Genomic DNA, 72089 nt, shown 5'->3' on the forward strand with positions numbered 1-72089 from the left:
AATCAAGATTCTTGAATGAACCAAATTCAGAAGGGATTGAACCACTGAAATAACTACCAGCAAAATTCAGTACTTTGAGTGACTCAATTTGTGAAACATCTTTAGGTAAAGGACCTGAGAAACTATTACTAAAAACATCAAGAATTACAAGATTTACAAGATTTGAAATTCCACTAGGAAAATGACCAGAAAAATTGTTTCTACTTATATCCAAACTTTTCAGTTTTGTAAGGTTGAAAATACCAGCAGGAAGTTTCTCAGAAAATGAGTTGTGACTCAAATTCAGATCAAGAAGATCACTAAAAGGACTGAATTGACCTTCTGAAAAAACCCCACCAAGATTTTTCACTGAAAGATCCAAACCAATGATCAAAGAAGAATTTTCATTGCATTTTACACCAGTCCAAGAACATGCAAATATTTTCTCAGTAGGGCTATTCACTACAGAATCAGAAGACAAAATCCAGTCACTTAGACTGTTTGAATGATCAAGAATTTCAGATTTTAAGCTCAAGAGTGATTCTGTAAAAGGATCAACAGCTGAAACTGGAACAAAGATTAAAGAAAGGAAAATCAAGAAAGTAATAGTAGTGATGTACAAAGGCTGAAAAAGTATCCCCATTGGGACTTGCATCAGTAGTAGTAGAAGACTAGAAGTGCAGAATAAGGAAAAGAAGAAGAAAAACCAACACTACAAAAAATAACCAAAACTGTGTCACAACTTATGTTATACTACTACTAGTATTACACAATTTTATTTTATTTTTGCATTGGGACTAGAGAAAGGCTGGTAAAAAAGAAGAAGAAATTAGTGGGCGTTTGGATATAAGAGTGGTGAAATTTCGGGAAAAAATAAACTTTTTTTTTTAAGTGAAAATAATTTAGAAAATTAAAGTTGTATTTGGACATGAATACAATTTAGAGCTGTTTTTGATTTGTTGTGACTATTTTGAAAACTAATTTTTTGAGTTTTTTGGTAGGCGTTTGGACATAAAAATTGTATTTTTTTTTTGAAAAAAAGTAGTCCTGAAAAATGGTATTTGTTTTTTATATTATATTTGGACATACATTTTACTTGAAAAATATTGCAGTTTTATGAGTGAGAAAAAATGTTTTTTCTGAAAATTTTGAAAAAATTGTCAAAATAATTTTTTATTTTTTAAAAAACTCATTTTCGAAAATTTTCAAAAACTTGCAAAATTTCATGGACAAATACATTTTTGAAAAAAAGAGACTTTTTATGGACGGGCCCTTAAATTTTAATTAAAGCTAAGGTGATTAGTTGAAATGAAATATAATTAAGTTTGCTTTTTAAGAACAAACAGGGGGACCATTTGAGGGAATTATTTAGTTTATAAGATATGTTGTTTGCCATTAGAGAATAAATTGAAGTACTTTTCCTGTATGTGGGCATCTTTCTTTTTATCTACCTTTATATTAATTCATCCAAATCCATGCACAAACGGTTATTAATCCAACTTTTCTTGGAATTTTGCGGGTGCAATTATTTTGGTCAATAACTGAGAAAATAGTAAAACACTATTTTTGAGGTAATTAATGATGTGACACTCAAACAAATGATCTTGGTTTTTCAATATTAAAACATTTTATGTACTTCATTACTTACAAGTTGTGAGTTGTCCATAAACTAGATAAATCACAAAGGTCAATGGGAGAAAGGGTAATTTTGGAATGACAACGTTCAATGCACATAAGGGTGTTAATTTATGTTATGCTCCCTGTCTCATATTATTTGTCGTGGTTTCAAAAAATAATTATTTTAAATTATTTGTAATTTTAGTAGTTCAAGATAAAATTAATTACTTTTTGTTTATTTTACCCTTAATAGTAATTGTTCTTGAAGATGAAGACTACATAAATAAAATAAATATTCAATAAAGATAGACTATATATTAAAACAAATAAAGGTAAAATAGTCTAAAGTTCCTTCTTATTAAAAATTTTAAGGGTCGTGTAGAAAAAAAATAGTAATAGAAGGGAGTATACATTAGCGGGTTATGAAATTCTGGATTACTGAGTAGTTTATCAACTGTAAAAGATTTTTTTTCCCAAATTATTATTATTATTATTATATATTTGCTATAAATAATTATTAGCAGTTGACTCTTAGGAGGTATAAGATGAGCTTAAAATAAAGCGACATAGTTAGTGAGAATTTATATTGGTGATTTCAATTTGCTTCGAACTAAAGCGTAGCTATTGTTATCGTTGACTCTTAAAAGAATACTATATAAAGCTCAAGGATATGGCTAAATGTGTAATGAATTTGGTGAAACCAATTCTACATTCCAGTAAAAAAAAATAACGTGCGTAAGTGATTTTTTCTCATCTATCAACGTTTTAATAGTTAGTTATTCAAAATTAATATATATGAGAGGTATAATTAGAGACGAATGAGTCGATAAAGATGTGCAAAAACTAACTCAAGTATTTATATAAAGAAAAAGAGTACAGTAAAGCTTTTATATATATATATATATATAAACACTATATATTATAGTGTTGACACTGTTGTCATGATTGTTATGCATTATTAGCTGATCGGACTTAGCAACTTAGTAATAATTGTTATTCAAGAACATAATTAGTAGTACTATTAAGGAATATATGCAATGATTACTAGGTCATACCTAGATAAAACCTAGTTCCTTTAATTTGTTCTCTTTTGTTTTAAATCTTGCTCCTCCAATGGGTTACAAATGATGTAATTTTTTTAATTTTTTTTTATAGTTTTTCATTCGGTGCCAGCAACTCGTTTTAAAGTTTCAATTAATTAGTATTTGCAATGTGTAAGGCTTATTAAATGAAAAATCGCTTCTACCAGATTTTGTTTAATTTCCGGAACTCAAATTCAAAATTTCTAATTAAGAGTGAAAGGATTCTATCCACGTCACTATATCCGATGTTCTTTTTTTTTCAGATTTTAATAAGGGAGGAGAAGAGGCTAAATTATAGGTTATAAATGTCGAGGAAACCATTGTAATTGAACTTATGAAACTAAACTTCAAATTGTGACATTGACTACTGAAGTATCTCTGCAACAACGACATTGTGCTTTTCTGTGCTTGTATTTTTTCCTATGTTTTAAGTGAAATTGGATATTTATGATAGTTATATAATTTTATATAAAAATATATTCTTTTATACACGTAAAATGAAAATGTGAAACGAAAATCTACTTATATCCTCTTGCAAGTAGAGGTGTTCATCGATCAGTTCAATGTAATTTTAACGCAATTCGGTTCGATTTTTTATTTATTTTTTAAAATTGCAAATTGAAATAATAATTTCAGCTATGAAATTTTAACTTTTCCTGAATAAAAGTTTGTCCAAACAATTCAACTTCCATTCAATTTTTGTCCAAACAATTCAACTTCCATTCAATTTATGTATATTTTTTTTAACTTCAATCAAGTAACATTCAGGGGTGTATGTAGTCTACCGATTACGTCGTTTGAACCCATAACTTTTGATACTTATTAGAGATATACATGTAAAAAGCTACTAAAATCTCAACAAATCTTTAACAGAAAAATAAATTTAATATCTAAAAACTCTTAGAAGTATTATTCGTAATCTTTATTACTATATATTTTCTTATTATTTTGTTATTGATGTTGCTTGTTCTCTTATTATCTTGTTATTGATACTGCATGTTCTCTTATTATCTTGTTATTGATACTGCTTGTTTTCTTAGTATCATCTTCTTGTTATTGTTGTTGTCGTCGTTGTTGTTATTGCTGGTTGTTACTGTTTTCTTTTTCTTTCCTTGAGCCGGGGGTTTGTCGAAAACAATTTCTCTACCTTCAAGGGGGTAAGGTCTGCGTACCTACTATCCTCCACATATCTCATTCATGGAATTATACTGAATTTGTTATTATTATTATTGTTGTTATTAAAAATCTTAAAAGTTAAACCTTTTAAATTTAAATCTCGACTCAGCCTTTAAATATCCATAACGGATTAGCTTTTAATGAATCATGAACAGGCTTGCTTGCAAGAAACTAAAATGGAACACGAGGGAGAGCAAAGGGAGGTCAAAAGAGTTGCTAAAAAGGGACTACAATTGTGACAAAAGCAACTCTCTTTCCCCACTTGCTTTCAAAAAATGAGCTCTTCTCTTGCCTTTATCCTTTCGTGTCATTGAAGCCATTGGACTCATAGTACAAAAATACTAGTACTACTTTTTATCCTACAAAGTGTTTAAACTTAAAAGAAGTGAAATAAAATCGTCAAGAGTGTTCAATATATGTTATATATTTAAAATCTAATATTTTATCTAAATACACAGTATAATTTTCCAACAAAAAAAGGTCAGTTGACCACCCTTTATAACATGTAGCTTCGTCCATGATATTAGGTACTCGCTTTAAATTCTGATTCATTCTAATTCGTGCATCATAAGGTTCATTAAAAGAGAAATGCTTCATACCAATTTTTTTTATTCAAGACTCGCAGTTGAAACATCTGATTAAGGTGGAATAAATCTTATTTATCCTCTCACTGAGATAGTGCCAGATCATTACGCTTTCGTGCAGGTCGAAACTTACTTGACAAGGAATTTCGCTACTTTAGAACTGTTGTTGATCGCTTTTCATCGGGACTTCGATCGCCGACTCCCTTGTTATCGACTTCTATACATGGTTTTACGACTTTGCGGATACCCCTTGGGCAGGCGTAGGTACTTTGTTTGAAGCGGTGTCACGTGACACTGCTTCATCACTTTTTTTTGTAATATGTATATATGAATAATAAATTAAATTAAATTAAATTATTAAATATAAATATAAAAAATAGCATTACTTGCTATTATAGTAATTTATTCATTTTTTCACTTTATCAAGTATTGACATGTTTTATAAAAATATACAAAAACTAAAAAAGCCTCGAGACTACCCTTTGGACCTTGCCATGCGTGCATTGATGTTGACCACTGCATGCTTCTTTGTGTCCCTTTTACATTAATGGCTCTAATATTTGACCCTACTGCCCTACATACCTATATTTAAATCAAAATCAGTAGGGTTAGTTAAGTAACCATTGCCTTCGTTTTTTCTGAATTAAGAAAAGAAGAAAAATTTGTGAAAAAAGAAAAATGATAAATATTGATTAAACTTTTAGAAAGTTTATTAATTAATTATGCCTCAATTCTCAATTAATTATCAAATATATGAGTTTTATCTTTGTAGTATTTGATCACAATTAAACTACTTTTAAACTAAAATGAAATTACTAGTATTAAACTAAGGGCAAAGATCATATTTAGCCCGCGATATATATATATATATATATATATATATATATATATAAATATATATATATATATATATATATATATATATATATATATATATATATTTAGATTATTATTTTGAGAATAACTTTACAGTATCATTTTCGTATTAATGTAAGCGTCAATCCATATTAAGAAATTACTAGTATTTGATCACAATTAACAGAATGATATTGTTGTATGGATTTTCCATATTTCTTCTTGTTGTAAATCTTCCTGTCCTAGATTCTTTAAGTAAAAGCGGGTTCGAATTAAATAATTCTATATAAAGCAAAGTTAAAAAAAAATAATCTATATATAAAGATTCTACAATTAGTAAAAAATTTAATTACAACTAATTTTTTTGTGACAGATGGAATATCTTATTTAACTATTTTTGTTTAAACTATGAGATCCACCAGAAATTACGCCGCTTTTAAATTCCAAGGCCATTTAATTAATACGATGATTTAATTTGTTCTGATGAATAAGTAAAAGTCAAAAAATTTGAAGTAAATTATTTCTCTTTTCCCCATAAAAGAGAAGATAAGAAGAGAAGATCTAAGAAAGGAGAAGAAAACATTTTTTTGTGCGTATAATAGGACAAGAAATACAAGAAAAAGGTGGTTTTAAATAATCCAAAAATATTTGCGTATAATAGGACAAGAAAAAGCAATTTCTTTTTTTGTATGCATCAATTACATACAATTTCACTCGAAATTGGTGAGAAATTTGTCATTATTATTCACAGTATATGTAAGAGTTCTGAATTGCATTTATTGAATGTATAGATTAATTTTCACGGGTAACCACTGCTCGTATACAATTGTGATGTACGAAATTGGAACAAGAATTGTTGCTTTCAAGTGTGAATCGGAGCATAAATTTATACGTAAATAATTATTAAAATTATAATATATAAACCAATAATTTTAAATATAAATTTATAGAACTAAAATTCTGAATCTGAGCGAATTGTTTAATCTTGCCGCTGAGATATTCAATTGACTCCTTAACCTTGACAGGAAGATGGCATTTTCATTGACATTTACCCATTTGAATATTTTGTATGAATTAGGGAACAAAGATAAATTTATAATGTGAACTTTACGTATTCTATACAGTGGCGGATGTAGAGTATAGTTACTAAATTTTCAGGAACACAATAACCTTTGCGGAAACTCTGCATTTTTATTAAAAAATTTATTAAATATTTATAAATATTTAAATGTAAACCAAGTTATTAGTGTATATTATTTTGAGATTACAATAGGAACTCATAAACTTTAAACTCTAAATACGCCTCTGATTCTATAGCTATTTCAAGTTAATACATAAATATAATTAAATTCATAATCAAATATTTTATAAATATTTGGTAGCATTTCTTTTAATATATACTAATATGAGATACGAACAAAAACTACTGAATTAACGTGTTCATAATTGACGTGGATCTGCCCCTTCGAGGTGAAGAGGACGTTAGGTGTCAAGTTCACATATTTGTATGATAAATTTCTACTCTTCATGCTGGGACGAATGTTGAATAGAATGTTTAACATTTAAAGAAGTAACAAATATATAAATTATTATAATAACAAACTTTGTCATTTTTTATGTTGTTGTACCAAATAAAATATTTTCAAAGCTAATTCTTGAATGTTGCATGTTAATTATTACTTTTGTTGTTTATTTTGTTTGTTCATTATATTAAAAATATATTTTTATCTGTTTATTTTAGTAAATCAAGAAAAAGATAATATTTATTTATGTTTTATTCTTATCATTAACTAAGTACTAATTATTCAAATTATTTTCCAAGACTTTTTGAAATGTTATCAATATTATGGATAAAATGTTAAATGCCTACTTCATTTACTTTTTCTTAAAGGCAATGTAAAGTTAAAATTAAACAACTAAAAGTTGAGTAATTAACTTCGAGTATTTGTAGAATACCAACCACTGTAATATTCGAACACCCTCAGTTTTTCAGAAGTGTCACTCGTTTCCTAATAGATAATTTATAGAGCTTTAGAATTTTTTTAATTAAAAAAATTCAATCTTTTCCAATGCGGTAATTATCGGTTATCCAGCTAATCATAGGGGCGGAGCTAGCCCTCTGCTTATGGATTCAGCTGAACCCAGTAGCTTTTGTATCAACTCTATATTTGTCTTGTGAAATTCATGCAATATGTACAAATTATTATTTTAGAATTTAATAACTTAAAAAAATTAGAATTCTGAATCCATAATGTTCAAATCCTCCCCTAATCACATTGTACTAAACTTTATGAGACTCACAATGAGTAATTAAGTGTCCCACAAATTAATGCGTAGTGATTGGACGGCTAGTTTACGTTAAGTATTTTCTAATTGAATTTAGCCTAAAAGTGCATCTATTCTTCTGTTTCATGTTTAATAGAATCATTATTTAGTGCCTTTTTAAATGTAAAAGTCGGTTTACAGTGGTAAATTTTATATAAGTTTGATTATTTATTTTTTTGTGACATGTCGGTATTTCAGAAAATGATCAAGAAATGAAATAGGACATTTTAAAAGATGTCTAACATAATCTTATTATTATGATTATTGATATAAAAAAAAAGCTAAATGAGACATTGCAAAGGGGGTTAATAAGTTCTCCCAAAATTATTGGTTTTGTAATCTGCTGACAATTCATTTCTTATTTATCAACTAATTCTTTCCCATTGGTAATTTTTGAATTTTCTTATTTTGTACCTCGCACGGCTAATATTAGTTGTGCGAGACTTTATTGTATCTCACAATATAATGTATTATACGCGAAGTTTTGTGGACCCTAATATGTAAGAATTGGGTCCACTTCATTGTGAGACGAAAACAAGCCTCACACAATAGTGTCAGTTGTGTGAGACACATAATAAATTTTTTCGTAATTTTTTATTTTTTCTTGCTGAATAAAGATACCATTTTTATTGAAGGAAGAAACTCATATATTTGACACAGCCCCTGCTAAATCAGTTCAGAAAGTAAACAAAGCATATAAAGGTAGAAGATCCCAAAATTAATTTGTCGTTCTTAAGCCATTTATAGATTTTGATCTTCCAAAAAGAGCCAGAGCATCTGCAACCTTATTCGCCTCCATGGATAAATAATTCAACACATAAAAATGATGCAGTTTGTGAGTTTGAGTTAATTTGATCAATTAGTAAACGGGCAAGGACTCTTTGATACGAGTCGTGAAAATGAAAAAACTCATGATAAAAAGGACTCTTTGTGGAAGTTCATACATAAGTGCACCGATCTCCAGTATATTATGCTAGAACTTTCCGTATTACAGCAAGATAGTGACTATTTTTTAATAACTTTACAAAAGCTAGCTACTTTTAAATGACCGGTCCATAAACTGGCTAGCCGCCTTATTCCCACCAAAATCATATGTGCTAAGAAGACTTGTTTAACTAGAAATAGTACAATTTGCATTAATAACCAAAACCGAAAAGCAAGTCATAGGGTTAAAAGGGGGACAAGAATTCTACAAAATGAGTTTCCCTAGACAAATTGGAATGAAAAAGAAAATGGAATTTCATCTCCTCCGTGTGGATTTGTATGGATTTGTAGTTGGATAAGTACACTTCTTTTTATGAACAAAAAAGGCAAAGTAAAGTAACTAAATTCGGTTCCCATGAATAAACAATCATTAAGAGCATAGGGGTAACGTCTGCGTACATACTATCTTCCCCAGACTACACTTGTGGGATTTTCCTGGGTTGTTGCTGTAAGAGTAGAGGCGGACCCAAAATTTTAATTTTAAATATTAAATTCTTTAAATTTAAAAATTATGTACTATACAATGTAGCAGCTTGGAGCTCAATTAGGGGTCGAAAACCACTTGCATACTTCCTCGGTTGAGCATGTCGATGAGGTTCCCTAGTACATTTATTCTTCTGTGTGATTTGCGCTTTTACGGGCTATTACATAGGAGCAGGGTTTACCTGATGCGTATTCGAAGAATAGCGACCGTGAGTTCCCTGGTTTAAACAAAACAAAAAAATAATACTAAACTTAAAGCTCAACTCAGAGGCAATGCCGTTAAAAGTTTTTCGTATTGAGAGTGGCCCTTCAATTTAAATGGAGAAACTGGTGGGGTAAAGATTGGCACTAAAATTTGTGATTTTGTCAAAATTAGTGGGTACAGAAACAAACGTATGTGTGGCCAAACACAACCCACCATCCAAAAAGTTAAAAAAACACAATCAATCATAAAAAATTTAAAAAATTAAAGGGGAAATATGTTTGGCTTCAAGGTTTTGATTCAGTGGAAAGAGCGCAACCCGTAATTTGTTGGTTAAGCGCACATCACGAGTTCATACCCTGTCAAAAATATATAAAAAAACGTAATATTTAAATTAAGAAAAGCAAATAGGCAAATCCGTTATTCACTGAATTTTCAATATTGTAAGTCTTATTCTTGCCCTTTAATAGGAATCCATAAGCAGGAATAGAAGTTGGCCTTAGTGATCCGATGGTGCCGAGTGGAAGGGCTGTCGTACCCTTGACCGCTCTCCCTTGAACCTGAATTAGTTGAGAGATGAACTCACACTACATTTTTACAAATCAAAACCCCCAATAAGGTGACCTTTGGAGATTTTTCGCTTATCAAAATTAATTATTAGATAAAAGGGTTATTTAAGCAAATAAAAAGTAGGTATAATATTAAGAATTAGGTGAAAAAAATGAATAAAGTGATGTTAGAATAGCAGCAAATAGAAAAGGTAAATTATCTCATTTCTTTTTTCTTCTTTATAGGTTTTGTAAACTCCTCTTTTCACCAACTCTTTTGACCACACAATTTCAAGTGGGGAATGATAAATTAAAGGAGACATATACCAAATCTTTTGGATCACTCAATCACATAATATGTGACATTTTTGCTAATATAATGGAGGAACACATCAATTATTTGACAATAAAAATTAACTTCAAAACATGATATTATTCTAAATTTGCATCTAAAATATTGATCTTAATTGGGTTTGCAAGACACCAACCTGGATTTGAGCTACTTATGAGCTTAGATCATTATCGGCTATGCCTCAATCTTAAATTAGTTAGGTCATATATGAATTCCTTGTTATTTAATAGATTAAACCACGCAATTACTTACTTACTATAACTTTCCTCCTTTATCTGAAGTAAACATTATATTTTACCAAGATCTTATAAGTGGAGTTAGGTTGCATTATGGGGTGAGACAAATTATTTTGAGAAAATGACATTGTACAACCTCTCTCAAAATAATAGCCGAAAATATATATTTTTTGTATATATACATTTCTGTATGTTAGATACAAAAAATATACAAATTTTATACACTTTTGCAGTTACTTGATGTAAATAGTTTCAGCTGCGGGCTAAAAATTATCTTTGCCCAATTATTCTTGATGTTTAATACTTCACATAAAGGCGTGACAATCACTATTTGTCTTGAAAAGTATAGGGATTTTGAGCATTCACATGATTCATCTTAGTTACAACTTTTGTTTCAAGAATCAGGTTTTCTCAGTACAACATGCGATTTTGCGTTGTTCTTGGTATATCATTTTTGACAACTGCGCCTCAGTCCCAAATGAGTTGGGATATCATTTTAGTACACAAATTAATAATAATGACTCCACTATATTCGATTTCAAGGGGATTAATGACCCTCACTAACGAAAGAATCTCAGCTCTCCAATGGCACAGCAGAATCGACCTTCACCCGATTTAATCTAACAGTTCCAAGAATGTATTCAGGGAGTTCAGCCTCTTCTTTTGCCTGCAAATGTATGTATAACATGGTCATGTGCAAGTGACATGAATTGTTAGAGAATAACAAATGCAACTGTACTATTTACGGATATAAAACCAGGATGTCGAGAACTTGTTCATTATTAACATGAAATGTGTCCTGCACAGGCATTCACTTAACATAGCAGCTTCAGAATATTTCACTTTTCTTTTTACCGTTTGTTCTATTATTTGGCTTGATAGTGAATGATTGAGTTGATTCACGACCCATTTCTAGTATTATTAGGTAATATACGATTATCGTGTTTTAGGTTTGGAAGTATTTTAAACTTCAATGGTGGAGAGGGTAGAGGCGTACTCAGGATTTGAAGGTCGCGGGTGCACTTTTTGATTCAACCAAAATTTACCTATATATAGGGTGCCCGCTATTAATATATCACTATTTTCTAAAGATATATACATGTATACATGAGATTTTTACCGAACTATACGGGTGCCGGTGTCCCCTCTACCTATTGCATTGGTATGCCTCTGGGAGAGGGAAACAACAAAATCACTATGTCCTGTGCATTGTTAAGAGACACAGAGAGAGAGAGACGGAGGGAGGGAGGGAGCATTAATCAAGCTACACATAAGTGCCAGAAACAACATGCGAAATGGTATATCATTTCATAAAGTTGTCATTCTAAACTTTCTTTTTTGGTTTCCCACCCAGTTTTTAGTGCCCCTCTGTAGTCCGACTAATCCGGATACGCGCCGGAAAATCTGATTTTGGGGGACAAAGCGCCTCCTACCAAAGGCGACTCCATTATAGGACTCGAAGTCCAGTGGCGAAGCCAAGAATTTTCCCAAGGGTGTTCAAACTTGAAAGAAGTGAAAAATTCTCCAACAAAGGGTGTTCAATATATGTTATATACCTCTAAAACCTAATATTTAACCTATATACACAATGTCAATTGACCACCCTTAGGATAGTGTAGTTTCCCCCTGGCTCGAACCCGAGACCCTTGGTTAATGATGGAGGGGTACTTACCTTTGGTGGTTCATTCTGAACTACTTGAAGATTAGACGGTTTTACTCCTATCGAGCCAAGTTCCTTCTTTGGTAAGAACTGATCAGATGGAACATAATCTCAAGGAGAAGAATGACATACCTCTATTAAAATAGCAAGATCAACGACAAGGCTTGTCACATATCCCAGTACAAGACCAATGACACCTCTTGCCACAGATGATGAACCGATGTCCACATCAATCTGCATGCGTGAAGTTCCATTTGAGGATTAAATCAGTGAAGGAAGCATATGTATTGAAGAAAGCCACTTGAGCTCACTAATTCAGCAAAGCCATGCAAGCAAAAAAAGCCCGGGCGCAGGAGAAATATTTTCTTCCTTTATCTATAATATTTATCTCAAAGAAACTTTTTTTTTAAGTTATATCTAAGTCAAGAAAATGAACTTGGAACCTAACCTCCAGAAAGTTATCTTGTCTAAGGTATTTGCAAGTTACTGCCTTTCCCAATAGGCAAGCTTTAGTTCCCACGGCACGTTTAACCATCCAGTACCCCTGTGATCAGAAGCAATTAGCAATAGAGTGTAAGGAAAGAAGTCTGCTACTGACAAAGAAACTGATACCTCAATGATGCTTGGAATCAGTTTGAATCTTGAATCACGAAAAGAGTCAGTTCCATCAATGAATTTACCCAACAATGAATTCTTATTTACAGGTCTGTCAGCAGCATAATAAAGAACCAGGCTGTAATTTGGTTTAGCCGGAACCTGAAAACCAAGCGAGAACACAATTAGTGACATTTCTTACAATTAACTTTTATTCAACAAGATTACATTTTTTCTGGTTAACGACCCAAATTCTGTCCTTTCCTTTTAAAACTGCTTTTGTAATTTTCAAGTTATTTGTGAAACAGCTGAAATGAGAGAAGTCATATGAAACACTTAATGAAACAGAATCTTAAGAATAAATTTAGAAAGTGCTTGGTATACCGTGGTCTATTAAACATTAACAAGGGAAAAGCCAAAAAGACGTACCATGAGGTTAATTATGAGGACAAATGGAAGTTTTTTCCCTGCTTCAGACTGAAGTTAAGAAAACACTGTGAGCAACGGATATGCTTAGCAGCTAAATAGAATCATGAAATAAGATCGATAAGAGAAATATGCTCAGTGCAAAAGTTAGCCATCAATGCCCTAACATTTCTCAGTTAAGAACATTGTTTACTGGTTGAATTCAATGAAGCTCTTTAAACACTACATCGATCAGTGCAAAAACAAGCCATCAATACCGGAACATTGCTCAGTTAAGAACATTGTTTTACTGGTTGAATTCAAGGAAGCTCTTTAAATCCTACCACGATCACCTTATAAAGAGGAATGAAGTACACCAGCAAGTTACAGTGTTTACTCTACGATGCTCAAGAGACAAACTGATATATATTAATATGACTATAATGTGAAATAGCAGATAGAGATCTTTGTTGTCCCCCTTTTTTTTAGTTTCCCACTGCTTTTGCATCCTCTAAGAACTTGCAACTATTTTGAATACTTCATATAGGGGCTGACACTAACTTGATGAACGGAAACGTCTAACTTTACCTCTTAAATTTTTTGTAAAAGACATAAAAGTGGATGGTTTAAAAAATATCATGACACAAATATGGAATAAAGGTAGCCAAAAGTTTGACATTGATCATAATATTAGGGAGAAATTTGGAAGGAGAAACACGCACGGAAGGATAGAGAACACCTCTGGTAACTCAAAGATAATAAAAAAGGACAGCCCGGTGCACGAAGCATAGCGCGTTTAGGGGAAGGGCCGCACCCAAAGAGGGTGTGATGTAAGCAGTCTATCCTGATGCAAGCACCAATGGTTGATTCCATGGCTCGAACCCGTGACCTATAGGTCACACAGAGACAACTTTACCGTTGCTCCAAGGCCCCCCTTCGTAACTCAAAGGTAATATGGGCAGCAAAGAAGCCACCATGACTAGTCAAAAGCTAAAATGAACTATATACAAAGGCAAAGGATGAACTATCTGGCCTTATTCTTTTCATGTATTTTCCATTTCTTTTCCTTTCAAGTTAATATGTAAAACTTTACAAAGTTTTCCATCATACAACAAAGTTTGCAGTGACTTCAAAGAGATAAAAGGTGACTTCAAGTAAGTTTACAGGCAGTATTTGCCTCAAAAAGTCAGGTATCTGAGCGTAAACTGTAGGAGATAATTAGCAACATGTCCTTTGTGCCAGTAAAAAATATAGAGAACTTCTAGTACATTTTGTCTTTATCTTTATATTGTATATTGCTAGTCTGAGATGAATTTTTATGGAGAAACACGGTCAGTGAGGAATCATATAGCTGACCCCAACTTGTTTAGGACTGAGGCGTAGTCGTTGTAGCATATCCTTCCAGCAATATTTAGACAAATTCAAATAAATAAAAATTTCAGTGTCTGGTACATTAATTTGAAGCATATTATCTTTTATTACTTTATTAATTTGACTAAAAAATTGAATTTATCTAGAGGATAAGCAAAATGCAGTCAGGTAATAAGTGATTCTTCTATACCTGAACAAGACACTTAGAATGCAGAGCAACCTTTGTGATGCACTCATCCACCTTGAACCAGTCAACTGCGATAAGCTTGAGCAGGGGATCTCCACCAGTGACCTTGGAAAAATTGCAATTACGATGATTCAATCGAGCTTAATTTTTTATAGAACCATCATTATATGGAAACAATGGAAATTATTTGCGCCAAATAAATGTTAGCACCAGTGATCAATTATGCAAGTAAACTACCATGACTTAAACTATGAGGTAAGCAAGGAGTTTAAAAGATGGCTCTGCTTTGGTTATGAACAACAAATAGAAAACCAATTGTTCAAAGGTGCAATGCTTTATGAGCCAATAATACCCTTGGCCTTTTCATTTTTCTTTTATCTTCAACACTGCTAAGTACGTGACTCTTGTGATTAATTAGAGAGCTGGAAAAAAATTCTGAAACTTGTACATCTCCAGCATTAGACAACTACAAGTGAAAACTTAGTCCAAATATTCGAATAAATAATATTTCAAGAATGAAAAGCTACCTTTGTACTGTCTTTCAAGTATGTCTTCCCTCTGATCATGAACCCAGAACCACTTGGCGAAGACCAGCAATCAGAGTCGCTCTCACTCTTACCCAGCCGCATGGTACCGTGAAACTGACTTGGATCAAGAGTTAATGGAGGTACATCAGGATTTAGTTCCTTACTAATGTCTGGTGCTGCATGCGACATTGAACATAATGTTTTAATAAAGTTGTTTAAGAGACTTTAAAGCAACGAAAGATAAACAGCAGTATCATCTAAAGACCACTCACTCTCGGCTCCAGCAAAAATGGTACATAGTGAAGAGAGTGATTTATGCAGCGTGTTTGAATTTTTTGCACACTTCTAGACTAAACATTCGGATCTAGGCTAAAAAACCAATGCTTCTGTTTTTCTTTTTTTGGATAGGTAAAGGTAATTTTATTGATATCCAGAAATAAGTGTATGGTGTTACAGTAAGAGAATAGCTACAGCAATCACATATTGTGTAATACAACAACTATGCCTCAATCACATATTGCGTACTGAGCTCAAAAAATTTATTGCCATCTAAATGATTTAAATCAGTCACTACAGCCATGTTGCAGCAAGAAGATAGAAGAGAGATACATCTAAACTTTACAATAATCACGGATTCCATTTCAAAATTATCTTCCATTTCTCTCCTTCCAGATGAACCACCATAATGTCGTAGGGATTGTGTTCCAAACCAAGGTTCAAGCCTATACTAAACCTTTCCTGTACCGGCAGAGCAGAGGACTTCATGAGTTAAAAAAAGACCCAAGACACTGAACATTACATTCCAAAGTTGGGAGGTGAAACTGCAGCAGAAGAACAGATGGTTGACATCTTCACTTCCTTTTTCACAGAGAGCACACCTGTCGCAAATGTTAAAGCCACTTTTATGGAGATTCTTTTAAGTTAAAAACATCTTTCGTGTTTAATTTTAATTGGTCCTTGAAAATAAGGACTAAAGTTCTTCAGAAGTAGCATCTCAAGTTACTCATTCATGATCTGCTCCGTATTTAGAGTAATTGATCATGAAGATGAAGGACTACATAGATGCTTCCACATACGATACACCAAAGCAAGAAATGTAGGGGTGGAGAAAAAATAAGAAGAAAGAAAGAAGAAACTAATCAGGATGAGAAGAACGAAATTTAATACCTGATGTCCTCTTTAAAGCCAAGCGTGCTATGGCCCATGAAACATTTTTTAGCTTGACTTTTTTGTCCTGTCAAAGAGGTAAATAAAGGGTTCAAAGGCAAGGTAATTGAAGCAGGCAGTCTCCGGAAATAATCCACTGCTTTTGATCGATTGAGGAACACGAGAAATGACAAACCTTCTTACTGCTTACTTGGTCATCACTATCTTCATCAGATGATGAGGACTCGTCACCTATTGCATCGTAGAATTCATCTGACCCCACTGTATCCTCAAGCTCATTGCTTGATATAGAAACATTAGATGTTTTTGAATGAACAACTACTGTGGATGATTCAAATGTAAGTGCTGGATTTGCTCCAATATATTCCTTCAGACCTACACAAATAATTAAAATAAGACGTTGGATGATAATGGTGACATTAGTAGAGGAATATCTTCCAGGAAATATACGAAGATGATGAATGCAGGCTAAGGTGTAAAATTGAAGGAAACACAAAATAAGTGTTTAGTGCATGCAGGAAGTAGAGATTGAATAAACGGCCCCTCGCATCCTTTGAGATAGTTGCAAGCAAATCAGAATACTGTGTTAAAAGGAACAAGAGGCAGAAGGGACTTTTGGTTCATTACTACTGTCAAACTACAATGGAAATGTAAAGCATTTACGTTCTACTTCGAACCCGTATTCACATATCCCACCTTTGTATATGTATCTCTCTTTTAATCTTTCTTTTATTAAAAAATTAAGGGCAGACCAGAGGTAGAGAGAGTGATTTAACTAGTTGAGGCTTTCAGGCAAATGATACACAAGGAAGGAAAAACATAGACAGCTCTCAGATATAGGAAATGAGATTCTATACATTGATTAGAAAAAAAGCTTCTTAATCGGATGTGGAAGGTAAAAGGAGAATTAATTTTCCATTGCCTAAGAAAGGAAAACTGGGGAATAAGACGGAGAGAACAGAAAGGAATATGAAGAGGTAGAGTTCAGAAGACGATATAAACTTCAATTACATAATAAGAGCAAAATCACAAACAACTCAATCTTCGTTCAACACGAAAGCAGATATAGGGAACAGAAGAAAACAAGGAAACAAGGCATCATCAATGCCAAGAAGAATATGCTCTATGAATCACCTAAGACACCAGATAAAGGTTATGCTCCCTCCCTCCTCCCTCATTTTCTGTTGGATAGGTAGCGCGGACGATTATTCCTAACACAACTCATGAGCTTCCAGAAAACATAGGTAACAAATCAACCAACCTGCCACTTGACTCAACATTCCAAAAGGAAGTGTCCTCTCAAATTTAGAAAACTCATTATTCTTCCACTTAAACCAGTGCTTAGAATGTATCTCCAGAATCAGTGTCACAAGGCATCTTGCAGGATTTAATGTGGAGGAAGTACTTATATTGCTGATCTCCCAAGAAGAAGCTACAATTTAACATAGTTTAGTCAGGAACAATCAGCAATAATTAAGAATGCGTAGTATCTTAACGTAAATTTAATCTAGAATGCTAACATCAAACTAATAAAATTTTCATGATATCAGCAATGTCTTGAGACACCAATAAATAGTCACATTTTCTCGCAGATCCACCGTTGAGGAAAATTTACAGTATTATATAGTAAAGCAGTGGAAGTAAAACCTCACTACACCACAAATATTTTTGATAGGTTAGATAGCATAAATTAGTCAAGAGACATGAATTTCCAGACCACAAACATCTGCTGAGCTGCATTGAGTTGGGATTGACTGGATGTTAAAGACAAACACCGAGATTATAGACATTTCCAGATACACAAGCCAGATCTTTAGATACCAAATCTTTTTTTGATTAATCTTCCAGTACTATATCTTTAATGACATGGAGTTTCTTACCGTTAATTTTTATACGTCGATATCCACTTTTTGGAGGCCGCTTCTTGTATTCAGTTGGAAAATGCAAAATCGCTGCACCAAATGTAGAAAAATATCAGTCAATGAAAGCATAATAGAAACAAATAGGCTGAACAGCATATGATATGGCTGGAATTACGAAAACATAACAGCATATGATATGGCTGGAATTACGAAAACATAAGTTCTATTCTACTAACAGTTATTACAACGCTCTATTTCTTTAGAAATAATATGGCATGAAGAAAACAAAGAGAAAGAACCTCAAAGACAAATACGCTATCCCGTGGCAGTGGAACATCCTGCCGGACTACTCATCACATCAAACATACATGTGATTGCAAGTATCCCTCAGAAGCTCTTTGACTATAATTTCAATAAAATTTGCATAAGGACACAATATGCAAGTTTTTGTTGATGTGTCAGCAAATTTAAGCGAATGCACCGATTCAGGCACAAGGAAAAAATGAGCTTATTAGTAAAGCTAGCTCAAAGCAAGAAACCGGATTTGGAGGATAAACTCTTTCCACCTATTCAAGAAAAAAGAGAACTAGCAAATAAACAAAGAAACTAGAGTCACAAGCTGATGAGTTCTCCCAAATTATTAAAATTAGGTATTTAAGACTGTTAGCGGAAACGTAAAAGAAAGAACACAAGATTTAACGTGATTCGGATCAAAATAATCCTACGTCCACCAGAGAACAGTTGCCTTTTTAATATTAACAAAGGAAGGGGAGATTTCCCAATTACACTTAAGAGAATTTCTCTCTTATTTCTCTACTCACTACAATGTATTGTATTATTTTTGGGATGGTTTCTACAAATGAAGGAGTACATCTATTTATAGAGGTAAAGACCTCCTCTTGATGTCATGGGTAACATCAAAGGAGGAAGCTTCCTCCTAGCATCCACACCAACTCTTTCCACCAACTCTTCCAATTGGCATGCCATTGTTGGCTAAACATAAACCAACACTTTCAATCTCCACCTTGGTTTGCGTTTCGAGTGTGCGTGTGAACAACTCTGGCCAAAACTTCTAAGCTTACTGGGTAACCCCGTTGTAAGAAACAAGAAGAATCAAACCATTGTTGAACATACCACCTCCACCTAACAACTGTTCTCTTTGGAGTTGCATCAGTTGATGCACACCCCCGCCAAGTCCTTGCAGTGTGCAAACTTAGCGAGCGGGACTATCTTGGTCAACATGTCTGCAGCATTATCGTCTGTGATAACCTTCACGACCTTGATAGTTCCCTCTTCAACAACATCTCGAATAAAATGAAATCTGACATCAATGTGTTTAGTGCGCTCATGAAATCTCTGATTTTTCATTAGATGAATAGCACTCTGACTATCACATCTAAGAGTTGATTCCGGCTGAACCAAACTCAATTCCACTACTAAACCTTTCAACCAGATAGCTTCCTTCACCGCCTCCATTGCTGCCATGTATTCTGCTTCTGTCGTAGACAAAGCGACAATCGACTGCAGAGTCGACTTCCAACTAACGGCACTGCCAACGAGGGTAAAGATGCATCCAGTTGTGGACCTTCTTCTGTCAAGATCTCCTGCATAGTCAGAATCTACATAAGCGAGAATTGAAATACCTCCACCACTTTTTCGAAAGGTCAGACCAACACCAGAAGCTCCTTTGAGATATCTCAATATCCACTTGACAGCTTCCCAATGCCTCTTTCCTGAGCTGGACATGTATCTACTTACCACACTTACAGATTGAGCAATATCTGGACGTGTGCATACCATAGCATACATAATGCTACCAACTGTACTGGCATAAGGAATCTTTGACATATGCTCCACCTCATCCTCGGACGGAGGCATTTGTAACTCTGAAAGTTTAACATGAGGAGCTAATGGTATACTTACAGGCTTGCACGTATACATATTGAATCTCTCGAGAACCCTTTCAATATACCTCTTCTGAGAAAGATGTACGACATCGTCTTCTCTTGAAATCTCCATACCAAGGATTTTCTTTGCAGCTCCTAAATCCTTCATGTCAAATTCCTTACTCAACAGTTTCTTCAAAGCATTTATCTCTGTAATGTTGTTAGCAGCAATAAGCATATCATCAACATACAACAGTAAATAAATCATTGAGTTACCAGACATCTTCTTGTGATATACATAGCTATCAAATGCACTCCTTGAGAATTCATGTGTAGTCATGAATGCATCAAACCTCTTGTACCACTGTGTAGGGGATTGCTTCAAACCATACAAAGACTTCTTTAGTTGGCATACGTGATCTTCTTTTCCCTCAGCTAGGAAACCTTCAGGCTGATCCATATAGATTGTCTCTTCTGGATCACCGTGTAAGAAAGCAGTTTTGACATCAAGCTATTGAAGCTCCAAGTCAAATTGGGCAACCAATGCTAGTAGCACGCGAATTGAGCTATGCTTCACGACTGGAGAGAAAATCTCATTGTAGTCAATTCCCTCCTTCTGACTGAAACCTTTTGCAACCAATCTCGCCTTGAACCTAGCATCTTCCACTTCAGGAATTCCCTCTTTCTTTCGGTAGACCCACTTGCATCCAACTATCCCCTTCCCCTTTTGTCTTTTCACTAAGAACCCATATCTGATTCTTGTGAAGAGACTCCATCTCTTCAGTCATGGCTAACCGCCATTGTACAGCATCCTTGCAAGAAGTTGCTTCAATATACGAGGAGGGCTCTAGATCCTTAATCTCTTCTTGTGCAGCTACGAACGCATATGCAATCAAGTTTGCTTGATCTATAAGGCGTTCCGGTTCTCGTATCTGCCTCTTCTCCCTCCCCTTCGCCATTGTGTATGGTTCATTGACAGCAAGTTCTTCAAGGTCTACATCTTCTGACTCATCTTTAACCTGAGTTTCTTGATCCTTTTCCTTGGCAAGCTCCACCGAAAGCTTCACCTGCTCGTCGTTCTTATTTCCTAAAAACTCCACGGGAACTTTACAGGGATCAAGTATAGAGGATTCATCGAACACCAAAGTTTGTACCCTTTTACTCCATCCACATACCCTACGAATATGGGCTTCTTAGCCCTTGGTTCAAGCTTTCCTTCATTAACGTGATAATAAGCTAGACACCCAGATACTCGTAAGTATGAATAGTTAGAGGGTTCACCTGACCATACCTCATTTGGAGTCTTAAAGTCAATTGCCGATACTGGAGATCGATTGACAATATAAGCAGCAGTGTGAACTACTTCAGCCCAAAATACTTTGGACATTTTGGCTTGTAGGAGCATACAACGAGCCTTTTCAAGAAAAAATTTGTTCATTCTCTTGGCAACTCCATTATGCTGTGAGGTATGCCTGACAATCCTATGTCTTGAGATCCCATGAACCCTACAGAATTCATTAAACTCTTCATTGCAAAACTCAAAGCCATTGTCTGTGCGAAGATACTTGATTTCCGCTCCATTTGATTTTCAACCAAAATTTTCCACTCTTTAAATGCTTCAAAAGCATCACTTTTTGCCTTCAAAAAATGCACCCAAACCTTTCGTGAAAAATCATCAATAAAAGTGAGAAGATACCTCTTTCTGCCCTTCGATGGAAGTTTAGAGGGACCCCATAAATCTGAATGGATGTAGTCTAGCACTCCTCTTGTCTTGTGTTTGTCAGTGCTGAAGCTGACCTTCTACTGCTTCCCTAGAACGCAGTGCTCACAGAAGTCAAGTGTGCTAATCTTCTCACCTTCCAAAAGGTTACAATTGCTCAACATCTCCAGTCCACGTGCGCTCATATGACCCAGTCTCATGTGTCATAGTCTTGCCTTGTCATCATTAGATAACTGCACTGTAGATGCATTTGCAGAGCCAACAATGGTGCTTCCGGCCAATGTGTAAAGGCCGTTCTCCAGCTTGCCTTTCAGCATGACTAAAGAACCTTTAGTCACCTTTATAGTTCCTGTTTCGCTCATGTACCTGTAGCCTTGTTCATCCAGAGTACTCAGGAGATCAAATTCTTCTTCATATCAGGAACATGACGGACTTGTGTAATAGTCCTCACGACTCCATCATGGCAGCGAACCCGAACTGAGCCAATGCCAACTATTGCACAAGTTGCATTATTGTCCATTACTATGGTTCCTCCACTTTTCTCATAGCTGCTAAATCAGTCTTTCGAAACGTCATATGCAGAGTACAGAGTCTAACACCCATTTGTTTCCATAACTACTATTATTATTACACGATGTTGTTAGTACATAATTATTATCAAAATCATGTACCTGTTCAATTGTAGATGCACTCGCCTTTTCCTTGGACTTTGACATTGGGCAATCTCGTTCAAAGTGCCCCTTCTTGCCACAACCCCAACACTCTGTATTCTTCTTGTTCACACGAGACTTTGATCTGTGCTTTGATTTGCTCTTTCCCTGTTGGCTAGTCCGGCCTCTCACAAAGAGTCCACTTGCCTGGTCATCTCTATCTCCTTCAATGTATCTCCACACATCACTAGAGTTAAGTGTCTGCCGCACTTGCTCAAGCTTGATAGGCTCCTTGCTATACATCATTGAATTCTCAATATCACGATATCCTGAAGTCAATGAAAATAGCAAAGCACATACAAGCATCTCCTCCTCCCCTTTTAATTCCTGCAATCTGTAAGTCCATGACAAGTTTATTAAACGCATCTAAATGATCTTGTAACGAAGTACCTGACCCCATCTTAAATGTGTGAAGACGCCGTTGTAACAACATTCTTGTTGTCACTGATCGGTCTTGGTATAGCCCTTCTAGCTTTTCCCATAACTGTTTGGCCGTCTCTTCGGTACCCGTACTCACTTCACAAAGCACGTTAGGTGCAAGGGATAGTTGGATTGCACTCAATGCATCCCCTTCAATCTTCTCCTTGTCGGGAGCTGATATATCCTTAGGATACTTTCTGTCAATAGCATGGATTAAACCTTCCCTCCGCAGTAACGCCATCATCTGGATCTTCTAGATATTGAAGTTGTTGCGTCCACTGAATCTACCAATTTCAAACTTTATGGAACTCATCTTTGCTTGTTCTTCCTCCTTAGATCGTTAAAGAATCCTGCAGCTCTGATACCAATTGTTAGCGGAAACGTAAAAGAAAGAACACAAGATTTAACGTGGTTCGGATCAAAATAATCCTACGTCCACAAGAGAACAGTTGCCTTTTTAATATTAACAAAGGAAGGGGAGATTTCTCAATTACACTTAAGAGAATTTCTCTCTTAACTCTCTACTCACTACAATGTAATTATTTTTGGGATGGTTTCTACAAATGAAGGAGTGCATCTATTTATAGAGGTAAAGACCTCCCCTTGATGTCATTGGTGACATCAAACTACCTCCTCTTGATGTCATGGGTGACATCAAAGGAGGAAGCTTCTTCCTAGCATCCACACCAACTCTTTCCACCAACTCTTCCAATTGGCATGTCATTGTTGACTAAACATAAACCAACACTTTCAAAGACGACAAAAGGTTTTGAGCTCGAAGATGTGAGCCACATGTTGTCTTTCTACTGAAATAAAGGTTCAGCCAAGGTAAGCTCATACTTCAAAGTTCATCAACGAATTTTGTATATAAAAAGAACAAACGGCACAGTTAAAACTAAGAAGCAGTTCTAACAGGCAACAATAAAAGTAGCTCTGGCACATAATACAGAAGAGCTCGGTAGAGAGAAAGCTCAGGATCCTCACTATATGTTCCATCTTGACCATGAAACCACCTCCTAGAAAAGAAAAAATCTCTCTTGGATTGCCACCTGCAAAAGAGCATCTGTGATGCATTAAAAGAAGAAGAAGAAGACTCAAGGAGACCATATTGCAAAGACCTCCAAACATAAAGAGAAGAATCATCCACATCAAAAGGGTAGAAAAAATGATAACATTACACTGCACACCAATCAGGAAAGCAAGTTATACAAAAAATAATACATTGACCATAGTATCAAAGCAGATTCATAACCAATAGTGTTTCTTCTATTACTTCAAGTCGTTTGTGTTCTCCTTAATCTTAGCTTATAATAGTATCACCGAGCTTTTGAATTCAACTGCTCATAGATGCTGGTATTTCTTCTATTCTGTTTCTACATTGCTTACGTATCCAAATGCTATCTTCTGCTTCTCAACCTCTTTTTCCATTTCTTCTTTCTCATACATAAAAGTGTTATAATGCTTCAACAAGCATCTACTGACCGCAGTTCTCTTTGGATACCATATTCCCTTCTTATTTTCTGGTGAATGCTTTGAATATTACCAGCCTAAATCTCTAAACACCTCAATCTTGGATACAGCCCCAACTTGGTGTTTACTATAATAAACTTAAGGCAAGTGGATATAGGAGGCACATTCAATCTTCAACTCCTCTCGTGGAATCTTTTATCTACTTGTTCTTCCAATTCATTTACTTCTTTCTCTTTTCTCTTCTTTTTCTGTCACTTACATTCTTTAACTTTAAGCTTACATTTACAAATTCCAATAGCCAAAGCATAATCGCACAGCATCCCATCTGATTCATTGACTCAACTAGCTTTTACTAGTCCTACACCAAAGACGCAATTAGCAGCAGAAGGAGCTTCTTAGAAGCAGCCATATCCAATACGTATAGAGGGCAAATACTAGTCAACCACTACATCCAACATGATGCCTCTTATAGCTCTTCAATCAGATTTTATATGGTGTTTCACAGTTTCTCAAAATTTATACCACTGTGCAGCACCATTAAGAAGCAGAATGCGAATGATTGCAACTTACCAGGAAAGTTTTCTGAGATCAAGTGTCCCATAAACAACATCACAGTGACCATCCAAAGATTCTACCAACTCCAGGTCCCCTGTTAATGTATCCCACCTGCAAGATGACTATTAGGCAGGATTGTCGTTTATAATTCCACAACTTTCAAGCATTCAGAGAAACATACTCGTATCTGCGACGTCAATCAAGACCCAAAAGCACGTCAAAGACAGTATCTGCACTAGCTTCGACAACAGCAACGGCCTTGACAAGAACTCCTTTACCAGTCTACAAGAAAGGAGAAAAGAATGCCAGGTAAGTTATTGATTGTACGAATAAAATCCAGGATAATATGAAAGACCTTGACAATGAGCATGTCAGACAAGTTTTTGACTATAAAAATAAAACCCAGACAATGTGGAATCCTTGAAAATTTGCCTTGGCAATTTTTCACATAAAAAGATATGAAGAGAAAGATGACAAAAGAAAAGGACAGAAACTTATATCTACTTTCCATTTCATTGATATTAAATCATTAGCTACCTTATCAAAGAAGAATATTAGATCATTAGCTTCTGGAAATTCATCTTAGTCTCCTTTTACGACTTGTAACCATAATTTTGTTGTAGAGTAGAAGCAATTTGCTTATGCTACAGTAAGTAGCCAATCAAAATGATTTCTGCCCTTCCTCAAACTTGATAATCAGCAAGATGTCATATTAATCAGAAATCAACTCACTGACGAAGGAATTAGAAAACAAAAGTTATAAGAGCATATACTACTTGATCAGTTTGTTCGATCCTGAAGGTCGTCCCTAAATTAAGATAATTTAATGCAGATATATATTTTTCATAGTTTACTTATCAATATATATATAGTTTAATAAACAAAAAAGATCACATACATCAGTACAGCAACTAAAGAGTAACCTTAAAGATTTATCATATGTCTTAATATGTACCAATAAGCAGCAGTCTAGACATTCCAATACAGTATAAACTTGCAATCACGAAAGTAAATCCAGTGACATGGCAGATACCTTTTTGTTTGCCATATCTTCAAATATCCGAATACCTACACTACAAAGAAGGTGGGAAACAACATTAGAAAACGAATTACAACATTTGAAGAACGCAATATTTTAGAAGCATAGAAGGTAATTTATAAAAAAGTATCTTCTAACTCTAAAATTCAAGTAAAGATCTACCTGAAAAAGATCATTTTAAAATCCTAAAGCAAAATTTTTATTTCCCTTTTTGTACTACTAATCAAGAATAAGATATCCGAAAGCACATACTGCACCAGGAAGATAGCTAATATCTTCCTTTAGCATGATCACCTGAAAGTTAGCCAATTTCCTCTCCAAGCTTTGTTTATGTATTTAAGCTCCATTTATTTTGTTTTTCTTTTTTTAAATTCTAATCCAATAGCTTATTTTAAATATTATTTCTTATTGAAGAAGATGAAAAACCATACCATCAAGAGCACGAACGCATTTCCACTCATGTGCTTCAATTACATCTGCACCATCTGCTTCAAAGTACACATCTGATTCACCATTGGCACCTAAGCTTGAGGCTTGGCGCAAAAGGTTCTCGGGACCTATGCATTAGAGAACATTTTAGAAAATTTATTTTTATTTCGAAAATGTTCAGATTCGCACATTAAGGACACTGTGGGTTGATTATATTGGGGATAGCATCATCAACATTTGTTACAACAGTCAAAGAACAAGGTTTTATAAAGCAAAAAAATAAAAGATGAAAATTATGAGAGAACGCTTAATTTGGACCGAAAAAAAAGTCATCTACAATTGAAAGCAGCACATGCACCCATAGATAGAGCAACTATTGAAAGAGAGTACCACCAACAGTTCCCTCGCTCCTCACCTTGTCCTATTCTTTTCAGCTTCTTCAAGCCATGTGCATACCGCCGTACCCTAGGTCGATGTCCGTCAAGGTTAATCCTTCAAGAGAGAAAATTAATTTACATGAGATACAGCAACTATATAAAGAGATAGCATGGAAAAGAATAAAGCATATAAGAAGCAACATCACAATGGGCTCAAGCAACAAGTCAAAGAGTTGAGAAAAACTGTAATACAGATATACACATTATTCAAATCATAAATTAGTCAGGCTTCTATTAATCACTCTCCGGATTATTGCCTCTTTTACCTTAAGGAAGAAAATAGAAGGGGGGGGGGGGGTGTAAGAGGATTCCAAATATAAATGAAATCATCTATTCACTGAGATAAGCCCAATTAAATTCAGAAGAAGCATCTTTTTCATCAGGACAGTCCCAGCATACTCGCTCTCTAACTTCAGTTTATCTCTTGCACTCTGACCTCTTGAAAGCTCATAATCTGCCTGCGATGAAATAGTCCAGTATGAGAAACAACAGTTAAATCAAAGTAACATTTGACAAATTCTTTCATGAACATCATGTTATGATAGTTTGGGATCAAACAATTATATTAAGAAAACCCTGCTTTCGGGAGAAAACTAACGGCTAGAAGAAGCATCCATTTAGAGTCGTCTTTCCTAATGCACTCTTAAGCAGGAAACAAACGACTACTTTTTCTCATTCTGTTTTTGTACTTTATTATCACATCTTTCCTTTAATATCAGAAACCACAAATTCAGAATTTTGCATATGTATATGACCTAATTTGACTAGCACAAGAGTAGAAGAAGAAAATTTGGTCAAAGAGGAAAAAAGAAATGTCCAGTCCCTCTTATATGTTGTCTGCACTTTCTCTTTATTTGCTACACTACAACTCAAGTGATATGCATTTGCAAGGGGAATGGCACATGAAAGTTAACAAAGATGTTAAACTCAGCTAGTTCCGTCTAAGATTAGACCAAATCGTCAAGTCTAACAAGTTCAAGGTCAAATCAGCCAAATTGGATCAAAGTGCAAGCCTTCTCTTGCATAAAACATAACATTACAATTATACACAGAAAAGTTTAGAACTGTGGAGAGTATTAGTCTTAAGGAAAAATGGACTAGCACATTTTACATGCAATAAGTAGAATATGAAAACCATGTAAATAGTATTCACGATTAAAGGAAAAAGAAAATCAAGTCAAAAACTCCCATCATGCAATACCTGTTGTTTTGCTTGATCAAAGGCTTCCATCCATTTTCGGACCTCACCGGGCGAAGCACAAGCAATCTTACAGCAATAAATTTCAATCAAGTATTAGCCTCCTCAATATAAAATAGCCCATGAAACTCACTAACTCCATCAATGAAGAAATTAATAATTGAGAGAGAATAGCATAGAAGAGTTCACGGAAACATTTTGGACTTAAAGACGAGATGGATTCATACACCTAGAGAGATTGCTTAACAAAAGAGAGATAAGCAGCACCGGCTTTATTAATAATATAATGCATAAAGAATGTCCCACTTACTTCTCCCTTTTTTGACTCGTCCAGCCGATTCTGAAACCTCAACACATAGAGATCCTAGAAAAGGACAAAAGAAAAAAGAAAATATCATTAGATATCCGCAAAGAAAATTTATCTGGAATTACATGATGTACCATTTAAAAAAAGAGCCAAAATTATGCTGAAAGGGTCAGAGGATCAATATTAATGATTCTGAGCCTCACCCCATGGTTAACTCTTCGACGGCCTAACTCCTCCACCATAAGCGTGTGATTTATAACACCCCTCCTTATTGGTTTCTGCAAAAAAGGATGTAATACCATAAGTCACAGCATTCGATCTTTGTGCAATAAATACATCGGTCACTAAGATACTCCTTTTTGGTCACCAGACCCCACTTGTTGGAATTCACTAGGTTTGTTTTTGTTGGTGGTGGTGGTGGTGGTGTTGTGATCAAGCACGAAAATAGTTGTGTTCCATGAAGCAATTGTTCGATACACGTTTGACAATGAATGCGAGGAAATGGGCTATGCATGCGAACTATAGAAGCATTGCCACTAAAGATGGCCAGCAAGTTCTAGGCATACAAAGAAACAGATAGATGACAAATTTGAAAAAAATTAAAGAATATTGCCAAGGTTTACCTAATCGGATATCTCTCAGGCAACGTAAAGTTGTTCCCTTGCAAAAAGTAGCTATATTCACAAAGAATATGTGGTTTTCCCACTGGTTAGGTGTTTCCTAGAAAGAGCTACAAGCACACTGTGACCAATGGAAAACCACATATTCTTTATCAGCAATAACATAATCCAGATACCAGTTCCTCCTCATGTTTTACAAAGTGTTTCTGACCTCACCATATAGAGCTCTCAAAAAAAGCTTTAGTCTCGGCTAAGACAGAATGTGAAAGCATACTAATTTTCCTTATGTTCCCACTCAACGAAACTGTGTTGCAAGGATTCTTACTTTTATTCACTCTTTAAGTTCTAATTTTTTGCCTCTACACCAATCTATCAGTTAGAATTTACATGAAAATGGGCACGCCACTATGTTACACAAATTATTTCAGGAAAGGGAGCAAGTTTAATAATAGAGTTCACACAGAACAATTGACAAGAAGTTGCTCTGTGGGAGGACTCATCCACAAAAAATATGTTGAATATTAAGAGAACTGCAAAACAGACAAAAAATTACATTGCATGAAACCTAACCCAAACTATGATAATGAGGATAAAGAGTAGCTTTAGTGAAGCAACAACAATCTACTCATTATTCTTTCACCTTCAGCTACATTTATGTAGCAGTGTGCCCACATCAACAGTATGATTTACCAAAGAGTAACATTAATGTATTGCACCTCAAGAAGTGCTCTAAATGGCACCTCTTCAGATAATGCTCATAGATTGCCTTTTCAATCATTCCCAATAAATAGTAATCTCTTTACAAACTTCATAAAATAACACCATTTCTTGTGCAAATCTACTTAAGTGTGCAACCAATTACCTAATTTGACCAAACAAACTCTTTTTCTTCTTTATTTTAACCTTGATCTGTTCTCTCACAGAAAAAATTTAACCTTGATCTGGGCATAATACTTGTTTTTCAAGTTACGTTCACGCTACAAGATATTTGCAGTGCAAGGGCATGGTGAAACCATTTGGTTCAGTCAATCAACTCCTTGAATCTATCAGATTCCCTTTTAACCCAAAATTGGCTCAATCAAAATATGAATAAATCCAGTCAGACAATATATGATGAAGACATACTACCACCAATATTATTTGCAACTACAACAACTATATCTCAATCCTTAGCTAGTTGGGGTTTGCTATATGTACCATCACTATCCATGCCGCTCCATTAGACCTATCTCAATCGAATATAGCAAAAACTAACATATTTAAAATTTAGGATGCTCTATCACTAGAAGTTCTCTAAACGTTTTACAAGCATATGAATCGATAAACAAGACTAAAAGACTCCTAGTGAACGTAGGACCTAAAGCAAACATATTAACATGACTAAACCTTAACCCCACCCATTGGTATTGCCTATATGATCTTTTTCTTCCTTTACGCCCTATTTTTCACTAACTCGGCATGAATTCCAAGCGATTGTAGGTCTTTCGAGATAACTCTATTTTATGTGATTCTATGTCTACCTCGTCTTCTTTCAGCACCTTCAATCGCCATGGTTCCATACCAACGAGCCGTACATGTGAAGGTCGACATAGGACATGACTAATCCATGTCAAGTGGCCTTCTCTTATTTTATCCTTTATGTATGCTACTTGCATCTTTTGTGGAGTGCAATCATTTCGGATGAATATGCATTAAAAAAATTTCTTTTTGAGGAACTATAGCCAAAACTAAGATACCAAAAGCATCAACACCGACTTCACCTCAATTCAGCTCTCTGCTTACTCGAGAAGGTACAATTTGATCATTTGTGCTTCTTAACATAAAGATGACAATTTCGATCATCCACATAACTCTTTGTTTAATTAAAACCAATTCTAAGCAATTATCTAGTAGTTAGTAAGTGCCACATACACTAAAATTTCTACAACCATTTCAAGCAAACCCAACTCAAAAGAAACACTTAAAGACTCCAGCTAATCCAAGAGGATCTCACTCACGACTCAAAAACTTCCCATTTTAGCCATCATCAATCATCATTTAAGCCATATCACATTCTTCCAATTTCAATCCACCTAACATGATACAAACTACAAATTACTCTTTGTTTCCCATTTAATGTGACACTCTTTCCTTTTTAGTATATCCCAAAAAGAATGACACTTTTCTACGTATAGAAACAAGTTAACTTTAAAGTTTAAACTTAAAAGTTCTCATTTTACCTTTAATAAGATAATTTATAGCCGCACAAACAGGGGCGGATTTAGGGGGGCGCAAGGGTTTTAATCTCTATATATTAAGTTTTGAACACCCTTAACACAATCCAAAAGTGTAGTTTAGTGGTCAAGGGGTTCAAAATCTACATAAGGTCATGGGTTCAATTCCCACTAGCTAAAAAAAAAAAATTTTGAACCCCCTTCGTGTAGATCCTGCCTCCGCCACTGCACACAAAATGTACATACGGTATGTTTTAGACCACAAGTTTCAAAAACTTTCTTTCTTAAAGGCCATTCCCAGTCAAAGTCCATCACATAAAACGAGATGCAGGGAGTACTATCCACCTAGTGCTAAGAGCCGCAGCTCGTGATCGGGTTAGACGCACATCACGGATTCAAACCTGCTGCAGACAAAAATCTGACACATAAGCGGAGAAGGATAGAAGGCCAAGCCCATTATCCAACCGAGTTTTGAATCGCGCGCCACTGGCCCTTGGAAATTTCTCAATTATCAAGAAACTTAAGTTCCAGGAACAAGAAACTAATTAAGCAACAAACATCATAACATTTGATACTTACAGTGCCAGGATTTTCATGGGGGTCTCTCTTGTACATTTCCATGTACTTGCCACGTATGTACAAGAACCTAAGGTGACAATATTCATGCCCAATTGAATTAACACCCAAATGATAAACCCACCCAAATATTCAAAACTATCATTATTTCCACCTTTTTCATCAGCTCCGCTCTCAGAACCACCACTCTCCGATGATTCACTCTTCACCTTGGGAAAAATTTGTGAAGCCATTTTTCAAGAATTATGTATAACAACACAAAAGGAGAAAAAAAATCGATCTTGAAATCACTAAATCAATGAAACAGGGAAAAAGAAAGTAGTGGGATTCTTCGCTTTGAGAATCAGAATGTAGAAATAGGATTTGTGGGGGACGGAGTATTTGTATTGATTGATTGTATGGTAATGGAATTGACGTGAATGGAACAAAAAAGGAAGTCAAAGGTAAGTGAAAATGGTTTGAGTTGTAAAGACCAAATTAGGAAAAGTACTCCCTTTTTCAATAAACTAGTATTAGTACACTAATTATGTCAAATATTTAAGTTATTTAGATTGTATATAAATAATTTTAAAATTTAAACTTTTTCAGTAAATATAGATAATAATTGGATATTAACTACATAGAAAAAATTAACCATTTCTTCTATTTTATTTTTTTTGATATCATTCTTGTTGGTGTCATTGGATCCTAAAAATAGTAACTCATATTTATGGCAAAACAATTAAACGTTGAGACAATGAATGACTACTTGGATAACACTTAACTCTTTTACTACTACTTGAATTCTTATTTGGTGTGTTGATATCATTTAAAAAATATTTCTTTCTTAAAATTTCAGTTTCTAAAACATTATTTTTCAATAATAATTATTTGTATAATAATGTAATTGAAAATATTATTCTTAATTCAAAACTCATTTTAGTTGGCTATCTAAAAATATAAAATATTCTTTAGTTAGTGAATTTTTTTACTCCATTTTGATATTTGACATTAATCATATTAAATATCTGAGTTATTTGAATTATATGTAAATAACCTTAACATTTAAACCTTCTAAATAATTATAGATAATCATCAGATATTAATTAAGAAATACTACATGAAAAAAGACTAACATTTTCTCACGTAATAATAATTTATTTTTGCACTATTCTCGTAGGTATCATTGGAACCAAAAAATAGCCACAAAGTGAAATAATAACTCATATTTATGGCAAAACACAAAGGTAGACACGATATAAACGATTCTTTGATTACGACGTGACTCTTATACTACGATTTGAACTCTTATTTGGTATGATTTTATCTTTCAAAAAATATTTTTATTTTGAAATTTCAATTTCTAAAACTTTATATGTATTATAATAATAATTATCTTTATAATGATGCAAGTGAAGATATTATCGTTAATTTAAAATTTACTTTACAGCTTGTTTGGATGGTTGTTACACATTGTTTTATAATGTATCGTATCGTACTATATCGTATTGTACTGTATCGTTTGATAAAAATAATGTTTGGATATATTGTATCGTTTGCCATCGTTTCATGATATCAAGCACCAGCAATATGAAGAATAAACTTGTAATATTATAACAAAAAATTATGATACAAGGTAAAATTACTATATAAAAAAGGGTAAATGATAAAATAAAATTATTTAATAATAATAAGGGGTGAGATCGAGAGAAAACGACAAGGTAACGACGCAACCACACCAAATCAGTCGTTACATAAAGTGGCACATTTCGTCGTTATGTAACGACCGATTTAACGATACGATACAATCAAATTTAAGTAACAATCAAAACAAACACCGTATTTAAAGTAACAATATGATACAATACAATGGGTAACAACCATCCAAACAAGTTGTTAATCAGCTATCTAAAAATTTAAATGATTCTTTGGCCGGATTTATTTTAGTATGACTCCACTTTAAGTTTATCGATATCTCTAGCCTCGGAATTTGAATTTTTAATACCCTATATATACAAAAAATTTGTTCTTTGAATCAGTAAATGTTAAATTAGTTGATTATTATTATTATAAAACATTACATATATTGTCTTAAAATTGTCACGTAGTTTATTTTTTGACACCATACTTGACTTAACCTCAATGAAAACTACTCAAATTGCATTCTAATTCAAATGAGAATATCATATTAGTTTGTTAGTAATAGTGATTTTGTTAAAAACGACACATAATGTAAATTAAAAAAATATTCTAAGATATCTTATAATCTATGTGTTTGAGTTGGAAAAAAATATTTGAAATCGATGAGATTAACTTTAAAATTTTTTATACTCAACAAAGATGAAACATAAGAAGACATTTGTTGTTCATCTTTTATTTCTCTTTTTAGATCTTTCTAACATTTTGTTTCAATATTTATTTTCTTTTATCTTATTTTTTATGTCATTATTTCTTTTGTAACAAAAAAATTAATTTATTTCACTATAAAAGGATGTATTTTAATAAAAAAATGTCTACATATGAACTTTAATTATATTTTAGTCTTTGGTTGAAATTATTTCATATTTTTCTTTTGGCTTTATCTAATCAACCTAAATAGGTGGTCACCCGATCACTTAAATTAAAAAAATTGAATGATGTGTAGTTTATATATAATCCATATATAATATGTGTATAATCATGTGTTATCGACATATCATCTATTTATATTAACTATAAAAAGTAAACAATAAATATGGACGGCTATTATGTAAATATTCTATAAAATTTCGATTTTTGAGCTTATCCATGATATAACTTATATTATAATAATTTTAAAACTCTCTACTACTGTTAAAAGATATCTTATCTTTTATTATCTTTGAATTAAAAAAAGTAAAGAGTTTTTTCGATTAATTTATTTACATTTTTAAAAAAAATATTTCACGTCATACCAATTTTTTCTTTATATATACTCTTTGTTACACTTAAAAGTCACTATAGAAACTATCAATTAGAAATCAATTTCTCTCTTGTTGAGTTTGAAAAAAAAAACTTGCACATAATCTAATGATTCAAAACTAATATTCTTCAACGAAAAAATATTATACCCTTGCAATATTTGCCTGACTACAGCTAAATGAAGGGGTTTCAGCTTATACCCTTCAATTCCTTGAATGTGCTAAATTAAAATTAATGATAGCAATTGTATAGGCAAAGTTTTGTTATTTGTTTGATATCTATTTATGCAAATTGAATCTTCAAACAAATTCTTCAAGAAGAAAAAAGAAATAACTTTTTTTTAATATTGACTGATTTTGTGATTTGTTTTCTCCAGCATGTATGTTTACTTTATTATATATGTAAGTAAACTTTTATTTGGTTTTGTAAACTCTTTTTTGTTATTTAGATAAACATAGATGTGTACCCTATATATTACATTTATTTTAAAAGAATTTGTTTTATTCAAATCTAGCTACAATGTTTCAAAGAACAATACTTATAAGATTTTAAATATGAAAAAGTTTTATAGTTATATGGAGTATTTTTTTTTGGCTAGATGCGAAGTAGTATTTAAATAATTAGAAAAAATAACAAAAGTTCCTAACATGATTGCATATGATAACATGATAAAAAAAGATAAATTTTATTTTTAATGTAAATTTGAATTTTAGAACTTTATCTATAAATTCAAAATTATCTTTTAATTCAAATTCCGTATATATATATATATATATATATATATATATATATATATATATATATATATATATATATATATATATATATATATATATATATATATATATATATATATACGGAATTTGAATTAAAAGATAATTTTGAATTTATAGATAAAGTTCTAAAATTCAAATTTACATTAAAAATAAAATTTATCTTTTTTTATCATGTTATCATATGCAATCATGTTAGGAACTTTTGTTATTTTTTCTAATTATTTAAATACTACTTCGCTTAACGATAATGTCAATCATATATGGTAACTTTCTTGCTTTAATATATATATAAATGATCATATTAACACAACTTGTTTGGATAGTTGTTATATATGGTATTATAACATGTCATATAATATACTCTCTCACGTATACAAAACTTAGATTTTCATTTTTACTTGTTACTTTACGCATAACAAGAGAAAACAATATTTTTCCTGTTATACCCACAATATTTATTACTCATTTCAAATTATTTTCTCAAATTCAGTAAAATATGCATCAATTAATATGAGTATCATGATAAATTATGCACGTCATTTATTATTTCTTAAGGGGCGTGAAAAATCAGAACGTGCCAAGCAAAAGTGAACGGAGGGAGTAGTATTGTATTGTATCATTTTGAATAGATTATATTATTTCATGATATCATGCACTAACAATATAAGAAATAAACTTATAATATTATAAAGAAAATAGTAGGGTAATGGATATTATTTAATACTATAAAAATAAAGGGTAAGATAAGAGAAAAAAAATAAGAAAACGATGCGCCCATACCAAATAGGTCGTTCCATAAAGTGACCCTTTTAGTCGTTACGTAACGGCGTATTTAAAAATACGATACAACAAAATTTAAGTAACAATTAAAATAAATATTATATTTAAAATAACAATAAAATACAATACAACACCCATCCAAACAAGTGCGATTCGCGTAATTTGAGATATATAAAGTAGACATGTTCCTTTCTTGATTTCTCGGGGTCGTTTGGTAGGATGCATTAGATAAGCTAATGCATGCATTGACTTTGTATATTAGTAATACATTATTTGGTAGACATTTTAAACATATGCATTAGTTATACATTATATTTGGTATTATCATATGCATAACTAATGCATAGAAAACAATGGTATTAGCAATGCAATGAGTTTTAATACATGCATTAGCTTAGTTAAAGACAAAATTATCCTTCAAAAGTTATGCTTGATTAAAATATGCTAGTTAGTATATTAATGCAAGTTCAAAATAATCCAAATAGTGAGAAATAAAATTATATCCCTAGTAAATAAATAAATAATTAGCATATTTCCTTTTTTATAAATAAATATTTAATTTTATTTTACAATATAGGTAGACAAATAAAATAATTTTTTAAACTTTTTCATATAAAAACATTTAGAGTGTGGACTAGTTTTGAGGGCATTTTTGTAAACAAACAATTCTTTTAGAAATTGTGCAATACTTTAATACATCATACCAAATAATGGATAAGAATTATGTCAGCATAACTAATACTAACATAACTAATGCAAACATAACTAATATCAATATTACTAATACACCATATTCATCATTATTCTTATGCAACCTACCAAACGCACCCTTTGCTTTTTCGGTTGGATAACTAACTACTTTAGAATATAATATTTTAAACAAATTGAGGGACTTTGTCGGCAAGATGAGTGGGGACAGCTCATTATTAGGGGTAAAAAAGGAACAAATTGGAATTTCATGATTTTTTGTGTAAATATAGTATGATATATATATAAATAAAAGAATAGGTAAAGTAGTACTACTAGGTAAGCTAAGCTCGTGCTATGCATGAGCCTCTTTTCCCGTTCCTTTTTACGTAACAACTTTTTTATTTGATTTATCAAAAAGAAGTATCTTTTATATTAAAAAATAATTAATTTTAAAATTATCATTTTATTCTTAATGAAATAATTTATAACCACGAACACGTCTATAATATATTTTAGAACACATTAATAAGTTTTTCCTTTTCTCTTCAATTACAATTATGTTACAATTACTAATACCACATTACACTTGTTAAGGCTTAATTGATCTGGAAAAAAATTATTTGTATATTTAATTCACAACAAAAATAAGCTAAAAGACTATAATTTACCTAAGGAAATTATTAGGAAGATAAATTTTGATCACCTCATTACCTAAGCTAGAACTTGTCAATCCTCCTTGTAAATTTTTTGATGATATCATCAATTCTCGTTCAAATTTCAATACAGTAGACATGCGGTTTGTTTTTTCTTGCTCGTTTTGTTAATTTTATATATTACAATGTTCGATTTCACATTTTTCAATTAATATCTAATTACATTGAATAGTGATTTTTTTCTTTGTGAAAATAAACATTAAAGTTGGCTAAAAAAATTCAGCTATTATTCTTCAAAAGATTTTATACATCGCTGATAATTTCTCATGTCAAATTACATATCTTATTTACTAAATTTTAAAATTAGAATAAGTAAAGAGACGATTTATTTTTCTTAAAAAAAAGTTCTCTCTCTCTCCTAATTGTGTTTTAAACTCTTGAATTGATTTTTGCAACTGCTTGATATTTTTTTACTTGGATGTGAGGTTGTATTAATTTTCGCTAATAAGAAAATTCTTTTCATCTCTTTTGCATAGATTTGCACATAATTCATAACGTCTTATTGAACTAAACCGGATATTGATTGGCCCATTTTAATTATAAAAATTTGTTTTAAGAAATGTGAAAAGTTTTAACTATACGTTTAATAGTATATTTTGCCAGAAGAATTGTAAATAGTTTACATTTAATAACTTGTACAAAGAAGTAGTGTAAGGTTTGTGAAATAGGTCGTTATCGAAGCTTGCAAGTTACCGAATTTTACATGCAAATTGTTGATTCACAATGTCTAAAGAAAGCTTACATATTAATAATATATTTTAAATCATATATGGAATTTTCATATATAGCAATACCCTATGCACGTTATAGTCAGTGGCCTAGCCACCCTATTCCAAGGGTGGTCAAGCGCACGGTACCCTTCGTCGAAAAATTATATTCGGTATATAAATTATATATTACTTTATATAGTTATATATTATGTTTTGAATACAATTGAGTGAGGCAGTCCAGGAGCCCGCAGTCCAATGGTTCAGTGTGTTCAAAGTGACGTATTATTCACTGTTTCAAAGTTTTGCCCATTTTATTTGCCAAAATTAAACGGAGATCACCATGTATGTTCTATTTAGTTCTTTTTCAATCTAATAAATTTCCTAATAAAATAACTCTTAAGACTTAAAATTTGTATAGAAATAAATAACTAATCTTAAAAGTAATTTTTTTAACTAAAGTTATTTCTTAAATAATTTTTATAATTTAGAGTCAAGCTCTATAAAAATATCTTTAACAAAAGCTACGAGTTCTCCCAACTCTCTTTCCTAACTGGTTTTTAGGTTTACTTTTATTAGTAAAATTTCTAATGTTGTCTTTTTGTTATTTTAAATTTGATTTATACGATTATGGTTCTATTAAAAAGAAATTATTGTCTAGCTAAATGTTATGTAGTTTATCTAAAAATTTTGGTACACCATTCATTGACAAAATAATTAATTGACTAATTTAAATTGGCTACACAACTGGTTATAGTCTATAATTGTTCCTAAAATTACCTAATTACTCCCTCCGATCCAAAATAAGTGATTTTTTGGTTTTTCACACAGATTAAGAAATTTACCTTTTAACATTAATTAATAATGAAATTGACCATATTAACCTTTACTACTCTTCACATAAACACTTGTAACACATACTCCAATACTATTTACTCCAAGGGTAATGTAGGAAAAAATAATTAATTCATTCTTGAAATTTGAAAAAATCACTTATTTTAGATTATAAAAAAAGCCAAAAAATCACTTATTGTGGACCGAAAAAAATATCTGTTATGAAATTTTCAAGAAAAAGCTAAAAGCCAAAATTAACACGTCATAAAAGTAAAGGAGTGGACAGTGCATAATTTCAGAGATGCACGTGCCAATCCTATATATAAACTAGTGAATTCGTCCGCGCTATGCGTGGTTTTAATCGAGATATTAGAGAACTTTTTTTTCAAAGAAATAAATAGACACACATTTATATATTTGAGTAAATTATTTTTATATAGATGAATGAAGTTAGAAATAAATAATATTCTTTCACAATTACAATATAAAAATTTGAATTCACATCGATGTCAGGGGATCACGTAACTAAAATCATGTGATATAAATTAGATAAAAGTGGTCTTGCCATCATACTTTCCATGTCTCCTGCCCTGACATTTGGATTTACAACTTGATTAACCCTCATCCAAGATCATATTTTGATTGGCCTTCAAGACAGTTAAAGAAGGTGCCAATTAAGTAAACCATATTATAAAATTTTATTATAATTGTCAAGGATCATATGATTAAACAACCCCTTTCATCAAATTGTTACTATACATATAGAAGTAGAAAATCTCATAAATTAGACAATAAGCCAATAAACATAATCTTTAGATAAATCAATTAATATATTCAAATATATTGAAATTTATTTACTAATATAATGAGAACGAATTTCACATAAAAATTTGCATTATGAAAAACTAAGTCTACGCAATTATATTTCATCTCAACAGTTGAAAATCAATTCGGACATAGAACACACATATATATTAGACTCATTTCAAGCATGAACTGCATACTTCTTTATTTTTGCCTTTTGAATGTTTTAACGCTTTTCTAAGTACGGTTTCAGAAGTTATTTATTTTCCTTCTTACTTTATTTTCACTTCTCTCCTCCTTTATTTTATTTGCTTACCTCCAATAAATTTTTAGTCCTGCAAATCAAAGGCTGGTATCATCTGCTCTAAATTATTTGGATAAACCAAAATGTTCGTTGCTTCCTTCATTTCTTGGAATAAATCTACTGAATATCTAAAGACTCCAACCATCACAGCAACAACAACAACACAGTATAATCTCATTTAGTGGAGTCTGGGTAGGGTAGTGTGTACGCAGACCTTACCCCTACCCTAGGGTAGAGAGACTGTTTCCAAATAGACCCCCGACATACTTCCCTCCAAGAACTTCCCACCTTGCTCTTGGGGAGACTCGAACTCACAACCTCTCGGTTGGAAGTGGGGGTTGCTTACCATTAGAGCAACTCCAACCATCACAAGAACTCACAAAAAGCTCACTCAAAGAGAAAAGAGAAAGTAGAAGAATTAAAGAACCCAAAAAAGGAATTGAGGAGTCATTCAAATCCGAGAGAGGTAGAGAGTCTGAATTGTTTTTCTTTTGCCTCATTGTTTTTCCTGTGATTAAAGATGCGCAGAAGAATATCCCAAGCGGAAGAGGTACACAAGCGTAAGAGATTTTGAAGGAAAAAAGGGAAAGAAAAGATAGAGAGGAAAAAATAAACGACTTACCAATATGAGTTATAGATCAAAGTGTTGGCATGTAACTATATGAAGATTATCTTGATCGAAGCAATTAATCATGTCTTTGTATGAAAAAATGCTGCTAAAAAGGATATTTAGTGTACCGACATTGGAGAAACGCCGGTATGGAAAGAATATGAAACTTTTGTTGTGATTAAAAGGAGAATGAATCGAAGTCAACTTAATCCTCCGCTATTACATTATGGACATTGATTGACAGTAATAAAACTTCAATATATTATCGGTTATCAATTGTCTATGTATTCCCTTAATTAATGAAGAGTTATGACTCTTCGTATAACGTGGCTATTACAACTCTTCGGTGAAAGAACCAATTTGAGGGGGAAAAACAAAAAAAAGGAGAAAAAAGATAAGTATAATTCTTGGCCAAAAAAACATGCCACTCACTTTTCTATTTCTCAATTATTTATATATATATACTAGTAAATCTTCCCGCGCTTGCGCGGTCATGAAAAATTTGAATTTACAAATAGCTTTTTAAAATGTGGTTTAGATGAGAATAATTGATAAATATATCGTTTAAATTTTGTTTAGATGAGAATAAATATGATAAATATGCATACAAATATAATATTGTAAAGCAGATACATCGATATATTAATTAACTTAAAAGGATAGAGGACAAAGGATAATAACATATCTTCTTTGACTATTTGAAAATATACAGGAAAAAATAAAAAGAAAGAAAAGATCTCAATGTACAGATAGTTTCCAAGAAGTTGCAGCAAAAGATACAGAGCCATAAGATAATACAATGTTGTATAAAATTGCTAGCCTTAATACTACTACAATAGTTGGTTCAATTTTTCCTGTATAATTTATTATAATATTTAGTTTCTAATTTTCTTTTTCATGTAATTAACACCCGCATTAACTATATAGAAATTTATGCATAACTTTACGCGGCATAAAAAGTAAAATAAAAATATAAGAATTAGTAATACAAGGATGAAAAAGTAACAAAAATAACCCTTAATATATATATATAATAAAGCTGGGAATAATTTTTTCCATAATTTCTATATTAAAATTCATATATTACAATCTTGTATTGCCAGTCCCTCAATTATATTCTTTGAATTAATAATCATTGCATTACAACTAAAAATCTTTATACCACTAATCCTTATATAATGCATTATAATCCCTATAGTATATATATGCACAACTTGCTTTTTAACTAAGCGATACCTAAGTAATTATTAATACAAAATGAAATTCACAATAAGCGAGGAAAACAAATTGATTAATAAGAAAAACGTGAGGAATTTTAACAGCAAAAAATAAGTTGAGAAACTTGAGAACTTCATATGATCCATCTTATGATTAAAGTCTTATATACATACTTTTCTTAAGCAGTATGTCAGCGTACTTTGGCTTCGCTCCCTGCTTACACTTTTAAAAATATTATGGCCTGGAGACACAAGATGGTAAATTCACTAACAAAGAAGGAATTAGAAGAAATAAGTGAACTAAGCAAATGAAAACTTTGCACAGTGAAGTATAATAATGAATTGAAGAGGAAAAAAATCAATGATATTATCAATAAATTTAAGCGAATTCCTTATTAAAGTTAAAAAGAGAGAGGAAGACAAAACTTATCATATTTTTTACTGCACTCTTTCATTCTTGCCATCAAGAAGACTATCATTCTTGCCATCAAGAAGACTAAGAGGGTGTTTGGCTAACCTTATAAGCGGATCAAAGTGACTTATAAGCACTTTTTAGCTTATCTACGCATTTGGTAAAATTAAAAGTGCTTATAAATTAAGTGCTTATAAGTCAAAAGCCGTAAGTTGGTCTCCCCCAACTTATCAAATTTAAGCTTATAAGCACTTTAGGTTTGACCAAAATATTTACTATTCTAACCCTAAAATAATTCTTTTTAAACAAAACTTTTCGTATACCCAGTTCTTCATCTGTTTATTATTGATTTCATCATTTTTATCCAAACACATAACTTTTTATTTTTTAAATCAGCTTCAGCACTTAAAAGTATTTTTCCGCACCTAATGCTTATCAGCTGCTTAATTCAGCTAAGCCAAACGGGCTCTAAACCAAGTGCCCTTCATCAGTGTCTATTTCAATTCATTACAAAAGCATTCCATCCGGCTGGTCACAAGAAGACTGCTCAGACTTATATAGTAAAATAAATTGCATGAACTTTAATGATGGAGAGGAAAAGACACGAAAACTTGAAATCAATGGTGAATTTTCAGTCCATCATTAGTATACACAATAAATGACATTATAATAACTTTTACACAATGAGTTTTTATACGGGAGTTACTTTGTGTAAAAGACATTAAATAAGGGAAGGTGTTAACTTATACACAATGCATTTATATGGGAGTTATTTTGTGTAAAAACATCTTAAATAGAGAATGAAAAAAATAACCATATTACTATTAATTATTAATTATTTAAAAGAAGAAGAAAGGCAAAAAATGAGAAAAAAGATAAATGAGATCCTTGGCTTTAGAGAGTGCCAAGTCATCTTTTTCATTCCCTCCCATATATATATATATATGTTAAATGCAAAGGGGATAGGTTTTTGGATTTTATAACAGCAAGATATCTCGGTCAATATGTCACGATCCGGATTTTCCACCCTCGGGGTCGTGATGGCGCCTACTAATAGGATCTAGGCAAGCCAACTTAAATTACCTTCCATTTAACACACATTCTTTTCCATAATTATCAACATGCAATAAAGACAACATAATTAAAATTTCAAGCGGAAGTCTTAACTTATATAAAAACTGAATAGAAATGCGGAAAGTTTAACATAATCCTCTACCCAAGATTGGTGTCACAATGCTCACGAACTTCTAAGATTTACTAAATACAATCGTCTGAAAGAAAATTATAAATTGTTTGTTTCGGTACAAAAGATAACAAACTGAATAAAGAGAGAGAGACTCCGGGCCTGCGGACGTCAGCAAGGCTACCTCAGTGTCTCTGGACTGAAGTCAGCTCCCGATCAAATCCTACTGCTGAGGTCCAAAAGCTGCTCCTGGATCTGTGCAAAAAGATGCACAGAGTGTAGCATCAATACAACCGACCCCATGTGCTGGTAAGTGTCTGGCCTAACCCCGACGAAGTAGTGACGAGGCTAGACAAGACCTACCAAAAACAACTTGTGCAGATATATGCAATAAAAGGAAATATACAAAATTTAAACAGCTAAGAGGGGGGAGCATGCTATGGGGAGCTAACAGTTTCAAATAGAAATCCTCAATAACAAAAAGAAGTAACAAAGCTAGAATGTCAACAAGAATCAAAAGTCAACAATTTGCACGATATCACCCTTCGTGCTTTTACTCTCGTCCTCACCAAAACAATACACGGCATCACCCTTCGTGCTTTACACTCTTCCTCACCCAAACAACAATCACAAGGCAAATAGGGTAAGGGAATCTATAACCTCGAAGTAAATCAAATAATAACAAGTAATGAAAGAAACAACATAACTCGGATATCAACAAAGAATCAGAAAGCAACAAATACACGGCATCACCCTTCATGCTTTTACTCTCGTCCTCACCAAAGCAATCACATAAATGAAATATGCACGGCATCACCCTTCGTGCTTTTACTCTCTTTACTCACCATATAATCAATAAAATCGGTACGGAATGGTACATCGTGCGGCACAACATCACCCTTTGTGCTTTACACTCTTTCCTCACAATAGCAAACAATGCACGACATCACCCTTCGTGCTTTATCACTCTTCCTCACCCAAGCAACAATCACAAACAAGGGGCAAGAGAGTAGACAAATAATGATAGAAATCCCGGCAAGGGAATACAAATAAACAGCTAACTCCCGGCAAGGGAGCACAATTAGGCAGTTAAAAACCCGGCAAGGGAACAATATCAATAATCTCAGCATCCCGGCAAGGGAGATAGTCAACAAAGCAACAAGCACCCCGGCAAGGGAGCAATTCAATAATTCTTTCTATTTCTTTCACTTTTACCTCTTATCTCACTTTACCACCTGAACCAACGCTCCAAAGGGGTTCAATCATTTCATATACTTTCACGCTTTATGATATACTCGAGTCAATGCTCCAAGAATGTACAAATCATAATTCTTCCTCAAACTCTTCACACTATATGAAATTTATCAATTTAACAAGGAAGAGGTATCACAAAATCCGAATAAACACAAATAAGACTCACGGTCTATAGATACTCGTCACCATGCCTATACACCGTACTCAACAACTAGCAAATAGAAAACAACACTTTAATCCTATTCCCTCAAGCCAAAGTTAGAACAAACACTTACCTCGGTCCAAAAAATAGCAATCAACCCTCAAATACCGCCTTTCCTTTATAATCCGACTCCGAAACAACGATATCTAGGCATAATTAATTAAATAATATCAATAAAGACTCGATAACAAAATCCCATAGCTTAGATATGAAGTTCCTAGCATTCTTCCAAAAATACCAAAATTCGACCCCGGGCCCACATGGTCCAAACACGAGGCTCGGACCAAAACCCGATTATCCATAACCTCACGAGTTCAAATATATAATTTATTTTAAGATCCGACCCCAAATTGAGGTTGAATCACTCAAAATTCCCAAAAACCTAACTCTACCCAAAACCCCTAATTTCTACTCTAAATTACATGTTTTAGGCTTAGGAATTCAATAGATATTGATGGAAAATGAAGAAAACGGGTTGAAATTTACTAACCCAAGAAGTATTGGTGAAAGAGAGCTTCAATGGACGCCTAAGGACCTTGGAGAAGAAAGAGTTCGTGTTTTTTTTGAAAATCTCGTAACTACACTGTTCTGGAATTAAAATTTATAACTGGGCAAAATTGCTCTATGCGATCGCGAAGAGAGTCATGCGATCGCATAGGGGAAGGGAAGGTTGGTCTCTGCGATCACGAACCAAGCATTGTGATCGCATAGAAGAAAGGACTTCGCACTTTCAGGTTTGGTTTTATGAACTGCGATCGCGGAAGAAGGATGTGATCGCATTGAATGAATTGTGGCTAAGCTACGCGATCGCGGATGAATCTATGCGATCACATAGAACAAAACTGGGCACCTGGAAGATTACACTATGCAATCGCGATGCTGCCTATGCGATCGCATAGAATTAAATATCAGAACACCAGAACTGCTACTTTCTGCAACTTTTTCTAATGCTAAAACCATCCCGAGACACATCCGAATCACACCCGAGCCCTCGGGGCTCCTAACCAAACATGCACTCTAACTCAAAAACATCCTACAAACTCAACCATGCGATCAAATCGCCAAAATAACATCAAAAACAACGAATCAAGCCTCAAAATCACTAGTTTTTCTTCAAACTTCATAAACTTTCAAATTTAGAGTTTTAAGTCCGAAACACATCAAATGACATCCAATTTAAACCAAACTTCACAGAAACATCTTAAACTACATATAAGACTTGTACCGGGCACCAGAACCAAAATACGGGCCCGATACCAATGCTTTCTAATTCATTTTTATTTCAAATTTCCAAATAAATTTCAGAAAAATAATTTCTTTTAAAAATTTATTTCTCGGGCTCGGAACCTCGGATATCGATTCCGGGCATACGCCCGAGTCCCATATTTTTTTACAGACCCTCCGGGACCATCAAATCACGGGTCCGGGTCCGTTTACCCAAAATATTGATCAAAGTCAACTTTAACCATTTTAAAGCCATAATTTATCAAATTTCACATAATATAACACATAAGTTTTTCCGGCTACGCGCCCGGACTGTGCACGCAAATCGAGGCAACTAAAGGTGAGGTTTTCAAGGCCTCCGAAGCACGGAAAAAGGGAGAAAATCGGTGATGATCCTTTGGGTCGTCACACAATACAACCAAAAGGTTTAAAAGGAGCTACACTAATTGCTCCGTGCTTTTATTTGCCCTAATTAGGGTTTTTACGAAGATGCCTGTTGGTAAATTAAGAAGTGCTACTGTGGCTGTTAAGATCCGAAAGATCCGAAAGACGAAGCGAGAAACTCCGAAGCGTCCGGTGGACTTTTATTTCCTTTTTCTTTTTCTTGTTTTATCAATTTTTGATTAGTACGAATTGATGTCTTTTGTTCGCTTACATGCTTTGTCTGCAATGTTGAATTTAATAATGAATTATTGGTTTACAGAAGACATCATGGGTGAAGGATGTTTAGTCGGATAATAACGATCGGCAGCTGGCGGGGACCTCACGAGCCCGGAAATTGGTTGATATGAGTATGACTAATCATGATCCAGGATCACGACTCTCGAACTTGGTTGATATCACAAGGAGTCTTCATGCTGGAGAAGTTAGGTCTCATGTTGCTCGATTTGTTGAGTTTCTGAGCAACAAAGATTCTTGGCAGCTCTAGGTAGAGAATTAATTATTAGCTTTTTAACCAACACTTGCTTTATCCTTATGGTTTTGCATTCATAGGTTGAAGCTGCTTGGGTTCTCACCAGTGCTTTTGGTGGCTCCTCGACTCTTGCGATTGACCATTTGTTGGAGCCAATATTTCAAAAACTGTATACCAATCAGGTGTTTTTAGACCCCTACGACATGTTGTATTTTCTTTCCAACTATAGGCTGATATGTGGTTTTCTGAATGGTTGGTTTACTGGAAAGTCTTGAATTAGCAGTTGCTGGTATTTTGTCCGATCATACAATTCTGCAGGGCATAGCAACCAAACAATTCTGAACACTGGTCTCTATCACTATGATGACTAAGCCTGCTCCGGGCTAATTTTTTTATTCAATTTGCCTATCACTTACTTTGCCAATTTTTTTCCACAGATAAGACATTTGATCTTTGCGAAGCTATAACGTTTAGTGTTATTCTTCGATTTGATCAGTTTATAAAGACGCCAGATTGCCGCAACAGCTCAAAGTAGACAGTGATGTGTTATTGATTACATTTCTGCGCCTTCTTTAGCGTCTTGCGGTTCCAGCTTCGCACTTGCTTTATCCTTATGGTTTTACATTCATAGGATGATTCTGCTTGGATTCTCGTACTCATTTTCTCTTTCCACCTCGCCGATATATTTGATGTGGTTGAATATGGGCTGGTGGAAGTTCTTGTAAATCTTCTGGACTCTCCAGATGAAAGTCTTTGTGAGAAGGTGTGTTTTATAATTGGAAGAGCCCACCCGGTCCCCCGTCCCCATATGTTGTATAATGATTAGCCGGCTGAATGTATTTTCTTTCCATCTATAGGCTGTGCTGGTAGTGGAAGACATTGTTGCCTGTAATTGTGATTGTGTTCTTAACCATGGTGCTTTGACTCCTTTGCTGAAAAAGTTAAAGGAGGCAAACAACAATATTTCAATGTAGAGAAAAGCCACGAGGACTTTGTCACTGATTTTTTGAATGACCGTTGAAAAGTTCTTACGCCTGCAATTATTTAATTCAAGATATTGTTTTTCCTTAAGCATTCAAAATACCATCACTACCATCTTCCATCACCTTAAAAAAATGATTTACTCAATTTATGTGACACTTTATCGTTCAATTTCTATGCAATTTTCACCACTTTTAAACTATTTGATGTAATGTTTCCTCTATCGAACTAAGTCGTTGCTTAACTTCTTCTTTTACTATCACTAATAGTAATAGATAAGTCAAATTTAACATCTTAAATTCAGGACCTATCAAACATCGTCAAATAAATTGGATTTGAAATTTTTAAAAGAAAAAAATTATTTATTTTTGAAATGAGCAGACAACACTAGCTATATCATGTCTTTCCTCAATATTCCTCCTGTATTATTGGAGGTATTGAATGTAAATATCTCTCGATGTGTCAATTTTAAGTGCTTTTCAAGACTCTATTTGTAGCTTGCTCCAAATAGAGAGCCAATTTCATATTGCTAAAAATTGAAATAAATCCTCACAGGTTTGGTAAAAATGAAAGAAAGAACTTATTTGTCTTTACATTACTGATTACTATTCATTTGTCAGGTTACTCTAGCAGTTTGTTCTCTTTTAGAGCTTCTTCGTTCAGATGATGATGAGGTGCTAACAAATGTATGTTGTGCACTTTCTTACTGTATTGGTCTACATGGCATTATCCAACACCACAATAACTGGGATATTTATGACCGACTGTTTGGACTTCTCCTGTGTGCGAAATGTTTTAGTTTCCTCATTTAACCTACTTTTTTATATCTAACTTATGGTTGAATCTGATATGTACGTCAATTGATGTTTCAGGCACGAGTCTCGTTCAGTAATAATCCCCTTCCTTAAAATACTTGTAAAGATTGTTGATGGAAAAAAGGTACATGGGTCTTAAGGAGCTTTTAGAAACTTTTGTGCTTAAATCCAAACACTTTGATTAATTAACCAATGAAAATAGGACCGAAATAAAACAAAACAAAATAAAATGATTGAAAGGTGAAAACATCATAAACAATATGCATTCAGATGATAATTCAGCAAGTTCCTGAATCAACTTCAAATTTGATCTTTTTATTTTCACTTCATTTCTTGACTTTATAGCATTGAGGGTATGTTAGCTACTGGATTCAGTTTGGGTTCTCTATACATATGACCCATCTACTAGCATGCTACACAGCTATCATTTTTATTTCCTACACAGCTACTCTTAGTTTTTAGTTTTTTTTTAGTTATTGTAATAGTAGTCAGCAACCTATGTAAATCTACAGTTATCGATAGTGGTTGTCTTAGTGTTGACTTTTCTGTGACAAGACATATGATCAAAATGACTATCAAATCTTGTGCTTAGGATCGACACACCCATACCGCTCCTCCCACCTTTCCAGCTTCATGAAACTTACTCCCATCCACCTATCCCCTTCATGTGGAAAGAAATCCTAGTACCTCCCAGTGGAGACACTCCTGTTACATCTACCACCCCCAAGCTTCCAATGCCTAATTTCGAATAGTCTCCGTAGAACCCACCCATTCATTAAAGCTCCCCGCCAAACAAGATTTTAAACAAAATGAATGGGTGCAACCTGCTACGTGCCATAATTGTTGGATGCGTGCATTATGCAAAGATCGCTAGAATATTTTTCTTCCTTTTTTGTTTTATTAAAATGTAACTGTGTCAGGCATGCATATTGCTTTGTTTTTGACTAACGATAACTAACTTCACCACCCAGTTCAATCCCGCATACCTTGATTGCCTGGTGATGTTGCTTGATAACCACAACGAGGACGCAGATGTGGTCACCAACATTTGCAGCATTATCTATGAGATTATAGAGTGTGGAAATTTAGAGGTATGTCTTCAATATTTAGAAGGACAGCTAAAATATTCAGCTCTTGGGTACATTATCCTCATGCTTTCTAAGGTCTTAACAGATTTTGCAGATCTTGGGGTAGTTGAATTGGTGAATATGAGATTGAAATAGTTGGTTGTAGTATTTGGAATAGAAATGCCCCCCAAATTTTCTCTTTTCTTTTTCTTTTAGTGAGACCTTTCGTTGGATGAAATCATAGTCATTTATTTGAATAGTTTGTAATTGTGAGCAGGCTGTGATTGCGGCTGGATTTATAGAAAGTCTGGTCAATTTGCTTCAAACTCTGAAGGCAGGTGAGTCAGACCCTTATCAAGTAGACAAAATCATTTATGTTGTTGCCGCAACAATTAATATTGTTATTGCCAATGAGAATGATACTCAAATCAAGTATGTAACCTCTTTTTTGGGGTGATGATCTCTCTGACATCACTGATATTTTTACTAAATTTCTCTATATCCTTGTGCTTTTAGCTTTAGGTACTTGGTGGAATCCTCCTGCATAGAGGTTCTGCTTGATGTTATTGCTTCACGCTGTAGTAAAAAATTTATGAGGAACAATGTTGCTATGGTAGAGAAAATCTTGGAGGTTGGGGCAAAATATGTTCAATCTATTAAACTATGCTCGCCGGATTGAAAAGAAGATTGAAAGCATTCAGTTAGCCAATACAAGTGCAGTTCTATTTTGGTGAGTTTTTGCGGAAATTGGATAAGTATCTGGGAATAAGTATGCTGGATCTCAAGTGAATGACATTCTTGGTGTCCTCAAGGAGACAGTGCAGAATCACATTGAGTCTTATTTACATGAGAAAACTACTGTGTATGGCCGTTGAAAAAAGTATTAGCCCAAAGTTTTGCACGTAACCCGAAATGTCCAATCTGATAAAACTAATATCAAATTGTAGCCCATCGGATACAACCGACAGGCAAAAGACAAAAGTAAATTTTGGTACTAACTTTTTTATCTTCCCTAGATATTTTTTCTTCCCAATACTAAATTGTTTTCTCTTTCTTACTTTTTTATCTTCCCTAGATATTTTTCCTTCCCAATACCAAATTGTTTTCTCTTTCTTACTTTTTTATCTTCCATAGATATTTTTCCTTCCCAATACCAAATTATTTTCTCTTTCTTAAGTATCGCACTTGACTTTTTACTTTTTCTATATTTTTTTACTTTTTTTCTTAAATTCTTTTAATTCTTAACACCTTTTCCCCCACTTTATTCTTGTTAACAATACTACTAAAAATCTTTGATTGAACATAAAACGTTATTAAAAAAATCAAGATTTTTTCATCAGCTACCAATTATTTTACTATTTTCCCAACAGTAATACCTTATTACATTACAATTAAGTCTTTGATTCAATGGAAAATAATAAAAATCAAGACTTCTTACATCAGCTTTAAAAAATATCAAGTGTTGCTCCATAACCAAACAAAGGAGTGAAGCTTCTTTTTACAATAAACCACACGCCAATCCTTTTTTCCCTTCCCTCCAAAAGGTTTTCTTTCTTAGGAGTTCTAACACATAATTAGTGGTGATTTTCATCTCCTTTCTTTAGTTAATTTCCAAGTTCGACTTGGTCTTTTTCAATCATACAAGTGGAAAAATAATAGTTGAGAAAAGTTCAATCATATATACATGTATAAGGTGTGTGTGCATATATATGTATGTATAAAGTTCTCCAAAAGGTTTTCTTTCTTAGGAGTTCTAACACATAATTAGTGGTGATTTTCATCTCCTTTCTTTAGTTAATTTCCAAGTTCGACTTGGTCTTTTTCAATCATACAAGTGGAAAAATAATAGTTGAGAAAAGTTCAATCATATATACATGTATAAGGTGTGTGTGCATATATATGTATATCTCGGGATTGATTTTCAACCAAATCCAAATTGAGATTTCATCGTGACAGTATTTACAATATTTTACTATGTTAACTTGAGAAGGTGTATATTGAGAAGGTGTTAGTAATCCAACATTATTTTGCAATGTATAAATATTGTATCCTAAGTTCGACAGTGTATCCTTAGTGTATATTGAGCCTATCTCGAGTGTGCTTGTGTATCTAAAGTGTATATATTTGTGTACCCCAAGTGTATTTTGTATCGTGAATGTATAATTTGTCTGAACAATGTATTAAAATTGTATATACATGTGTATTTTCTAATATGTAAACATAGTGTATATAAATTATATACACATTTTGTATGTGTAATGTGTGCAAACTGTGTATTTAGAGTGTATCATGTATTTTTGTATAGTGATAATCTTTTTTGTATGTATTTTGTATAGTTACATCTATTTTGTACAGTGACAGTCTATTTTGTATATTTTTTGTATAGTGACAATCTATTTTGTATATTTTTGTATAATGACAATCTATTTTGTACATTTTTTATATAGTGACAATCTATTTTATATATTTTTGTGTATAATGACAGGCTATTTTTGTATATTTTTTGTATAGTGAAAGTCTATTTAGTATATAAATTGCATAAAATTTGTATATAGGGTGTATCATGCATCTTCCAATGTATCCATGATATATCATTAATGTATCCTGAGCACTTTTGTGTATCCAAAGTGTATAGACTGTTCTACAATGTATAAATTTTGTATAATTTAATGTACTAATTTGAATCTTGTTAGTACCATCTTGAAACCCTATGCAAAAAAACAAAACAAAACACCCAAAATGAAAATGAAAAAATATCTGAATTTAGCATTATTATAAGCCTAAAAGGCTAAAAAAACAGACCTGAAGATAACAGTTCGATTAGAAGGTCTGCCATTGGATCCAACAATAGCCTAATAATACCAGAAGCAAAATTGGATCATAAAAACTGATTTTTATTGTTTTAGAAATTCTTTTTAATAAAATTAAGAAAAAAATTGGAACAAAAATGAAGGGATTTTACGAGCTGAAAGTAGGTGGAATGCTTAAGATGGGAATTGGAGGTGAGGGACTTGAGAAGAAGCTGCTTCCATGGCGCTGTTACAGATCTACTCATTTTCGGATTATTTTTTCAAATTCTGAGGAGAATTTTTGTATTTTTGGCTGCTGAAGTAAACTGCAATTTTATTTATTCTCCATTTCCCAACAATTTTGCTTACTATTTTCAGGTTTGACTATGGCGGATGAAAAACATTACCAATGGCGAGGTTTATGACGATGCGCCAGTGGAAATCGCCGTCGACGAAACATTCGATGTTGCGTCGAAAACCTTTGCACTGAAACAGAAGATAGCAGCACTGGAGCAAGAGAAATCCCAGCTTCTTCACGAGAACGATGTGATCAAACGGAGAATCGAGAAACTGAAGAGCTCAATCGAGGAATCACAGAACAAAAATTGGAGTTGCTGAAGAAAAAAGCAGAAAGCAGTACTTTTGGGCTAGCCACTAGAATTATTTTGGACTATAAAATTTGTATTGTAATTTTGGGCTACCGAATATTATAGGTTTGGCCCGAGTGGCTATAAATGATTTTTGCTCTATTTACATTCTGTTATCCAAGTAAATTTACGTACCCTAAAATTCTACGCACACTTTAGTGTGTAATTCAGTTAACTATCTAAGTTTGCTATTGAGAATATGACAAATCTAGTCCAAGAATCTAATATAATTTGCAGCATTGTCTTACATCATTGTCTCCAGGTTGATTGTCATTATTGCATGATTCAGAAATCGGATTTTCTCTCAAAGCAATCACAGCGGTAAGAAAAGAAGCATGCGATAGAACGATTTCCAATTTAAATACAACAAAGGACCAGAATTAGTGTCTACTTCATACCCAAATCACCACTTAAAAACTAAATTTATTAAAGGATTAGACACTAGATGTCAAAAGATTGAACTAAGTACCTTTTAGTGACATCTAAATTGATATGAACAGTTTATGAATGAGTTGCCATTGAAACAAAAAGAAATGGCTAATCATAAGATGTCATATGACACATTCTAAATAGATGATAGTCTCATATTTAAAAGTCCAAATATCTATTTTAAAAAGGACAAATTTGAGAAGTATAAATATCTGGTCGAGTAAGCACATTAAAATGAGAAAATTTAACATGGCAGAATACAAGAAATTTGTATAGCACACCAAATGTTAAAAAATAATAAGATTTAGAAGACAATTCAACATGGAATTAATGGTGTTCAAAACGATTTCCATAGTGGGCTTGAGTTATTTAGTTGCAATCACCTGGGCAAGTGCTCCAGAAGCTTTAAGGATATTTTTGTTTTTTTAATAGATAAAGAGCTTACCACCATTTGTTTATCGAACAATTCAACAACTTTTTTTTTAAGTTTCAGCACTTTTATCCGAACAGAAAACTAATCTGTTTATTTATAAAATAAGCTCCAACACATTTTAAGCTAATCCAAACGGGCTCATAGTCATTAACAATTTTCGATGACCTTAAAATTGATTAAAGAGGCAACACAATCATAATATGTCAAGTTGTCTTTCATTCTTCCCATCAAATAATTGGTAGAATATTTCAATATTAAGGAAAACTTGGGACGCAACTACTACAACATCTTCCATCTTCCCCATTTTATTTTTTTTGATAATCTAGAAATCCCGAGGTTAATGGTGCACGGTTCGAAACTTAGTGTAGATAATGAGTCTGCCCCTGTACCTTTCTCCACTTATATATCAGGCTTTTGTCTGTAGCAAGGCTCGAACATATGATATGCGCCTAGCCCACACATCATGTGTTGTGCTCTTACCACTAGACCAAAGCCTTGCTTTTTCTCTTGCATCTCGGAATATGAAACCTATTACATGTTAATCATTTAAGTGACAATCTGCATACTGGATAATTCCAGAAACTTTTATCTGAAGAAACTTAATTCTTTATGCAAACTTTGCTATGAATCCATCGGATACATAAGGTCATTTCTTGAAGATGTTTGCATGGAAAAAGTGTAGTAGGAAGAGGAAAACATAGCCAAAACGAAGCAATTACTAGATACACAGCACAATAAGTCTTCTAGAATGAGCGCTTTTTTTTTTTTTTGGTTTCCCACCAGGTGTCGGATATCCACATTGGGCCCGACTAAATTCGGATTTGCGCCGAGAAGTCTCACAGTGGAGATAAAACACTCTTTAATAAAGGCGACTCCATACCCAGGTCTCGAATCCGAGACCGATTGAGGATGAAGGAGTTCGGATGTATAACGACTACCATCTGTTCTATATTTTACCTATTTATGGAAATCAAGATGTTAGCTTCTACATTTACTGGATACTAGCAAGATCTATCTCTACTTTTTAATGAAAGATTAGCTACTTCTATTGATCCTTCTGTTGCTAGTGTTAATTGGTCAAAGTTATGGACTATGGATTACTCTGATATTATTCTTCTTATAGAAATTACTAAGTTCCATATGTCACTTGTTAGATATTTTCTTCCAATCCCAGTAAAGGCAATTTGAAATATGAATCAACAATTTTTAAATTGAATCTTTGTGAGCCGTCTCGGTAATTTCTTTCCAGTTATATTTACAGTTTTATATGTTAAGTGCAGTTCGGTAAGCTCCCGTTATGAGTTAGGTCCATGAAAGGGTTAGACTATGCTGGGTCTATTCTGTCAACCTTAGCTTGCATTTCTTACCGAAACTGCTTTCACAACTTGAACTTATGACCTCTGATTCACATGGCGACAACTCTTACATTGCTCCAAGGTTATCATTCTTTGTAAATACATATGGAGTCAGAAAGAGATCTAGTGCCCATATTTGCGCATCTCTTCTTTTCTTTTTCATTTATTTATTATTTTAGGAAGGTTGTGTTAGGCTTGTTAAAGGAAGTGGCTTAAGCTCTCATTCTTACAGCTTTACTCTCCAATTTTGTGGTGGAGATCCTTTGCATTTGAGAGGAGAGATTTATGGGTGATCCAGAACGCCAATAGAATGATATGAACATCAAAAGGAGTTCTCAGGAGGAGAAAATTTCTCCAATAGACTTTCTAGCTCAGATCAACTTACTTGTCATGAGTCGGGAAGTTCAGTCGTTGGAGCCAAAGAAGATGCAGAAGGTTCAGCCGATGAAGAGAGAGCAACTGGAGCTGGAAAAAGACACTGGATGTCCAACCCTTGAAACCAAACAAGACGCGGAAGGTTTAGCCCTTGAAGCGACGGACTACTGGAACTGGATGAAGACAACTTCCTTGTGGATCACTGCGCCGTAAATGATCAAAATGAAAGTGGAGTTAACCAAAAGAGGCTTAACTCCCTGAGTTCTACTTACTTTGAATGTATCAACCAACAACAACAACGACCCAGTATAATCCCATTAGTGGGCTCTGGGGAGGGTAGTGTGTATGCAGACCTTACCTCTACCCAATGGGGTGGAGAGGCCGTTTCCGATAGACCCTCGGCTCAAGAAGTCGAAAAGTTTGAATGAATCAACCACAGAGATGAATTAGCCCGTGATGGCATTGAGAAGCAGTTATCTGTAGGCTCTGACATGTACCAAAGTCTTTTGAATGAAAGCATCATAACAGACACTTTGATGTCTACTGATCATGAGCAGTTTGAGCAATTTCAAAAAAAGATTCCCTCAGGTTTTGACCGTATAAGCTCTATGGATACGTTAACTCTAAGCCTCCTGTTAATCTCAGAAATATGATCAAATCTCCAACATACAGAAGTTACTATGCTTACGATGGCAGTGCATCTTCATGTGATGGGGATGATCATTTAGCTAATCAGTTCCATCAGCAACCTGAAAGAAGGTTTAACTCTAATGAGTTTCATTTGGATGCTAGACGACGAGTAAACAACACAATGAGCAGCGAGTCAAAGATAGAACAGAACGCAACGAACTTTTCCACAGCATTACCAGGAAGGAGACATCACGCTACAGAAGGTAGCAACTGGAGTCATGACAAATGGCTTCCATCTAGGAAACATGGCCAGGTCTCCGGAAGTAGGATGACATTGGATAAGGATGAGCAAACCACAGCATTTCCGTTTATATCAACCGGTGCTCACACAAGGACATAAGCATGGCCACCCTTCAAATTATCGGAATAATGTGGCCCACAATTCTAGTCTTCATCCATCCAGAATTCCCTCAAATTCAGAACCAGACAAAATAGAATTGTTGAGAATGGTGTACGAACTTGAACATCAATTGCGCCAGACATGCATTACTAAAAGTATGGCCAACAGACAGTTTTCTGCAGAGGTTATGAGGGATGAAGAATATACCCCCATGTACTATGATCAGTTTTTGGCAGATGGTGAAGTGCTGATTTGAACTATTCGAGATATCCTGTAAGATGCAGTCATGGAAAAGGCTGGCCGCAATAACGTAAAAGCTCAAGAACACCTTTTTCTGCAGAGGCTGCACATTACAGGCACCAAGCTGATTGCCTGTGTTTACACTGCTCTCCTCAGGTCCGGCATAGCTCAGAACAGTAGCATCCATCATGTGACGATCCAACCGTCCGTTTAAGAATTTACACCTTGATCCCATATTAACTACTTTCCCCGTGTTTATTTCTGCTATTTTGATTTGTCGGGATGTTCGGTTTGGAGTTTCGGAGAGTTTTGGGACACTTAGTCCCTAAATGAGAGCTTAAATGTTGGAAAAGCAGTATGAAGACGCCCTCAGAATGGAAATCTGATGGTTCCGTTAGCTCCGTTGGGTGATTTTGGGCTTAGGGGCGTGTTCGGATTGTGTTTTGGAGGTCCGTAGCTAATTTAGGCTTGAAATGCCGAAAGGTCGAATTTTGAAGTTTTCGGTCCGATAGTGAGATTTTGATCTGAGGGTCGTAATGGAATTCCGGAAGTTGGAGTAGCTCCGTAGAGTTGAATGTGATGTGTGTGCAAAATTTAAAGTCATTCGGACGAGGTTTGATAGACTTTTTTATCGAAAGCGTATTTCTAGAGTTTTGGAGTTCTTAGGCTCAAATCCGTAGTTGATTCGTCGTTTTGATGCTGTTTTAGGTGTTTTAAGGATTGGTATAAGTTTGGACAGTGGTATTAGACTTGTTGGTGCTTTTGGTTGAGGTTTCGGGGGCCTCGGGGTGATTTCGGATGGTTGACGGAAAGATTTTGGAATTGCAGCTTCAGTTGCTGGTATTCTGTCATAACCGCACCTGCAAGTGTGGGACCGCAGGTGCAGCGCTGTAGAAGCGGCTCTGTGGTCGCAGAAGCGGAATTGGAGTGGTCCAGCAGGAGCAGCAGGTGCGAGAAGGGAATCACACCTACGAAACCGCAGGTGCGGAGGGTCTACCGCAAAAGCGGAAACTGGTCTTAAGTGAAAGGTCGAATGTGCGACCATTGGTCCGCAAAAGCGGGACCGTAGATGCGGTAATAGCTGAGCAGAAATATGAAATTTTGAGGGTTTAGTTTCAAAGGTTGGAAATTCGATTTGGAGCTCGAGAGAGGGCGATTTTGAGAGGAAATTGAAGAGGATATCAGTGGGTAATAATTCTTTAACCCTTTCTTGTCATATTCCATCAATCTATAGTTAGTTTCATCATTTAATTTCGGATTGGAGATGAAAATTGGAGAAAAGCTGGAAGAAAGTTCTTAGACCTAAAATTCGACTTTTGATTGGGAATTTGACCTTAGATTTGGATAATTTTGGTAAGCATGAACTCGTGAGAGTATGAGGATTCTAAAAATATAAATTTTACCCGATTCCGAGATGACCTGAGGGGTGTTTTGGTCATTTTACCTAATTTCGCGTATTAGCTTAGAATTTAATTGTAGAATCAGTTACTTGAAGTGTTATTTACATTATGCAATTGAATTGAATAGATTTGGGTCATTTGGAGTCGAATACTCGTGGAAAAAACGTGATTTCGAGTTGACTTTGAGCTGGTTCGAGGTAAGTGGCTTGCCTAACTTTGTGTGGGGGACCTTCCCCTTAGGATTTGGTATATTTGGTAATTGAAATGCCTTGTACGTGAGGTGACGAGTGCGTACTTGTGCTAATTGTTGGAAATCCGATTTTCATTAAGTAATTACTAGTATGTTTCTTTTCCTGTTTTCATTACTTGCACTATTAAGCCTGTTGTTAGCTTATGAAAGCATGTATAAGTGTCTTAATTGTTTTACTTGCTCAAACTGCCTTACCTGAATTCTGTGCCGCATGCTAGGCTAGAATTCCTTGTTTGCCTTAATATGAAATTTGTCATTTCTGAATATTTTCCTGTTGTTGCTGTGTATTTACATTGGGACTACGGGTGTGGGATTCCGGTAGCTCCCCCTTATCTGTTTATTTTGGGACTACGGATGTGGGATTCCGGTAGAAGCCCTTGCACAGTTATATGGAACTACGAGAATTCGCCCGGTAGATTCCCCCAGTACTGGGTATTTACATTTGGGACTACAGAACGGGATTCCGGTAGATCCCCGCGCACTATGAGTTGGACTACGTGATGGGATCCCGGGAGATCCATAGGATATGTATATTTGAGACTACAGGACGGTATCCTGGGAGATCCCCGATTGTTATTTTGGTGTTGAGCCGTATTTCTTTTTGTGTTACCTAATGCTGTATGATGGGCCGGGCTGGGACCGGACCGAACCGGGCCCGCGGTCCTAACGGGCTAAACGGGCCTGGCTGGCCGGTCCTGATGTGCCGGTCCTTAATGATGCAAAAAGACCGAGGCGGGCCGAATCACATAAAATCGCCCACGAGCCCGGGACCGCTAAGCCCAGGATCGGCTGGCGGGCCTGGGCCGGTCTTACCGGGCCTAACGGGCCTCTAACGGCTACTTTTTTTTAAAAAAAAAAAAATAGCAACGGTCAAAAATTTAAAAAGTAGCCGTTGGGCTGCAATTTTGACCGTTTGGAACTTTCAAAAATAGCCATTTGGCCCCAAACTTTATATAATTACACTTTTCCCAATTCTCAATTATAAATACCCCTCATTCTTTCATTTTTACTCACCAATTCATCAATCTCTCTCAATCTCTCTATTATTATTGCTTATTTTATTGTTAAAATTTCATGAAAAATTGTGAAGTTGGTGAATTGAAGTATTCAAGTCTTCAACGATTTTCAATTTTCAAGAAGTTGTTCGGCAATTCGGTAAACTCGTTTCAACTCTTAAGTTTTAAGAATATATTTTTGTGTGTTTTAGTTTGCATAATTGTAATTAATATGACATCTTTGATAAAAATATTTGGTGGTAAGGGAAAAGCTAAAACTGGTGAAAGTAATGGCCAACCTACTACCCTTCCCCCGGCTTCCCGACCCAGACCTGGTAGACGTCCTGCTGCTCCTATTATTCTTGATAGTGATAGCCCATGTTTTCAATTTTCCGATAGTCAATTTTTCCATAATGTTGCACCAGGTGAAAATTTAGATGATGAAACTATGAATGCTCTTTATCCTAATCAAACTATCTTTGAAAATGATGAGGAAAATGAGGATGAAGATGAAATCCAACCGGATTTAGATGATACACCTACTAGTCCTTTTAATAACCCAACTGATGTACTACCCGACCCACCTATAGAAACCCCTAGTTTTAATAGACAACCTACTAAACGCCTAGAAACATCATTAGTTTGGATTTTTTTTTACTCAAGTAAGAGAACAAAATAAGGCTAAGTGTAAAACATGTGGGAAATTATTGGCGCATAAATATACTGGAGACCGTAGCGGCACGGGTAGTTTGACTAGGCACATAAAAATACACCCTAGAGATAAAGTTAGATATTTACAAATGAAAGCGCAGCTAGAGGGGACACGTGTAGATTCTGCGGATAGCCCTAGTACAGGTTCAAATCTAGTTCAACCAGGAATTAACACTGTGACCGGAGGTATTTTATATTACGATCCAAATAGAGATCGTGAAGAATTAGCAAAGATGGTTATCGTTATGTGCTTACCCTATTCTTTTCCTTCTAATCCTAATTGTGTGCATTATATTAGAAGAGTTTTTAATCCTACTTATTGTGAGCACGTGATTTTTGTCTACGCGATAATTGTTCCAAAAGAAATCGAAAAATAAAAATAAATGGTTTTGTTGTACAACTTTTTGGAATTTGCGTGGCATTTTTGGTAGTTATTTGTAGTTTTGTCTCTGATTGTTTTAGTTTTGTCAAATAAAAATATAAAAAATATATGTCGCGTGTAAGTTTAGGATATCGTTCTACTATTAGAAATTAATCAAACCATAATTTGGTTTTAAGGAAAATCACAAAAATATGCATCTTTTATTTTATTTGTTGTCATTGAGTGATTTTATTTTAATTAAATGTTTAATGTGTGTGCTAATTGTTGTTTAAGTAGTAATTAATATTTGTATAAGTTTTATTTTATTTTACAACTTAGTTAGGATTTTTGTTTAAATTAGAAATTAAAAGAAGGAAAAGAAAAGAGTTTAAATTTGAGAAAATCGGAATTGGGCTGGTTTTAGACCCAAAATCAGGCCCAAACTCATTGATCCAATCCAGCCCTCCCCAAATACAAAGAAACGACGCCGTTTTGGCACCCTTCATCTGAACCGTTGGTCAAACAGATCCAACGGTCCAGTTCAGGTCCCTCATAAACCCAAACGACACCGTTTAGGAATGACCAATCGGAGCCGTTCATCCCCTCCAATCCAACGGTTCCCAAGCTTTCCCCAGATACCCGATCCACTGAAACCCGGTTTGATCCATTCCCAGCATGAGACCAAACGACGCCGTTCCCTTAAGTGGAAAGATCAAGGCCATTGATCATTGATGATCCAACGGCCAAGATCGAACCACTCATCCCGTATATGAGCCTCCCCCTCTCACCCCACGCCCTAAGCCAGACCCCCCTCCCTCGAGTCGTCTCCCTCACCAAACCCAAACCCCTTAGAACCCTAGCGCTGCCCCCCTTTCCCCTCACCGTAAACCCGGCGGCAACAACGCCGGTGACCCCCAGACTAACACCCCTAGGGCACCTCGACCCCCTGAACACAGATCCACAAGACGTGGGTCTCGAATCTTCCCCCACCGTCTCGAATCTTTATTTGAAGATTCGAGCCGGACCCCAACTCATGCCAAAACCCCCCAAATCCATACCAGGTGTCCCCCTGACCTCCCTCGTGACCAAACCAAGTTTGGTTTGGTCCGAATCTAACCAGAAGAACCTGAATCCCAAATCCGCCCTAAGAACCCTAGAAATCCGAAATCCGAGGTTTTGTCCATTTTAAATAAGAAGGTTGGGGTCTAATAGATTTTAATCGAAGTGTTCTCAGTTGAGAACACTTCGATTAAAGTTCGTTCAATCCCAAAAGAGGTTCGATTCAAAATTCGAGACAGGGCAGTCTGATTTTTAACCCTTTATGGTATTTCTTCTTCTTTTCTTTGTTAATTCCATGTTGTTTGTTATTGTTTGTCCGTATGTTCAAATGTTTAGTTGATTTATTTTTATTTTTGTTGTCGACTATTCTGTCCATTTTGCCCGGACCTTTTATTTGGTAGAGTTTTTCTCTATTTAACTGATTGGGTGTATGTGTGTAAACTATATAATCGATTGAAAATGAATTTGGTCGATTAATTAGTTTCAGGGTTAACTTTGTTTTGACAGTACAATTTGCACCTCCTGTTAATATTGTTCGATTCTGATTCATTTTGTATGAATTGAATGTATTGTAATTCGCATAGTCGATTCGATACATGTCGTCAATTAGTTTCAGTTTGGAATGGTAGTAATTTGACTCATGTTGGTTTAATTTTACTCTAAGCAGTCAAGAATTGATTACATTGTGTGTTAGCCTGTTTAGTTGAATCAAAATCACTTAAGGATTGGTTATAGCTGTTAGTGTTAGCATAGATTTCAGATTGTAGTTTAATTTAATGGCATGTTTACTCATTTTGACTTTGGACAACATGTGCTTTGTTAGTTGTTTAAAGAATTAAAGTAGAGTGGACAACATGTGCTGTCAGGGCATATTCATGCTGCCCATACTTTGTTCAGTTTAATAAAAGGAAAACCACTTTTAATATTAAAGATGAGGGCTTGTCAGGGGAATCTCATGGGAAGGGTACTTTTCTTTAGTTGGTGAGTGAAAAAAAGAAAAGAGAACATGGGGGGGGGGGGGGGTTCAGTTTTAAAATGGGATACGAACAGGCTGAAAAGAGGGGGCTGGCTATAAAATAGAAGGGGTTTTAGATAAAAAGGGGAGACATTAGGAGTTCTGAAAAAAAAGGAAAAGAGTTGAAAGAGAGGCAGAACAATCAGAAAAAGAGAGGGGTTTAGACAGTTTTCAGCCATCAAAAACCTCTCTAAAAAATCTATCTCCCTTTAAGTTTTCAGCAGATAAAGAATCAGAAATAGAGGGGATTTGTGGTCGGACCAAGAGTTTAGAACCAGAAACTGGGCAAAGACCTAAGATTTTAAAACCAGAAAAAGGATATAGAGAGAGTTGTTTCTGTATAAAGAGAGAGTTTGTTTCAAGTTCAGTTGAGTCTTTTTTTGTGTTTACAAATCATTCCGGGCTTTGTTGGAGTGTTGTTTTCTGTTTTGGAATTGGTTGCTGTTGGTTTGAATCTGCTACTGCTGCTGTGACTTAGTGCTGTTACTGCTGCCATTTCTTTGCTGCTGCTGATTTTTTCTACTCTCCCCTTCTTCTTGTTGTTTCAACATCCAGGTACACGGCTTAAGCTCACCCTGATGTAACTTTGAACTTGAATGAAATGAAGCCACATCCCTGATCTGAGCATGTTCTACACGCTTGTAGTTATGAGCATTCAACTGAGTTGTAGTTGTTCAATATTTAGTTTGTTAGGAAGTGGTTTGCTGTGAACCTTTGTTATCAGTAACCTACTATGGATTGAAAACTGATTTTTAGTTAAATTCATGCTAGATGTTGTAGTTAAACTTAGAAAAGGAAACCAATATTCATCCACTTGTCTCCACATTTATAACTCCTGTACATTTAGCTGTTGAACATCAAAGGGTAACTAAAATAGGCAAATAATTTTGGAATATGTAATTCCCACGTGTAATGACGTATTAGTAATGAATGGAAGCTGATACATTAGCTTTGTTTTGTTAAAATCTTAATGCCAACTTCAATATGATCTCCTAGTCATTTTCTTACTCTCAATAACATTACGAAACCCATAAGTAGATAATTAGGAAGGAAGTTTTTTTGTACGTACAACTAGAAATAAACAATCGGTATTTGTTAATTTGAATAGGCACGCACTACCCTTTCTGGATGATTACTAAATGCATGACATAACTACTTAACATATCTTCATTTCCTGTAAATTAGAATTCCATTTGGGCTGGGTTTAAAGGTTTGTGACTGACTATCTTTCGTACATATTTGAGCGCAAATTTCACGTTTACGTTCGTATGGATCTAATGACTAAGAAGTTACACCCTTTCCAAACTTGCAAATAAGTAGGATCTTTCCTTATCTAGAGACAAACATAATAGAAAATGTAGTCACTGTAGGTTTTATCCTTTCAAAATGAGATGAGCCTCGCCAAGTACAGATGTAAATTGTGGGGCCCTCAATAATTGGTTGTAATAAATATTTAGATTTCTCGGGATGGGCTGTTTAGTAAACTTCACCGCTTTACCTAAAGATAATAACTCGTTTGACTCTTTAGGCGCGATTTAATTAAATTACATTCTTAAATTCGGGTGCGCATTTATGCGACCCAAATCCAAATCTCGACGGAGTCGGAATGTATTAACAACCACGGGTGCATTGATTGTGACGTGGTTCGAAATGCATTTTCACGACGTTGCAATTCCATAAAAAATAATAATAATAAAAGCGGTTTAAACTTAATAAAAGCACATAAGTCATAACATGTATTTAAATCAGATATTTAGCCATTATAACAATTTAAGCGACCGTGCTAGAACCACGGGATTCGGGGGTGCCTAACACCTTCCCTCGGGTCAACAGAATTCCTTACTTAGAATTTCTGGTTCGCAGACTTCATTTGGAAAGTCGAATATTTTCCTCGATTTGAGATTCAAGATAAACCGGTGACTTGGGACACCAAAAGCCAAACCTTTTCCAAGTGGCGACTCTGAAATAAATAAATAATCCCATTTTCGAATATTATCACTTAAATTGAAAAAAACTCCCTCGCGCATTTACCCTTCGGGGCGGGCGCGCAAAAAGGAGGTGTGACAGCTCTGGCGACTCCGCTGGAGAGTTGAACCCAGAACGTTAGTTCAGGGTTCAGAATTCGAGCTTAGAATAATTGTTATATTTGATTTTATTATCTGATCTTTATTACATATTTGGGCATAACGTGCTAAATGTTGTCTTTTACCGTTTTGATATTATATGAACTGTATATAAACTGTGCCGAAACCCTTCTCTTCTTACCTCCGGGGAGAAGCTCGCTGGTCGAGACTCCCTATTCTGTTAGTGTCAATACCTGAAATAAGAAAGAGGCCAGACAAGTTACAAAGCCAGACGATCTCGCGGGTCCCTGGTACGTAGCCCCCTCCTCGACTCGAGTTGTCCGCTCGGGTACACAGTTTAGAACATATACCCAAGTTATAAACCTAGTATAACAAAACCTCACGCCGGATCCCTAGTAGGAACGCTTATTTGCATCATGTTGCATTTGACATAGGGGACTCAACACAGGGGTTGGGTCCGTCTAGGACAGGTAACCTGAAATGAAAGGACCATCCTGCTGCATCCCATTTGTTTTGCGCATTTATTTGCTTCAGTTCTGCATGCTGACCGGTTTCTAAAAAAAACTTTAAAAAAAGAAAAGAAAATAACAGCGTAGGGAGATAATTACTTATTTTTGGAAAAATAAAACCAATGTCCAAGTAGTGTCAAAACTTCGCCGGAATTTTCTTAAAAAAAAAAATGAAAACAAAATTTGTCTTTTAGTTTGATTTATTAAAAAAAACATATATAAATTTTTTTTTCCTTTTAATCACTTTCAAAATCCAAAAAATATATATATATTTATTTAAAAGTAAAAAAAAAAGGGAAAATTCAAAATTCAAAAAAAATGTTATTTCTTTTGTAGTATCTCTTTTATAAATTCAGACTAATAGTCCAAATACTTCCTTAAAAGATTTTTCGAAATTTCAAAAAAAAAAAGTGAAAAGAAGTTTAAAATTCAAAATATTTCCTTAGTCTTCGTCTCTTTTTTTAAAATATATATATATAAATCCAGAAAATAGTTTTCCTCCTTTTCTTTAAAAGATTTTGTTCAAAAAAAAAGGATTTAGTTTGTTTCCCCATTTTTGATCAGCCCGAACTACGCTGGTTTGATTCTCATAGGGTGCGAGATACGTAGGCAACCCTCATCGGGTCCAACCTCCCCTTTCCAAAATAGCCAAAATGTTAGAATTTTAATTTCGTCATGAATGAGTCGGGTAATGCCGTTTTGTCAAGGATAGCCGAATGTTCCCGAAAGGGACGCCGGAAGGCTGACTTTGCACAAACGGCCATTATTGGTCATTTTTATTTTTTTTGACCAAATTTCCCAACGGCCTTAGGATCCTCGTCCCCGAGGTTCTGTGAGGCCGTGTTCCCCATGGTGGTTCATTACTAAAAAAAAGAGTCATAAATAAATCAAGTGATTGTTTTTGTCAAAAATAGCCAAATGTTCCCGAAAGGGACGGCGGAAGGTTGATTTTGCATAAACGGCCACTTTCGGTCATCCTTTAGAGTTTTTGATCGGTTGACCCTCACAGCCTTAAAATCTTCATCCTCGGAGTGCTGAAAGGCCGTGTTTGAGAATCGGATCTTCTTTTTTTAAAATATAGTCAAAATATTTTTGAGTCAAATCATTTTTGCTTAAAGTCACCTTAATAAATGTGCAGGATAAACACAATGCAAAATGAACACTTTTCGATAATGACTAAAATCCCTGTCAAGTTACGGCTATGGTGGAATGATCTAGGTGCTGAAGGACAAGATGAGGTCAAGAAATATCTGAAAGGTCTCACGGGTTTATTGGAAATCCAGCCTCGGGGAGATATCATAAGAGCTTTGATCACCTACTGGGACCAAGCACACAATGTTTTCCACTTCTCCGATTTTGAACTCACCCCGACTCTAGAGGAAATGGCTGGGTACATCGGAAATGCTGAACTTCCATTAAGGCAAAATACCTGGTTGCCCCAAGAGTTGTCATGGTGCATCGATTTCTAGACTCACTAAAAATACCCAGGACGGTCCATAACCAAGATTTGGCCGCCGGTTTTTGTAATCCATGCTTCATATACGACAGGTATGGTCATGTAGGATGATTCAAAAATCCGATTAACAAGCTATGCAACAAAGGTAGTCGTCAAAAGTAGGATGAGCACAGACGGGTGGCTTTCATGATAACATTTTTGGGCCTTCTGGTATTTCCAAGGAAGGACGGAAATATTGATCTGAAAATATTCGGGGTCGTCAGTACTTTTCTCACTCAGAATGATAGTACTCTCGCTCCTATGGTGGTATCTGATATCTTTCGAGCTCTCACAACCTGCAAAGCCGGGGGGAATTTCTTCGAAGGGTGTAACTTGCTGCTACAAATATGGATGACTGAACATCTCTGCCATCATTCCGAGCTTTTGAGCCATGGTTCCTCGAAGAAAACTTGCATAGAAGAGTTTTACACGAGAACCAAAAAGATCAGTCTGCCCAAAGGAGTTATGGCATGGACTTCATTCTTTCAGACTCTCACTGCCAGCCAAATACAGTGGACACTGGGATGGTTGCCTGTTGATGAGGTCATGTATATGCCAGTAGCTAGAACTCACTTTCTACTGATGGGACTTAAGAGCATTCAACCTTACGCGCCCTGCCGAGTCTTGAGACAACTCGGGAGATGCCAGATAGTGCCATACGAGGAAGATCTTAGTGCTCAAACAATTGAGATTAGCCCTGACGGACAATTTTCTGAAGCAAAAATCTGCCAGATCTGGAATGAATGTCAATATTTGAAAGCGGATACTTGTGTGCAGGATCAGGCCAAAAGTGAAATGGCGCCAGGTTACCTTGCATGGTACAGAAGAGAACTTGAACACGAAAGGCCAGCTAAAAGACCCCACATCCTGAATTTTACCGAGTCGTCACAAAAGCAGTGGGATTGGTTAGCAAAATAAAGAGGCTATCGTGCCGAAATCAACAAATTGAAGCAACAAGTTGAAGGTCTAAAATATGAGCACAATGTGCAAGTTGCTACTGATATGGGAGAAAAGAACAGGTTGACTCAGGAAAACGAGATGCTCAGGGCCCAGATCAAATAGATGAGGATAGATGCTGATAACCAGCAAAGGAGTCGGTCGGATGAACGATTGATAAAAGGTTTAAGGATGGAAATTGGGGAGTGCCGGAGTGAGTCAGAAAATCTTGAAAATACCATAGCAGGACTCGAAGCACACTGGGCAAGAAGGACAGAAAAGCGTGACCGGTACCTGCAGCAGTTGAAAAGGGATCACGAGCAAACCATTGCCAATCTAAAAGGAAAGGTGGACAGAGCGTTTGAGCAAACCCGAACCCTTGGAGCTGAAAATAGACATTGCCACAAGCTCTTAGCCCAAATGGAAGTAGAAATTCAGTAGTGGCAAAATCAATATCTCCAGGATTCTCGGATTATGACAGCCCGTAATGATCAAATAGAGCACCTACTCAAAGAAAAGAGGCAAACCAGGGATAAGATTAAGACCATTGCCCATGCCATCATCAGAAGGTGTCTACGATGTGAAAACATGACCAGCATTACCGTTCTCTCGGCGGTGATGATTTATGTCAAGCAGACCATGCTGGAACAACTTGAAAGGGACCTCACACCTAAGACCGCGGCGAGGCCGAACGATGCCCCGCAGGCACCAATTCTCGAAACCTTAATGAATTCATAGGTCAAGCCTGTATTTTCCATCTTAGCATCTTCTGTCCGTCTTTTCGCATCAGGGTGTATTAGTTTGTTGAGTCTGTACTTATTTCAAGGCTTGTTATTTTACCTTTTTTTTCTTCAAAAATGTTAGTTTGTAATAGATTGTTTCAGTAATAAAATGTGTGCTTCTTTTACACTCGTCTGTTTTGAACTACGTAATGATCTGATTCACGCGGCATCGTGATACGTAGGCAATCCTCATCGGATCCGGTCACATTGTTAACTGCAAATAATGAAAATAATAATAATAGGAAATAAAAAAAGAAGAAATAAAAAAATAAAAAATAAAAAATATACATGATAAATAAAGGGAAGCCTAAAGAGAAGCCGGAATGACGCATGTCTTCGTTGCAAACATGTAGAAATTCACTTAACTGTATAGGTGCATCACGCCCCAACGTGAGATTACCTATCTGTTATTTGTTTCAAACTAACCGTTTGCTTGCTGCTAAGTTCCAGGTTTTTAGAAAAGGTGGTTTGGTTTGGTGGAGGTCTGGCCTCACATTCATATTTCACGAGGTCGAAAGCAAGTGTTCAGTTGCCCGTCGCTAAGTCGAGAGGGAGTATTCACACTTACTTCACGAGATCAAAGTTAAGTATAGAGATGTCTACAGAAATTCCTTTGCCGACAATTCCTGTCTCTGAAGAGAGTTCAATTTCGGCCATCCCGACTCCCGAGTCAGCAACTGCGGAGGAAAACAGAATCCTGAGGCTCCGCATGTTGGAAATGTTGGATGATTGGAATAACGGAAAAGAGCCACCGAGTGTAATCCCTGGGTTCCCTGAGTTGTTCTCCAGGACAAGTGGGACTTCCAACGTCCCCATAAGCTATCCAACCTCCCCATTCGGGTACCCGGCCATTTCAGCCCACTCTGCTGGATCACCCTCTGATTCTTATCCCCGGATGTCAACAACAGATGTAGCTACGAACATATTCACTGCACCGCCCTGTCCAATCGTGGCACAACCCGCTACACAAAGGCCGAATTTTGACTCGACCTCATTCACATTTCAAGCACCATCCTTCTCACTGGAACCAACTCGGTTCACCACCAGCACTCATCCTCAACAACCTCAATACGAGTTTTTACCTGCGCAAGATCAAAACCCCAAAGCTTCTGAACAAGATGAGATGGCAAAAAGAATGAGGAGCCTCGAGCAGAGTTTGAAAAACATGCAAGGTTTAAACGGGCAAAAGAGTGTTTCCTATACCGATCTATGCATGTTCCCTCACGTGCACCTACCCGCGGGTTTCAAAACACCAAAGTTTGAAAAGTATGACGGGCACGGCGACCCCATTGCTCATCTCAAGAAGTATTGCAACCAATTGCGGGGAGCCGGCGGCAAAGAAGAATTGTTGATGGCATACTTCGGGGAAAGTCTGGTAGGAATAGCCTCAGAGTGATATATGGACCAACACATTCTCGATGGCATATATGGGATGATCTCGCCAGAGATTTTGTGAGACAATTTCAGTATAATATTGACATCGCACCGGACAGAAATTCTCTGTCAAACTTGAAGAAGAAACCCTCGGAAAGTTTCAGAGAATATGCTATTAAATGGCGTGAGCAAGCATCAAGGGTGAAACCTCCCATGAACGAGATAGAAATGGTCACTACTTTCCTCCAGGCTCATGAATCAGACTATTTCCAGAATATTATGTCAGCCATGGGAAAGCCTTTCGCGGAAGCAATCAAGATCGGGGAGATGGTAGAGAATGGTTTGAAAACGGGTAGAATCTTAAGTCAGACAGCCATAAGGGCAACCTCCCAAGCCGTCCAAAGTGGGTCCGGAGGAATGGCAAGAGGAAAGAAAAAGGAAGAAACGTCCATGGCAGCATCATAAGAGAGGGAATATCGTAATCCTAGGCCCCATTTTCCAGAAAGAACCCCACAGCATTACTACCCCTACCAAAATGTGACTTATGCTCCTCAACCCTACATGGTCATGAATACCCAGCCCTATGTCCATCCACTACAGCAAGCCACTCGAGGCCAAGCTCCACCTCCTAGAAATAAGCCTCTTTACCGGAACCACTATAATCCACAGCCACCTCAAAATAACTTCCGCCCTCAGGAACCACCTAGAAGACGGACTTTCACACCCATTGGTGAACCGTATTCTACCTTGTTCCCAAAGCTAGTCCAAATGGGTTTCCTGCAGCCAGTCCCTCAGACAAGGCACAATCCGGCATCACCTGCTTACAAAGCCAGCGTTAGGTGTACTTATCATTCGGGAGCAGAAGGGCACGATACAAATGATTGTTGGACTTTGAGAAGGGTGGTTGATAACTTAATAGAGCAGGGGAAGATAATATTGAGGGACGAGGAGGTCCCAAATGTGACTAACAATCCGTTGCCCGCTCACAATAACGGGCTGTTGATTGGAATAATTTGTGAGGACAAAGAGTTTGATCCTGCCTTAAAAGCTATAATCGCCATTGTCGATGCAGGGAAAAAGCCTAAAACCGCCCCAAAGCTAGAGAAAGGGGAAAAAAAGACTAGTACTGTCAAGGCTGAGCTCAAAGAGAAGGTCGAGACAAAGACAGTAACGATGGTGCCTGCGAGGAATGAAGTTCTTTACGTTCCACGAGGTCGAGCAGAGAAGCCGTAGAGATTCAAAGTCAAAAGGGCAAAACCAATGTACGTACCGAAAGGGGCCTATGTGGTCCGGGGGACCACCTCGGCTGATTGAGCCAGTGGTTATCGGACGTGTACCACAGAAGCCAATGACAAACCCGTCCGCAGTACCGTGGAACTATCAAAGAACATTGATTAGTACAAAGGCAGAGAAGTCACGGGGGAACTTCCGGAGAATACTTTCATTGGAAGATATTCAAACACTCAAGAGTTCAACAACGCCACACGGAAACGCTTCCCACCCAAGAAGCCTATAAGCGTTGAAGAAGCGGAAGTTTTCTTCCAAAAGATGAAAATGCCCGACTACAATGTGGTGGATCAATTACGCAAGTGCCCCGAGCAAGTGTCTATGCTATCTCTGCTGATGAGGTCGGCCGAAC

At 35.0% G+C, this 72089-nt stretch overlaps 2 protein-coding genes and 1 pseudogene across 2 annotated transcripts in view; 1 reads left to right on the plus strand and 2 right to left on the minus strand.

The window, feature by feature from the left end:
• LOC107785494 (uncharacterized) overlaps nt 1-725 on the minus strand; it is a 3573-nt gene extending 2848 nt beyond the window's left edge. The window contains exon 1 of the mRNA XM_016606816.2: nt 1-725. This exon is cut by the window's left edge and continues 1965 nt beyond it. Coding sequence (XP_016462302.2) covers nt 1-634 — 634 coding nt within the window. The 5' untranslated portion in view covers nt 635-725.
• A 10005-nt stretch (nt 726-10730) lies between these two features.
• Nucleotides 10731-32152, minus strand: LOC107785497 (protein ENHANCED DISEASE RESISTANCE 2-like; annotated as a pseudogene).
• Nucleotides 32153-46894: 14742 nt separating this feature from the next.
• On the plus strand, nt 46895-50860 carry LOC107826426 (importin subunit alpha-1a-like). The gene is made up of 9 exons (XM_016653406.2): nt 46895-46981; nt 47399-47500; nt 47950-48081; nt 48176-48268; nt 48920-49065; nt 49172-49238; nt 50086-50205; nt 50459-50613; nt 50698-50860. The coding sequence occupies exons 1-9, from the start codon at nt 46895-46897 to the stop codon at nt 50858-50860; spliced, it is 1065 nt and encodes a 354-aa protein (XP_016508892.2).
• The last annotated feature ends 21229 nt before the right edge of the window (nt 50861-72089 follow it).

Source organism: Nicotiana tabacum, chromosome 9, assembly GCF_000715075.1.
Source record: "Nicotiana tabacum cultivar K326 chromosome 9, ASM71507v2, whole genome shotgun sequence".
NCBI classification, from domain to species: Eukaryota; Viridiplantae; Streptophyta; class Magnoliopsida; order Solanales; family Solanaceae; genus Nicotiana; species Nicotiana tabacum.

Excerpts from the sequence above, each read along its gene's own strand:
- LOC107826426 (XM_016653406.2), top strand. The coding sequence starts at position 46,895 with ATGCCTGTTGGTAAATTAAGAAGTGCTACTGTGGCTGTTAAGATCCGA. Across the intron at positions 49,066-49,171 it reads TGGGATATTTATGACCGACT|GCACGAGTCTCGTTCAGTAA; the intron begins GTTTGGACTTCT and ends TTGATGTTTCAG. Across the intron at positions 50,614-50,697 it reads GAGAATGATACTCAAATCAA|CTTTAGGTACTTGGTGGAAT; the intron begins GTATGTAACCTC and ends TTGTGCTTTTAG.